The sequence below is a fragment of the Adiantum capillus-veneris genome, chromosome 28 (genome assembly GCF_014529385.1).
Source record: "Adiantum capillus-veneris isolate H3 chromosome 28, ASM1452938v2, whole genome shotgun sequence".
NCBI lineage: Eukaryota > Viridiplantae > Streptophyta > Polypodiopsida > Polypodiales > Pteridaceae > Adiantum > Adiantum capillus-veneris.
The window spans coordinates 61,643,303-61,715,391 of NC_140958.1; the positions used below are offsets into that span (position 1 = coordinate 61,643,303).

Here is a 72,089-nt window from a genome sequence, read left to right on the forward strand (position 1 = left end):
AATGACAAAGTGGCCATACTATTAAGTGCACTTCCACCTTCTTATGACCACTTAGTCACAATTCTTGAAGAAAAAGAACCAGCACCACCATTCCAAGATGTCATCAACTCAGTCCAAGCAGAAGAAGAAAGCAAAGAGGTTCACTCACCTCATCAGGAGGAGTTTTTATTGCAACATCTTCAAGGGGAAGGCATTTGCCATCAACATCGACAAACGGAAGAAAGTGTTATGAATGTGGAAGAATGGGACACGTAGCAAAAGACTTCTACACAAACAAACCTTGCAACAAAGGTGGTAGGAAGGGACACCCTCCTTCTCGTTGCTACTCAAATGGAGGTAGTAGAAGTGGAGAAAGCAGCAGCAGTAGAAGCAACAGCAAAAGCAACGAAGGCAAGAGACCTGACAGAGGATCATCTCACATAGTAGAAGACAAAAAGGACGAAGACGAGAGCTGTGTTGTCTTTTATGAAGACCCGTTTTGAAGATGCAGACTCTCTACTTGTAGGGGAGGACTTTTTCCTGTGTGGATACCAGCTTATCATCCTATGTGGACATCACCATCCTTTCTGGATTTTTTCTGTGTGGATCTTATCACCCTGTGTGGACATCACCATCCTTTGTGGACTTTATTTTCCTGTGTGGATATCACCATCCTATGTGGATTTTGTTAGCCTGTGTGGATCATGCATCTTCAGTATCTTGTCTTAGTCCAAACCTCAAGGGGAGGATTGTAAAGTGTGAGCTTTGTCCTGAGGTGTGAGTCAAGGAGAGGAGAGTGGATTTATCCAACATGCTGTGGAGCAAGGCTGTAGAGATACTTAAAGCTCATTTCATGAATGAATAAACAACAACTTCATTTTACACTACATGCTTGTCTACGGTGAGCTTGTGCTAAGCTAAGTCAATACTCAAGATTGTGTTTATGAGTCCAAGCTAATTCTATCTTGGAACCCAATTCACTTGAGTGATAACCTTGCTTACACACGCACTCACACACTGAAGCTATGTTTCTCTTTCATCCACCATAGCTAGCTCCATCCAATTCCTAACATTGGCTAAACTTGGCCCTCTGTGTGGTGTCTTGTTCTTTCAATTTCGTGCTCTTGTGTTTGCCTATCAATTGTTATGCTACACATGATGCTAATGCTTATGCAAATCATAATTATCATAAGTTCAATGGAACAAAGCCTTTACAACTCAAATGTGTACACATGTCCATATATTTAACTACTGTGTGCATAAATATAATTTCAATTCATAGCTCCTTGTAGAGAACATTAAACTACTGTTTTAAAACACACACATGCGCACGCACGTACACACACACACACACACACACACACACACACACACACACACACACCTCTTTCTTTCAGAAATGTACAAGCATGACTCCTACTACTCACATACACATCCTCAAAAAAATTAGTGTTCACTTTCTTGTGTGTGTGTGTGTGTGTGTGTGAGAGAGAGAGAGAGAGAGAGAGGGGCAAATTACACATATTAATAAAAATAAAGAGTTTCTCTCTATTGATGGGAGAGAAAGAAAATTATGTGTGTGTGTGTGTACATAATACATACATATATTATCATTTTCTTTATCCTTGTCTCTATGTGTCTCACTCCCCCTCTTGTTTTCAATATATATATATATATATATATATATATATATATATATATATATATATGTATGTATATATGTATATGACAAATTTGACAAGAACGATTTCTTGTAAGTCCAAGACGCTATTGTTAACTAATTCTCTGACTACACATTTGACAAGAATAAAGAATCAATTGTCAATTTCAAGAAGGAAAAGGCCTTCTTTAAGCATTTAACCAAGTCTGTGCTTGATGATCATATTTATATAAATGAAAATGAGAGACGGAATTACTCAGAAATGATGGAGATTCCAGATTCAAGCGCTTCAATTCTCAAGCCGCCTTCAAATTGGTAGAGCTACATGAGGTAAATTCTTTAAGTATTGCAGATAGAGAGAGAGAGAGAGAGAGAGAGAGAGAGAGAGAGAGAGAGAGAGAGAGAGAGAGAGAGAGAGAGAGAGAAAGAGAGGAGATTTTGCTTGACACATTTGATCATGACATCGTGTGTGTGTGTGTGTGTGTGTGTGTGTGAGTGAGAGAGAGAGAGAGAGAGAGAGAGAGAGAGAGAGAGAGAGAGAGAGAGAGAGAGAGAGAGATTTGCTTGGGCACATTTTATCATGACATCCTGTGTGAATGTAGGGAGGGACAGAGAGAGAGAGAGAGAGAGAGAGAGAGAGAGAGAGAGAGAGAGAGAGAACTTTGGCACGCTTGATCATATCATGTGTGTGTGTGTGTGTGTGTGTGTGTGTGTGAGAGAGAGAGAGAGAGAGAGAGAGAGAGAGAGAGAGAGGACTTTTATTAAGGAAAACCAATGCAATCCAATGAGAGAGAGAGAGAGAAAGATAGTGAACACAAATTGAAACTAAGAAAACTTGTCTACATGTGTGTGTGTGTGTGTGTGTGTGTGTGTGTGTGTGTGTGTGTGCACGCGTGCACGTGACAGGGAGAGAGAGAGAGAGAGTGCCACTCTCATGAGCCCTCCCTGAGATGGAATATCTCTCTCTCTCTCTCTCTCTCTCTCTCTCTCTATCTCTATCTATCTATCTATCTATCTATCTATCTATATATATATATATATATAGCTAGAAGCTCATGTGTGTGTGTGTGTGTGCACGCGCACGTGTGAGGAAAATAATGAAAAATACTTGTGCTAGAAAAATTATACATTGAAGCTCATGTGTGTGTGTGTGTGTGTGTGTGTGAGAGAGAGAGAGAGAGAGAGAGAGAGAGAGGGGGGGGGAGAGAAATAATGAAAAATGCTTGGGCATAAAAAAATGCACCTTGCAAATGCACCAACAAAGACCTCAATGAGCGCTCTCAAAGTCGCTGCGGAGAGTGAATGAAGGTGAGCTGACCTAAGATTTTGTGGTGTGTGTCCGTGTGTGTGTGTGTGTGTGTGTGTGTGTGTGTGTGTGTGTGTGTGTGTGTGTGTGTGTGTGTGTGTGTTGGGGAGGAGTGTGTGGCGATGCTCTCATGATCATGTATACCAAATGTTTGTGTTGTTGCACAGATTTCGGTAGAGACAAAAGGGAGAGAGTGTGTATGGGACTGAGCTTAGCTCTCATGGTCATGTAGGATAGTGTACAAAGCTAATGCAACAGAGTCAAGTGCATAAACCTCTCAATGAGCACAAAGCCATACTGGCATCAGTGGAAGATGCTCAAAAGGGGAGAAGCTAGCCATCACTTCATCATAGTTGATTCCAAGTCTATAGGGTGTAGCTAAGTAGAATGCAGTGTGTGTGTGTGTGTGTGTGTGTGTGTGTGTAGTACCAAAATCAGTTAAGTAGGCATTCAAGATGCCTACCTGGAAGAAATTGGTAGCAGAAAAGTAGAAGAGAAGTGCCAAGCACCGCCATGGTAGAATCAAGACAACCGTAGTTGTAGGAGAAATTATTGCAGAGAAGGGGGGAATGATAGGTGAATCAGCATGGTGAGTGAAAGGGGGAAGTAACCCAAGTGACCGTGCACGAGATATTAAAGGAGTAAGTGGGGGGTCCCACCAAATGTGAAGGCATGGGAGTCCCATGAGGTCCCACTCAAAAGGAAGTGAAGTTTATTTTTTGAAAGAATAAGTGTGTGTGAGTGTGATTATGTGTCACATAAAAAATTAATTAGAGAAGAGAGTGTGTGTGTGTGTGTGTGTGTGTGTGTTCGTGTGTCTCTCAAGGGAGGTATAATCAAAATATTAATAAAAAAAGTGAATGTGTGTGTGTTAGGAGTGTGTGGCATTGAGAGCAGAGTTTCACATATGAGGGTAATGGGGTACTCAATGCCCCCCCCCCCCCCCCCCCCCCCCCCCCCCCCCCTTCATATTGAAACGTTCAAATACCTTGTTGATGTATTCATACATACATATATATATATGTGTGTGTGTGTGTACACATACATACATACATATAGCATACAAGGCTTCTTGCTTACTAAACTTCACTCTAGTGAATGGGTGTCATCACACACCTTTACCATGACACAAAAAGGGTTATAGCCTTTCAAAAATTGTGTATAGATGAAGGTGAGCCTTCCCTTCACCTAATTTAAAATTGCCATTAACATATAAGGCTTCTAGCTCACTAACCTTCACTCTAGTGAATGGGTGCTATGACACACCTACACCACGACACAAAAAGGGGTAGCCTTCCAAAAATTGACTACCTACAACGGTACTAGACAAGCCTCAAGGCTAAGAAAATTCCACATAGTTGTGCTCATTTTTAAAACTAATTTGTCTAACACATGCTCATTATCTGGTAGGAAAATTGTGTGTGTTAGGGTTTGGGAAAACGGGTTCAGTTCAACCTACAACTTGTTCAACTTGTTCTTACTTTTCTGTGAGAAGGAAATAAAACCTTCTCAAATTTTACAAATTTTAGTTATATTTTTTAAGTTTATGTGGAAAATTCCCTCTCAAAAATGATATTTTGCTGCTCATGCCATGGTGAAAAGGATTTAAATCCTTCTCCCTAAAAAACTTTCCCGAACCCTGGTGTCTGTGTGTGTGCGCGCACATGTGTGCATGCATACATGCATGCATGTATGTTAGGACATGTGTATTTATATGCGTTACAAGTTTAAAACATATACAATAATCACGAATGAATAGACTCAGCTATACATGTACAAAATAGGTCAATGATGATAAGATTCCTCTTGAGAGAAAAAATTCATCTTTTATTTTCACTAAAAGATTTAAAAAATCAAGGATTTCGTTAAATATTTTTGTCATCTACATTAATGCCAAGATTATACAACCAACTTGTCTCTAGTCAAGCACAGTGCAATCATGGATGTTAGAGGAGGTTTTTTTTTTGTAATTGCCACATGGCCGACTTCATTCATCATTACAAAAAAAACCATTGCAAAACTTCTAAATATATTACATCTCTTGCTTATTAAATATGTTAAAGGAGATTTTAAGTTAATCATGGCTATCATACAAAACATATAGTTTACACACACACACACACACACACACACACACACACACATATATATATATATATATATATATATAGAGAGAGAGAGAGAGAGAGAGAGAGAAGTAAAAGGGAAGGGTAATATATATTTTATGTGTGTGTGTGTGTATTTATATGTGTGTGTGTATGTATGTGTATTTATTTATGTATGTATATATATATGTGTATATATATGCGTGTGTGTGTGTGTGTGTGTATGTGTGTACATATATGTATGTATGAATGTACACACACACATACATATTTATTTATTTATTTATTTATTTATACATACATATTTATTTATAGATTCATACATATACATATATGAATCTATAAATAAATATGTATGTATCAATATATATGTATATATATATATATATATATATATATATATATATATATATATATATATATACACACACACACACACACACACACACACATATTCTTTTCCTTAAGGTGAGGTATTTCCTAACTAAAATGATTGAAAAGTTTCTCGACTAATCTAGACGACCTAGCTTTAGAACGTTTGTCATCGAGCCATCCGTTTTCTCACTTTCCTTTGAACTGATATATTATCTAATCACTACCACACTCTTTACATGTAAAATTAGGTTTCTTCGTTATAAACCTTAGAACTTGATTCTTTAAAAACACTTCCTTTATGAAAACAGTTGAAATAACAATGTACACTCTCATGTAAAAACTTTACAAAGTCTAGTTTCTTGTATATATACATTTGTAATTACTAGTCTCTAGAATCTTAGTCTTCTACCTCCAGCAAGAATCTATGGGTACTCGTCCCTTCCAATCCTAGGCACACACTTCCCCTATGAAAGGTTCGATACTAATGGGACATCATAGCATAGCGCAAGTGGCCGCACATAGCCATCCATCAATCTGAGGACTCAACTCGGTTATCACATGAAGGCTATCGCATTTGGAAGTTCACTCTCTCAATCCGTACTCTTAACCACAGACCATTAATCACTTCAACCTAAGAGCTATCATCTCCATATGAATTAACACATGTATAAGCACATAAACGTCTCTAGAATTCACTAATCAACAATTCAACCACAACATCATGCATAAAACACAAAACGTAGCCACTTGTCAAATATACAAACATGAGATTAATCAATGCTTAAGAGAGTCTTACTCGATTAGAGAGTAGATGAATTAATTAGAGAGTATAGAAGAATATGGAGAGAATAGAAGAGTGCTTCCTAATTTCTTAGAGCTCTCTCAAAAATGTGAGAAAAAAAAGGTGCATTTCTAGCCCTAAGGATTCCTTTTTATAGTCCTAGTCAAACAATGAAAAATAACTATAGTCCCAGTGAAACATAATTTCAAACACCTCTGTATAGCATTAAATGTATCCGTATGTTACTAGTTATGATTGTAGTCTTAAGTCCCACAAATGTATAGATTTTTCTTACTCACAATCAAACAATTAAGAATAAGCAAAAGTGTTTAGATTTATTGTAAAGATGTAGAATAAAAAACTTTGTTTTTCTTTTTTTCAAACAAAGGTTCCATCCCAGTAAGACAAGTAATGGCTAATAGACCTCTACCAAGAGTATCTAGAAACTATAAGGTACCTCAAGGGCGATAGACCTTGTCATGATGTTTATATAAGTGACTTGAATATCTATCCCATAAAAGTGAGGGCATCGGTCCCATGGAACTTTAAAGACAACCATAAGTCCTACCAACACCAAACATGGTGATAAAGCTTCTTATGATTCACTAAAGACATTAGTGTTAGCTTCTAAGAGACCAAGGCATTAGCTCTCAGGTGCTAGAGCAAACCAAGATCCTACCAAGTATCTTACTAGGCAATCACACCCAAGGTATTTTCTCCTTATTGTTGTTTTTTTTTTCCTTTTCTTTTCTTCTTGTTTTTGGTTTTTACTAATACCCTGAACCCTCACACTTTTCCTATATCCTAGAAGAATGATTATTTATAGTAATAACCAGGTACACTTGTGGTCCTAAGTACTTAGCATACTCCTTTGGCATATGTCATACATAATCACACTAAATTGAGATGATTAAAACTTAGTCTAACATAGAACCTAGAGTCATAATCCATCATTTTTACAAAGAAAAACTAGAATCAGCTTTCTTGGTGTGATATTTATTTCATACATGCTAAAATAAAAGGCTACAAAAACATGGAAAAGAGATAAGGATTTGAGTACACTTGTTTTTGTCTGCTTGGTGATATTATGTCTTCTCCTTGTCTTATGCGTCCCTCATTCCTTTTATTTAAAATCTTCACTTGAGGATCATCTTCCATCTATATCTCTCTTTAGGTAGAAATTCCTGAAACAAAAACAAATCAAATGAAACAAAAGAAAGAAATAAATAGAACAAAAATTTGGTATGGTGCTAGCACATCACAGGATTTAGCCAAGGGGAAAAAACCCGTAGGAAAAAAGTTCCCTAGCTTTTTGCTCTTATTGAAAGGTACAACATTCACTCATGTGCTGGAGATGGGACTTCATTTCCCCCCTCTATATCTATGTTATCATTGATGACCTTTGAATACAAGGAAAGTATCCTACAAAAACCTTTTGTTGGTGTCTGTGGCAAAGGAAGGAGTGCTTACTCATTACAATAAGGCATCTGTATAGTTGGGAGATTCATCAGACATGGTTGATTCTGATATTGCCAAAGAAGGATGCACACATCAATCCAAAATTGGTAGGTGGACTCTTGCGGAAGAAGAACTTACAATATTGGTTATTGTAGTCTTTGAAGGCAATCATCTTGCCATCACTGAGCTTGACCTTCCACTGGTAGTCTTTGTTGATTTGGACCTCGATCAGGTATCCTCACTACTAGAAGATCATGTCATTGAGGTTTGATGCCCACAATTTGTTGCATGTGGCTCATGCCATAGCATCGAAAGTAAGTACAACATTGCCAACAAATATGGGAGACTTCCACTAGCCCTAACCGTGCATAAGAATTACAATGTGGAAAAGGATGAAGTTGCTGATAAAAAATCTCAACAAAATGTGCCCCGCAACATGCCTCTCCAAGGGGTGAATAAAAGGAGAATAAAAGTAACGAGAGTGAGTCTAAAATGGAGGGAGACTATATCCTCCTCTATGCCATGGACATGGACTATCAATATCAATGCTAAGAGAGCAAGTGTCTAACCAAGTATCCATCATGAAATATGTGGCCAAAGAATAATACAAATCAAAGTAAGTTCCCTTTAAGCAAAGTCTTTGTCACTAAAAGTGTTCATGGAATCCTCTTTATAGGACTCATGCCCCCTTCCTAGGCTTTGTTTTATGTGGCTTGTGGTGACACTCTGGTGAATAGAGACAAGCCAGAAATCTTGTTTTACAAGCTTAGAGTGGTGTTCTTTAAGGTGTCAGCCACTTGAGAGATGAAATGAGATACCATAGGTTGGCTTGAAACTTCAACAGGTAGGGATAGTGGTGATACACTTGAGATTAGAGTTGATAGATCACTTAAGGAATGGGATGTTGAAGCAACATCTAGTGTTTGTAAATCATTTGATAAAGGGATATGCTACTTGGGTACCCATTTTGCTTTTCCATGCCTACTTGGAGAATACTTTGCACGTTTTTTATTATGATTACCCATTGGAATGTGGGTTCTTGTATGGATAATTGCCATTGGGGTTGGTTTTGGTTTCACTGGCTTCCATTATTGGTATGATCTTTTTGGCTTCCTTCAAGAAGTTGTATGTGATTTAGTAGAGGTTTTAAGGGAATTTGTTGTCTCTATGGTAGCCAAATGGTAGTTACACCATTGTAATATTCTTGTGTCTTAAGGAGATCCTTTGGAACCCATTTGGACTTATGGATATGTTGAGACTTCTATTTTGATGGGGCTTTGGGAGACATCCCTGATCGCTTAGAGTGAGTGTATTGAGGGAGAGGCTTGTATGCTTGTTTAGGTAACAATACAGATAAAACTTTTTGGGACTCCCTTCCATACCCTTGAGCTTCTAGTAGTGGCATTGGAACATGCCAACCATGGCTACTCTTGGAAGCTGTGTCAACTCTCTAGTGCATTTTTGCTTCCATCACTGAGACTTCCTCAAGATGCAATGCAAAGGTTTGGAATGTCTCATAGAATTGTTCATCCAATATTTATTGTCCTTTAATGGGTTGTACCATTCTAATTGGAACAATATCATATTCATCTTGGTCATAGAATTGAATTAGTCTTGGTAGAGCATAGGTGGATAATGTTGCCAACACATGAGTCCACTCCAAGGGATCTATCAAATGTTCAAGGAATACACTTCTATTTCCCTTAAGCCTTTCAGGGTTGAAATCCTTGCAAGAGGCTCCACACATCCATAGCTCTTCTCTCCCATTAGATGGGGTAACTCTTGTTGCTTCAGAGGAAGTGGAATCAAACTCATGCACTAGAGACCACATAACATCTCGATATGAATGATTCTTGGGATTGACTCGTGTAATTACACGAGTGTGTACCTTTTGTAGTACTATGTGCTTCTCCCATAAGCCTTGCTAAGTTTAACACCCAGCCAAATTGCTCCACAATTTTGGCCTAAGCTTTAGGAGATGAATTAGGGGTAGGGTACATGTAACTGGTCCAGATAGTATAGCATGTAAGATTCCCATGTCCCTCTCTTTTGGTAGTTCTCTTCTTGTAAGATGGTATCTTTAGAACCATGGAATGGTCCTCATACTCTCTCAAATAGGATGGCATTGCATGAAGAGTATGCTTACTACGTATAGAAGCCCTTATTTGTGCTTCCTCATGGAAAGGTAAGTTCTCAAAACCATTTTCCCAAGGTTGATCAAAGTCAACCTCAGATAGTGGGGGGTACCCATTGAGGACAATAGTTCTTGGACCTTATTGTGAATTGATTCCCATATTTTCTTAGCCTAATTTTTGTCAATATCTGGAAGATCTTTCCCATAATGGATCCTATGAGTTGGTCTTAAAACTTCCTCTGGTTGCCTTTGGTAGGTCACAAGCTCATCCATTAGCTCTAGCGGTACATGCTCACTCCCCTTCTCCATGTTAGATTTACACTTAGGAATGGTTTCTAACATAGGCTTTAACGAGATAGGTCCTTTTGGAATGGTAGGTGGGGGCCCTTCTAACATTGATTGAGCTTCCCTAATCAATTTTTGATGTACAATAAGATTAATCTTTTCTTCCCCTAGGTTGGTGATCCGATGTGGATCAAACACGATAAAGGATATAAGCCTATTTTGGGAGCTAGCCCGTAAAACAGCACACGTAACAATTTTTCAATATCTTTTTACTTTAGCCGAATGGGCTCATAAGAGTTCCATATTGTATCATCATTTTTTGCCTTTTAATTAAGTTTTGTCCAAAGAATGGCCGGGCACCGAGTGTGAATGGAAAATAGGGTTTAGGGGAAAAAGGGGAAAAGTCACTAGTTTGGGGTATCATTTGAAGAATACACTAGTTGGAGAAGCTTGAGATATCCACTCTCCCTCTTTTGGTGAAGTTCTTCCATCACCTCTATTTTACATTGTATGAGCTAAGCTCTTTTATTCTATCAAGTAATGAAGATGACAATCTCCTTCTTCTCTATTGCTTTCTCATTTGTGTACATTGAATAAGCTAAGTATATGTGTGAAGCTTGTGGGCTTGTGTAAGATTTCCATTGGAGTTTGTGGGTTCATTAATGCTTAGTCATAGTGTTATGAATGCTTTCCAATGCTTGAATGCTTGATTTTGAGTGTGTGTGAGCTTGCATGAATTTCTAAGCTTTCCATTAAAGCTTGCTTGTGTGTGTGCATGAAGAAGAAGTGTTTGTGGGTAGAAAGTGAACCATTGGACTTGGGAATGGGATTCTTAGAGTAGCAATGAAGTCTTGCTTGTGTGAATAGAATGAATGGAGTGATTAGGAAGGAGCATTAGCATCTCACAAGTGTGTATTCAAGTGGTCTAGTGTGTGTGAGTTCACATCCTTTTTCACATTTAGTGATAAGCTTCCATGCACCGGATAGGGTAGAGTCTCCTTGAGCTTTGATAGAGGTTTCCACCTCATGGGATGCTAGGTTTGATTGTCCGCCACTTGCCTACAAGTGTAAAGAGCCTTCGAGTCTCTCCAAGGGCGCCTCTCTACTGGGGAACTCGGCCAAATCCGGTTGAGAGCTTGTGAATACCACCGCTATCTTCCTTATTGGTTGCAAAACCATCGGTTGAGGAGATTTTTGCATGGGTGTGTGATCCCGGGCAAGTGGATAAGTAGAAGATAATAAAATATCATTGGGGGGTTGAGATTTCTCCCACATTACTTTCTTTATTTTATTGCTTTTTATGCTTCTTCAAGTACCATTCATTATGGTACTTGTTTTATTGCTTTTTATGCTCCTTCAAGTACCATTCATTACTTTCTTTGTTTTATTGCTTTTTATGCTTCTTCAAGTACCATTCATTATGTTTGCTTTCATTGTTTTTTGGCATTTCATGTTTTCATGTCTTTCTCTAACATGCATACTAACATTTAGGACATAGAAGTTTGTTTGTATATAATCAACGTTTGTGCTAGAATAGCACTAAAATAGGTACTTTGTGTTTTTTGGGATTGTTTGTCATAAGTTTAGGTCTATACAAAAGATAGGCTAAGTTGTAATTTTTTGAGTTCGTTGCCATATTTGGATGCACAGCATGTGCGCTAACTTTGATATGTGTAGCTAGTCATCAAGTTCAACTCCAATCAACGGAAACAAGAGGTAAGATAAGGTAAGATTTCAACATTGCAGTACCGGCAAAGCCGAGGCCTTGCGAGGCTTATTTGGTAGGAAAGTAAGAGTCTTGTCAAAACCGTGGTTTCACGCGTTTTTGGTTGAGTAAGCTAAGTGCATGGGAGACTATTGTGGGCGAGAGTGGGCACAAAGGTGTGCGCCAAAAGGCCATATATTGGAAAAACACTCTCCGATACGATCTATCTCACCCAACGGATTATTTGGTCAAAAACAGTGACTCTGAAAGGCTACGTGAGTTCAAACAGGCATATACTCCATATGTGCATTGTCAGAATTCCAAAACCTCTCTTGGTTCAGTTCTGCCTGCGTGAACACGACTGCAGAGAGCAGTCAGGTTCACGAATTTGCAACAGTTTTTTGACTGTTTTTGCATAGATGGTATCTGCTCACTGAGTACATACCCTCTGTGTTAAAAAGTTGCAGAAAAGACAAGATTTTTTCAGTATGGTTCACAAATTTGAAGGTTTCTTTTGACTGTTTTTGCATATCTGTAATCTCCTCAGTGAGTAGAGCACAGTTGTGTCAAAAAATTTTAGAAATGGCAAAATTTTTCTAGTCGGATTCAATATTCTGACATGTTGAAAGGTGCAGTTTTGATTCTGAGCATACTGCCATGTTGTCCTAACTCTATGGAGTCAGCATCTCAAATTTCCTGCAAATCGGATATCTCTAACTCAGTGTAAACCCCAATACGGACATTTCTAGACTCTAAAATTGACTAGATCTTCCATATCCAGCAAATTTGACTTCCATTTTGATCCAAACACCTTCAAATATGTTAATTGAATCCTAGACTATAATCTCCTTCTTTCAAAAAAAAAAAAAAAGAGAGGCATATGAACTTAAGGTCAGGGAGACAACTAGGGTCAGCACATGCTGATTTTGTCTCTAGAATATCCACACACGGAATAGTATACGCTCTGTAGAGAACCTTGAAAGTATTCTTGAGTGCTCGTCTTCTGACACGCATTCAGATTCAATCTCCTTACAAGAGACAAACATCGAAAGAGACCAAGAAGAGTCATTAGACATGCATGAAAATAGATTACGTAAAGGCAAAATGGCTACAAATCCTTTCAATGACACATCGGACGAATTGAAATTTGATAATATGCTTAGCTTTCAACATACTAATGCATATGGAGCAGAGATCTATAAGGACCCTCTAGGTCGTTACACACTGCTGAATATAGAACCCCATTCAATGATTTATCGTTGGTCAACTACCAAGGGGATTTGTATATGGGAAAAGATGGAGCTCGGTACGAGGTCACCAAGTATCCAGAACAAGTGGATGCGTTGGGAGTCCTTCAACCCGCAATAGTAGAGCATATAGCAGAATCGCAGCACAACCAAGATGGAACTTCTGACTACCAACAATTTCAAGACAAGGATCCTACGGGGCAAGACCCAACCTAGGGGGTCAGGGACCTAGGCCAAGGGCCTAGACTGGACTAGTGCGGACTGGGGATCCGCTTAGGGCAAGAGCTAGGAGCTAGGCCTATATAAGGGGCGGTAGGGAGGAGGATCCTATGTTCAGTTACCCTAGGTCTTATATTGGTATCAGAGCTTAGGGAAGAGCAATCTATGGAGGGGAAAGGTAGGGTCGTGGTTGCATGGCCATGCATGGCAAGGTCTCTTCCTCTCTCTGTCTCTTTGTCTCTCCCGGCCCCGCAGGAAACAATCCCTGCAGAGCCGAGCAAGGTCGACATGGAAGCTCGCGGGAAGGGAGTCTTAGTCGAGGAACGGGGTGGCTGCGACCATCATAAAATCAGGATTTCTCTCCCTCTTTCTGTTCGACATGCCCCATGGAGCTTTTTCTGACACACGGTCGCCCCCTGGTTCGGCCTGTACGGCGCGCCATGGCATGGGTCTTCTTCTGCGCAGATGACGGCTGCCATCGCTGTGAGGTGAGAAGGAGTCCACATGTTTTATTTTATTTTTTTAACTTTGGACTCCCTAGGGTGCCCAAAGGGCCACCCAAGGGGCCCATCCCACCATGGCAAAGGCCTGCGACATCTCGGCTTCGAGCAAGGCCTTCGCCTACCCCATGAAGACGGTCCTCAGGGCCACATGCACGAGATTTCCCAAGGGGAATGATCTTGATGCAAGCAGTTTTGACATTTTGATACGATTGCAAGCCTCGAGCTGCTCAAGGAACATACAAGCTCCAGAAAGATACTTGCAAAGTATAGCGAAAGCCCGTGTAGCCATAATTGGCCTGAGTGGCATTTCATCCTTTGTCACTGGAGGTTTAGTCCTTTGACAATGCTCATAATGTTTAACATATTCTAGCGCATCCTGATGGAGTGTTGGCCACCACAATCTCGACCAAAGAATGGTTTTAGTAGTTGTGGTCCCAGAAAAATGTCCTCCCGAGATACCTGCATGCGCGTGATGTAGGATTTTCAGGTATTTGGTTTTGGGTACACACAATCGTAGGCTACCATCTTTTCCTTTCTTATACAATTGATTTGTTATCAATGTATAGTTTTGCGCTTCAATTTGGATTAATTGAACCCTATGTTTAGGCATTTTTTTATTGACAATCCCATGTTGGAGATAGTTGATCATGAATGTTGCCCAACTAGGAGTCGGCATAATGGAGTAAAGAGTTGCATAAGCGATAGGAGGTTCCCTTGAGCACATAGAGCATTTAGCTATGGAGCAAACAACATCAACGTTCATGGTAGGTCACCAGTGTCCGTTTAGTGAAATTCTTTACATCATTTGTTGTTCTGTTGCATGATTTCTCTTGATGCTTATATGAGCGTCGTTCAAGATATGTTGTATTTCTTCTGGTTCTATGCAAAGTTTCAACACATGATTAGTTCCTTGCCTGTATAATTGTCCTGATACGAGCGTGTATCGCTCTGATTCTTGTATTTGGGTGAGCATAGTTTGCGTATCTTGTATTTGGGCAAGCATAGTTTGCGTATCTTGCTTAGGCCACATTGTCATAATAGACAAGACTTCCAGAATAGACTCTGCCCATCTTGAAGCTATGTCTACTGCAATGTTGCATCAGGTAAGTTGTCATCTACCCCTGTAGGAGCTTTGCCATTTGTTATGCGAGACAAGTGATCCGCTCTCTGATGAGAACGTCCAAGTTTGACTGCAAAACAGTGAAATCGAACTCTAAAAGAATCACAAACCAGCGTACAATACGTCTTGTGGAGCAAGGCTTGTTAACTAAATACAATAGCGCATGGTGATCTACAAAGAAAATGAAGCGGTTTGCAAGCAAATAGTGCTTGAATTTCTTCACAGCATATACCATGGCTAACCCTTCCCTTTCCGTGGTGGTATAATTCTTTTCTGCGCTGTTTAGTTGTCTACTCGCATATGTGACTGGGAGGTCCATGTTATTCTCATGAGGTTGTGTTAAAATGCATCCAAAGGCATATGCTGATGCATCTATGTGTACATGAAAAATACAATTCCAATCGGGAGATTTGAAAATCGGTGCTAAAACAAGTGCTTTCTTAAGTTTTTCAAAAGAGTGTTCACAATCTTCTGTCCATTCGAAGACGATCAAAAGAGCGTACAATGGTCGTGCGATATCGGCGTACATGTAGATGAATCTATGGTAGTATCCACAATGCCCCATGAATACTTGAACTCTCTTTGCATGTATAGGTCTCGACAATTCTATGATTACCTTAATCTTGTCCTCATCCATAGAAATTCCATTTCCCGAAACAATGTGACCTAGGATCTTTCCTTGTCGCACCATAAGTTTGCACTTTTCAGGATTTAAGCAAATTTGGTATAGACGGCATTTTTGGAAGACTAGTTCTAAGTGATTAACATGTTCACTCCTTTCCAGTGAATTAACACATAAGTCATCCATGAAGATTTCAAGAAAAATCCGGAGATATTCCTTAAAAGCATGTGACATAAGTCTTTGGAAGGTGGCAGGAGCATTTGTGAGACCAAAGGGCATCACTCTACAGGCATATATCCCCCATTCCATTGCAAATGCTGATCTTTTTCGTTGATGGAGACTTGGTTATACCCCGAAAAGCCATCGAGTGAACTATAAGCCTTTTTGCAAGCTACCCGCTCTAATACATGATCTGTGATAGGTAAGGGGTAGTTGTCTCGAACAGTGGCTGCATTAACTTTTTTAAGATTGACGCACACTCTAAGTTTGCCGTTTTTCTTAGGCACCACTACAATAGGGGATACCCACTCTGTGTGTTCGATCTCGTTAATGAACTCCGCTTCTAAAAGCTTATTTATTTCCTCTTTGATCTTGTTGCCAAAATTTTCATTGTATGTGTATGGTTTTTGTTTGCTGGATTTAGCATCATCTCTCATAGGGATTGTATGTTGGCAGATGCCTGCATCCACTCCTTTTAGGTCTTGGTAAGTCCAAGCAAACACGTCTTTGTATTCCTTGAGCGTTTTTATCAAGAGCTCTTCTTCCCCTATGGAAAGTTTTGTGGCAATGCACACCAAATGCGGTTCTTCATTAGGCTCGACTAAATTCCCATGTTTAGAATCTTTTGGACCATCATACGGCTCTCCCGGGGTTTCAGGCTTTTGCCTTATTGGCTTCTGTAAGATGATCTTTCGATCCTAAATCGTGAATTTCTTAAGTCCGTCCGGCATATCCATGTTGGCTTCTCGTCGGAATCATCATTGGCCGTTGACCATGAAGTTTTCAACATTCTTTTTCTTGTGTCTAAAAGAGCTTTCCTCTCAACCTTTATCATTTTACTCGTGAATGACCAACTTTGACTTAGACCTTGATGACTTTCATTTAGCCCTTTTATTTTTCTTTTTCTTATGATTCTCTCCCGGTTTTCCCATAATGTCTTGCACCAGATGCAATCCATATCTCCATTGTACTTCTTGTTTTATACTGTCTTTTGCTCCAACATAGTACAAATATTCGTTATTTCCAAAGAACTGGGGAGGTTTTCGTTCTTTTGTTTCACTCTCCTGTCATTCTTTCTTTTCTTTTTCACGTTTTTGTTTGATGGCTTGTTTACAAAACTTTCTATGACTATGGCAAAACTTTTGTTCTCGATTAGACTTAGGGATTTCAAGTTATACTTCGTCCTATCCCCCTATAACATTCTTACCTTCTCTAATTTTGATTTTGGGACTTAATAGTCATCGTCCGACGTGGAATCTTTCTCTTCGTGTTCACCTAATTCATCATCAGCTGTTCCAGCATCATCGCACGTTATGTCCTCAATGGATATCTCATCATGGTTGAACCGTTCTGTGGTGGTCATTGGTGTTTCCAAACTAGGGTCCTTTATGATTCTGATCATATAAATCAGTACAATGTCATAACCCTCTTGATCACAGAATTTGATTCCATGGTTTAGAGTGCATACATCTAGCATTGCTAACACGTGTTTCCACTCGATAGGTTCTAACTTTTGCTCAGGAAAAGGGATAGGAGCATACACTTCATCCATGACATCCTTACACCATTCCGAACCGTCTGTTTTAATGCTTGTTTTTGAAGCTCCACAAACCCATAGATTTTCTTGATCCTCTTCTCTTGAAGAATGTGAGTTCTCTGAGGATGCAGAATCAAACTCTTCCATAGGCATATAAGTCACATCTCTATGAGAGTGGTTTTGAGGTTGATTCGTGTGATAGCGGATTCATGCCGAAGATACAAGCCCAATCCTGAACCATCTTGAACTGACGCATGAATGGTCATCCTAGAATCACCTCATAGTTGGTATTCTTTCTAAAATCTACTATGGCAAACGTTTGCTCATACTCAATGCCACAAATTTTTACAGTCACGTTTTCCAACAAACCAATAGGGTTTTCAAGGCTACCATCCGCTAACTGCAATAGCATGAGAGTTCGCCTGACCGTATGTTTACCCCATTTCTCCCATATGAATTTTGTCGCGATGCTGATTCCAGCTCCATTATCCAGAATGGCAATAGATACAACAGCCTGCGTAGGATAGTCTCAACTATCTGATCTGAATTTGACTCTCCACTGGAAGTTTTTCCAGTGTTCGTTGATTTCAAAGGGGAACGTTCTCCCACCCTAGCAGACTCACTCGTTGTGTCAGTACTCTCATCAAAATTGTCGTCCAAATCCATGGCATCGATGCAAAATTCCGTAAAGGAGTCGTGCTTCTTTGCGTAGAGATGTTTATATATCATTTTATCCTTAAGCCCTTCTAGGAAGAGAGAAATGAGTTTAGATTGACTCGGCTATATATTGCTTCAAACGGTTGATGCAATCTCTGACTATTTCATGTTCCTTTTGTTTGAACGCATAAATCTTAGCTTCAGGGTTATGCTTAACGCCCATTTTAGAGAAAGAAGCAATGAAGTCCTTCTCCAAAGCAGTAAGAGAAACCTTGAATGCAGGTTCAAGTTCTTGAAACCATGTCAGTGCCTTGCTTTCTAGAGTCAATCCGAAGCCCTCTACCTGAGTGTGGACATCTCTGACTTGCTCTCCATGCACAACTTGTTTGTAGGTTGTCACATGATCATGAGGATCCCCGGACCCATAATATTTTTAAACCATTTTTTGTAATGAGGATGGTCTAGTCCTTCTTGAGGTCTCATCTTCTGGGCTTCTAGGAGGTCTTACATATCTACCTTGATCTCTAGGTGGTGTTCCTCGTCCCATTCCAACTAAGTTCACATTTTGTTGTTCGAGAGGTTCTTGCCAAGGAGGCATAGTCCTCTGTGGTCTTGGCCCTCTTCCCGTGTCCATTCTGACAAAGATGGCACAATAGGTGGTGGCTGACTGGGTAAAAGTACGTTCATTAGTCTCCCAGCTATATGTAGTTTCACCTAGTCTAGCTATGACCATAGGTTTAATGTCCATAAAGAGGCTTTTTCCTTTCTAGGTCAACTCCCTAACTTTGTACCAGTCTAAAGTCCTAAAGTGATTCCCAACCGACTCTCGTATCCTCTCTGGCGTTCTAAAGTCAGAGTGTGTTGGACTTCATACTGCAGGTGTGGGAACTTAGTAGTGGTGTAATATACATCTGCAGAGTCCCTAAATACTTCTTGCAAAGGGTTGTCTTGAAACACCTTCGTGACCTTAACTTCCCTTACAGTTTCAAATTTAGCAAATATTCTTTCCATGTGCTGATTAAAATAAGAGGGTTGTGTACCTGGATCTTGTTATAAGACCTAGGGTAACTGAACATAGGATCCTCCTCCCTACCGCCCCTTATATAGGCCTAGCTCCTAGCTCTAGCCCTAAGCGGATCCCCAATCCAGGCCCTTGGCCTAGGTCCCTGACCCCCTAGGTTGGGCCTTGCCCCGTAGGACCCTTGTCCTGACATTACTCCCCCCTTAAGGAAGCGTTTTCGTCCTCAAAAACACAAGTAGTAATATCTTCTTAAGAATACTAATGTTTTCTTTATTGACGTCCCATAAGTGAGCCAGTTGTCTGTATGACCCATAATTGGCGCAGTGAGGAGGTTCAATGAAACCAAGAGCAATATCTTGAGTTTCAACATTGTTGTCCATTTGCAACCACTTGGGTGTAAAGGGTAACTCCATTTATAACTCACTTGAGTACTGTAAAGGAGTAACCACAACTAAGAGTCACTTGGGTCTAAATGGTAACTCCATTTATAACTCACTTAAGTATTGTAAAGGAGTAACCACTAAGAGTTGTCCAAAGACATAACCAGTTTTCAGATCTTTTGAAGGTACTAGAATAATGCAAGGAAACCTTGGCGTAACTTTCTATGCAGTTGTGATCCAGATTTCCTACTCGCCTGAGTATCTTGAAAAGTTCATAGATAGGGAGTGTCTTCGTGTTAGAATTCTGAATAGTTTGGAACACAAAGAACTACATGTTCATCCCTAATGAAGGTTACTTGCCAACATACTTTGTCAGCACAGGTGGTAAGTCCTTGACGTATGAAAGTATTGACACGATCTCCAACCCCACCACAACAGGTGTTCAAAGTCGAAAACCGTACTTAAGCAAATTCTAGAATAGGGAGAAAATCATCTATTCAGAAATGCATTGTGCTAACGTATGCTCTTAGCAGATCCTTTAGCACAAGATTACTCTTTGTAATCTACCTATTCCCTTGGATAACTGACAGTATTGAGGTGTGTTTTCCTCACGGTTTACAGACAGTCGTCCCAGATGACTGATAAACGGGGAATCATAGTAGTGTATAACGTTGGTGAGGAATCAACAATGTCCGAAATAACCATCGTGGTTAACTTGAAAAAATCCACAAACGCCCAAACCGAGATATGACCTCTATTGGTGATTAGTAGACCCAAAAGTAATCTCATAGAGATAGTGCACATAGAGTGCAAAATGCTTCATAAGCAACAACCTGAGGAATATGCATGCCGTTCCAAATCAGCCTTTGCTAAACACTAGGGCCCATAACACCTAGTGTGCATGCATTTAGCAAAAACTAACCCGAACCTGTATATCCCTAATGATCCTTGCCAATACTTATGGCAAATGTGATGCGCCTAGCACGCATTAAAAGGAATGTAAATAGTTCTGAAAAGAAACTAAATACTTTTAGTTGCAATCTTTTGCAAGCCTTGCTGAAACGTCTGAATCAAAATAGAAGGTGAAACATTGATCACTTCTAGGTACAGACAATGAAATTTTTTCATTAACAACTTATAGCCTTGCTATATGTATAAACAACCATCTGTAATGTTTTTTAGCAGTACTTGTACCGTAACAAGTCATTCTAAGTATCCAACAACTTCTTGCCACTGAAATTTTTCCTGATACGGTGTGCTCCAAATGGTCTAATAAACGGATGCGACCAGCACGTAGGGACTTCGTCGCGACACATCATTAAGAATTAGGCGCCAGTGTCACTCCCAGAGACTCATATTCACCACATGTGGAATATGTCTCAAAGAAGGATGGCCGAAAAAGCGACATCCATCAAGTACAAGATGTACTTGTGTGTGGAGGAACTGTAAAACACTCCGCGACAAGAGTGAGAGGGACCCTCATTATCTTGCTCCACACTGGCTAAACCAAACTCGTTGAGTTCCTAGACCATGTTGTATCCCATGTGACAACATGTGCCAAATTGAACCCTACAAGTAGGTTCGTAACAGCATAAGACAGAAAGATAGAGTGGACGCTTGGCCCAAAATACTTTGTGCCGACATGCCAAGGGCATGTCTTTGTAACATTCAAGCGTACGTAGACGAAGCAAAGCGTACTAAAAATGGAATGACACCAAATCAGTAGATGCGTACCTAGAAATTTGAATGTAATGTACACTTAACTATATTCAAATGGAGAGGAGCACGTCCCCTACCTGAAAAAACAAACAGCATTAAACCGGAAACCCGGGGTGTTGCCCTTGCAAACCAAGCCCTTGGATTAGATCTACGTAGTCCAACCCCTTGATAAGACTCTTTGTAGAAACTGCTCAACTAGCAGATAATGGTAATCAACATAGTTAACCGTGTACAGATTGAGTGGAATCAACTTGAAAAGTGTATTCATCTGCTACCGCGTGGTAGATTGCAGAATTCTTTCCTAGTATAATCGGGAGATCAACTGTGATCCTCAATGCAGATCAAATTGTGATCCATAATGCCTATGGGGTGATGTAGCAATCACCTGCCGGGTCTTATCCCAAAATAGTATGTCCATAGACACTCCGTAGTGCTACAGAGAGAGCAGGAGACCCACACAAGTGAACTACCGATCTCTTATGGACAACCATGCTATCACAAATGATTGCTGCATCTATACTCCGTGGTAGAGATCAGTTGGTGTGAGTTTAAGATTATCAAAAACTCAAGTGAGCGTCGCACTAAAAACATGTAGTGCAAAAATGACACCCTAAACATCCGTAATGACAAGACACTTGCTTGTCAATTAACGTCAATGGGTACTCTACTCGGTAGAGCTGTTCGATCTTGAGAACAATCATCCAAGGAATACCAACAAGTGGATCTTACCCTAGATGTAACAATGGCTCTTAGCCAGTGTGTGTGGCTCATAGCCCTCATGGCAATTATTGTTCAATCGTTGAACTGATGAAGACTGATGTGGATGGCATCTTGCCCAATTACTAGCTGAGAGTTAGAGCATCTTGGCTCGGGAGGACTCACTAGTGAAACATGTAGCAAAAGCTTCTTAGAAAGTATGCATTATTCTACGAGAGAAATAAGAAAGAGAGATAAGAAGAGCATGCTGGGCTGAGGAACTTTCTTGAAGTGACGAGCTTGTATAAGTTGTGCCCAATCTGTGTCCTCTGATGCATCTTATGCCGGACTTTCAGCTTACCCTATAAGCATGCTATGCATGTATAACACTCTCATCGAGAGAGGTAACAGAAAACACAAGACATAGCTTGACCCACTTACCATGTATGGGGTCGTGACTTTACAAAAATGACATAATATGGCACTTTGCCTGTCAAATAAGTCCTAGATTTAGGTTCCGTGTAGTGGTATTATGTGTTCATAGCAACCAAAAATTTGAAAACATCCAAAACTTAAGTTGTCCGTGACAGAGTGTCTGGTGTGATAGCGGAAGCGTAATCTCTGAAGCGGTGGAATTCATGCCACCTGGTTAGCATGCCTTGCATACAGATTTTGAAGCCCTTGGTGAGAGTGATGGCCTCAAACGTGAGGGCCAAAACCATTAGTGCCTTGCACAATCTAAACTGGTAGGGATTCTATGAGGTGATATGCCCTATTTTGCCAGTTTTTTCAAAATTGTGTGCCACTGCCCGGGATTCCAAGTCATTGGGCAGTACCTTGGCACAAAGGGGAAGCCTTGCTTCATGTAAAATTGTCAAAGAACTGTGCCTTGCACAAAAGCATAATTTCCAATGTAAATGTATGAACATGGAAAAATAAATAGTATTGAACATGGTCTAACTTGGTCATCGTGCTGTAACCAGTTGTCTTGAGATGTGGGAAGAAAAACTCGCTCAAATGTAGATCTTCATCTCCGTTGCACGAGAGAAAGTTGTCATGAAAGATCCTGCAGGCATATGGAGAAATTCTCCAAAGGCGTGTGCTCATAGCATCTCCCAAACGGAAAAAATCTTAATGCAAGAGTCATAAATTGAAGCCTTGCTTCACATCAATATGTTTGTGCTGAGAGCCAACAGATGTGGCGACAGATATCATGACAAAAAGAATCGACCGTGTCGAGCAATTGCAATTGAAATTAACTAGTTTTATGTGGTAAGCATCCTTTGTCAGCTTGAAGACACAGTAAGAAGGAGTCAGCCATGCCAAAATAGTGCCAATTTGCTATGCTTTTGCATCAAAATGAAACCGCTGGGAAGCTGTGCTGTGGAGCAAGGTGGTTCGTCCTCCAGCCATGCTTGAGTCCATTCTTTAGAACAATCAAATTTCTGGTGCTTACAATAATTTTCACAAGCCCTGCTTGTGCTGTGTGCCTAAAATGTATGCACGGCTGTTGCATATCATAGCTAGAAAGCAGATGTTCAATGAACAAAAAGCAATTGCTTACCTCGGTAAGTACACTTGCCGACAAATCTTGCCGACCCGAAAATCGAATGACTGATCCCGATTTGCAACTGAATTGAGAGCTTGTGAAAACATCAATGGTCTAGTTGGGTTACACAAACTTTGACCATGAGCGTCTGTGGATATAACCTTGCTCCCGTATAATCCCATTGGATGCATTTACACTGGCACGCTTTGGATGATCGTACATGTACACTCACAAAGCGTCAAGATGAAAAAATTAAAGAATGGATTCCGTTCTTCTGGATTTCATTAATGCAAAGAGTAGGCGTTGCTTGTAGCAAAATTGAGCTATCAAAGAACCCTTCATAGAATCGGGAACTGCTACATGATTTCTCATAACAGGTGAGGGGAGTAGTGAACCGGAGTTCATACCACCATTCATGCTTCACCTCCAACTTATCACGTTTAGTCAAGCACATTGGACTACTGCCTTAATAGATTCCAGAGTAGATTGTAATGTCTTATCTTTCGAGACATGGAAGTCATTAGGCAAACTAGCCCTAGAACAGTGCCAAATCTCGTTCAAAAGCTTTTCAAACACTCAAACTTCGAGCTATGGTAAAATCTGCCTAAAGACCCGAGTACAAACAGAAGCCATGTATATAACTTTTTATGTGGCTAACAAGGATCACACGGGTTTTGAAGTTTTGCTAGGACAATCATGGATGAACTTAACAAACTGTCAAATCAACTTAAAAACCCGAGGCTACATGCTTGAGGTAAACTCAGTTAACCTTACAGGTAAAAGTGTTGAAATGGAAGACAAGTCGGAGCCCAACACTTCTACATTTCCTCTAACTAAAACCTCTGACTTAGCAGGCTCAAGCAACACAAACAAAGCTAAATCCACATTAACATGGATACAAGATGTCAACCACCTGCAAAAAGCATGGAAGGTGTCCATCGATTCACTCTGTAAACAAGGTGTAGGTAGGGGGGAGTCCCAACCTCTCCAATTCTGGTTACCCAAAGCCTCTTACCAAGAACTCCCATCGAATAGAAGACCAGTACAACCGACTCACAGGAAAAGTCACCTAGAGACACACGACACAAAGAAAGGCACAATGCGATGGATTCCAAAAAACCAACTGCGAGATATGGTACAATCAACTATCTCGACAACCACACTCCATTCTCACCACTTATCTCCAACTACTAAAAAGTGGATACTAAAAACCCAAGGATACTATGAAGGCAACAATCAAATTTGGATCTCAAAGTTGCCTCATATGAAACTACGAACCAAAGGATCCCCATCAATTTTGGTCACCCAAGCTTCCAAATTCTCTTCAAGCAGATCATTTGCAAAGCTTCAACCACAGAAAACTCAACACGGATGGATAGTAAAGGCAAACCTCAACAAGAAGAAGTACAAAGCTTCTGAAGCTAAAATACCTATGCCAAACCAACCTTTTCAAAACATAGACCAAGCGTCTACATCCCAAACCTCTACTATTCCAATTAAAGCACGACTGTTACAATTGCTGTTGCATCATTCAATCACTCGAGAAGAAGTCATTTACCTCTTCATGGAACAGTCTTTCATAGAAAAATGCTAAAATCGACTATGCAAGGTAAGACCTTCTACCCTTCCCTTTAATAATTTCATGTATCATGCATGCAACAAGTCACTATGCTTCAAGTCTACATCACTGAATATAAGCACAAATAGCCCAATCCCTTATACAACTAATACAAGCCTAAGTATGCTCTCATCCCTACACTGATATCTCGATCAATACCACGGAAACCTCTACATCAAATGCCACTCAATGCTAGTGGGTGACCACTAAAATTGAGTACCTTTAGGTTTCATGCACAACATTTCTTACCCATGCATACTCTAAACACACATCTATAGGGCCAATTTGGGCCATGCATTAGACACGTCGTTTTACGAGACACTCAAACACATACTCGGGAGTGTACAAGTAGCAAGCAGGGGTGAAAAAGGAGCAAGCTAAATAAGCTGATCAGGATAGACAAGAACAAAACAGCAAAGTGGGATCAGTCATGTTCACAATTCAGAAGTAGCAGAAAATGAAATAAGAAGATCCAACATCATAAGTATGCTTAAAATAAGGAGAAGAATCATCCTAGCATGTCAAAACTCAAAAATACTGCAATAAGCAGTCGGTTCACAAACTGAAACCACCTAGACATGTTTTTACAAAACTACCATGATGAGCTTGAGAAGCATAGCCATATAAATCAAAATGACCAATCAAATGTCAAAAATTTTGAAGATGAATTTTTGATAAGTCGGGTTCACGGTTCAGGCAGATTGGAAATATCATTTTCACAATCCAAGATGGTGGGAATGCTTAGAAAGAGATGAAGAATCAGCTTTGCACATCAAAATTATAAAAAACGTTATGTTTTGAGCAATCGGGTTCACGCAGACAGAAAAGTTAAAAAAGTGACCTAAAAATCATTCTTACTTTGTAAGAAAGGTGAATAGAGAGAGAGAGATTTTGCAAGAGTGGCCTTTCCCGCACTTCACGCACGCCGTACGACACCCACGGTCTACCTTCTCGCCGATAGACAAGCACATTACGATCGCGGTAGGTGCGTCTATCTTTTGATATATACGCATAGTGCCTTTGTGGCCCCCGATTTTAGCTTAGGTACAGGTACTCGGGGGATATTGTGATCCGAGCTATATGCTCCGCCGCATTTCGCCATAACCATAGTGCTGTAGAAGCGCTGCCAAAATTTCTACAGCCATCCATCACATTAGGGGCACGGGAAGAGTGCACATTCATTGCGCACGCTCACTTGCACCTACACACAAACATGGAATCGGACACCGATTCCGATGTCTCTCGGGCGGAAGGCCCCTCTAAAGACATAGTGCCACCATGCGTGCTCACGGATGAATGCTATACAGTAGCATGGATTCCCGAGACAACCATGCGTCAAGTCGTCGGAGTAGCCCTCGTGCGTGGGTACTTCATGAATGAAGAAGGCAAGAAGGTCCTCACCTATGTGCCTACTGAAGCCATGTGGCAATTTGCCAGAGCGGAGCAGGTGAAGAGAATCCTGGACACAACCAATTTATGGCGCTTTTTCAAGTTGAAGCCCTGGGGTCCGGACTTCAGGAGAGCATGGGAATTACAAAAGACGATGAATAAAGCAGGACAGGCCACCTTAACAGGATTTGATGGCAATCCAGTCCAAGTCACTATCACTCCCAGAACAATCAGAGATTCTTTGCATCTAAACTCAGGAGTAAAACTTCCCCTAGGTAACCTCACAAAGGCAGAGCACAGATTGGTTTCAACATGGGATAGGCCTACTTTCACTAAACTCAGGCACCCAGAAATCATTATGCCATTACATCTATACATGCAATTCTTCGGCATGTCGCTCACCCAAAAGTACACTACACCAGAGCTCAGGATAGCGGTCTTACTGTCAAAGGCATTCGAAGACACAGAACTACTTACATTCGATCTCAGTAAGATGATCCGCAAAAATATACAAAGGATCAATGAAGGCAAACTAACCAGTGGACTCAGCCAGCCAATCGAAGAAAGCCCTACCACAGTATTTGGGAGCATCTTTGGTGCTGACACAAATTGCTTATGAAGCCCTGGGAGAGCTTCAATTTCTACCACCACCTCTTCACATGGAGATACTATCTATTTTTAGCAGGCTAGAGAGGGAAAGTTCCTTTTATAGCTTGGGAAGCACTCTAGCAAGAGGAACCACTCAAATCACCTATTTCTAGGAATGACTTCACCTTTTTCCACCTTTAGCCCACATTCTCACTCCTCCAATCCATCTACCCATGGTCCTAGCTCTTGTTCCCACTTTGGGAACCATATTTTAACCATTTTGAGGTCATTTTTTATCCCGAAAAAACTTATCGGAATCCTTAGAAATTTTTCTAGTGTCTTGTGAATGTTCCATAGCCTTACAAGGCTTGGCATTGCCATTTCCACTAGTCATAGCTCAATTAGTGGCATTTATTATCATTTTCTCTCGAATCTAGAAAGAAAATGTTTTGATGATAGGCCAAGACTTTGTTGACAGAAGCAAGATATTCCCAATTCGCCTTTCTTCATCATTATTTTGCAAATAAAAATTCCATTTCTCTTACATCTCAAGAATCCAGCTCATGTTGGGATTATGGTCTAGTTCATAATACTCTTCAATAGAGATATATCATTGTCAGAGTTGGTATCATCAGAATCTAGATAGACTCTAAGCATTCATATGGGGATAATATCATAGTCATCTGGGTCACAGAATTTAGTCAACTTTGGCAAAGTACAAACGTCCATTCTTAGGGATCTAATTAATACTCTGGAAAGAGCAAAGGAACATATGCCCCATCTATCACACTTCTATTGACAATCACATTAATATATTGGAGTCTTTTACAAAGGTTCCACATATCTACACATCTACTCTTCCTTCTAATAAAGTTCCCGTGAGTTTCTATGAAGAATTAGAGTCAAACTCTTCAACTACTAATTTTTATATACCTTTATAATTGTGGTTCTTGAGATTTACCCTTGTGATGACACCTTCATGCCTAAGGTATAAGTTGTTATAGCACCAATCCTGAATCATTTTGAATTCTCTTATGAAATGTCTTCCCAAAAGCACCTCATAGTTTGTGTTCTTACCAAACTTAAGTCCACTATGGCAAACGTATGCTCATACTTTATGCCATAAGATTCAACAGTGACATGTTCTGGTAGTCCCATAGGATTTTCAAGGCTTCCATCTACTAGTTGTTGCAGATATATTCTTGTTCTTCTTAAGGCTGATTCTCCCCATGATTTCCATCTAGCTTTTGTTGTTATACTAACTCCTTCCCTACTATTTAGAATAGCTATGGATTTCACTTTGTTGATCTGCATTGTAGTGTAGTATTATCCTCATTGCCCTCATATTTGTTGATAGGTACTAGAGAAGGCTACATTTGCATATGCACATCAGAGTGCTCATTCAAAAGGACTTTCAACCCGTTTGGTTCTTGCCCACTCAAAAAAATTGCTACTTCATCCGACAGTTCAGTGGAAGGGTACAAGTTACAAGTGCCGATAACAACGCTTATAAGTTCAATGTACCCTTCTTTTTTGGAAGCAACCGCATCGACAAAACTCGCATTACTTGGGAATGATTCTAGTATTCTCCTTCATGGAAAGACAAATAGTTGGCATTCTTGATGAACTATTGCTCACATGAAAAAGGTTTTTGTAATTTTGGTGCATCTTTTAAGGTAGCTATGTGAAGGAACTTATTGCAAAAAGGAAAAAGATAAGAAAAGACTTGTTTCTAGATATAAAAATTTTAAGGGAAAAACCTACTTTCTTTGCATAAGGTGTAGGTGTTGTTTTTCTTAAAAAAACCTTCGCACAAGGTGTATGCGTGTGTTTTTTTTTTTTTTTAATGCAAGTTACTATTATATTGTGAGCAAAAGATTACAATACCACAAGTAGTTCTCATAGTCATAGTTAAACAATCTAGCTTGATTATACAAGTGACTAGCACTTGAAGTCTATACCTTGAGTGGGTCTCTGAAGGTCAATGGATTGTTTAGTTTTGCTATGTTTCCCACCCTTCTCCTCCACGTTCCCCTCTAGAAGAGTGATTCTATTTGCTCTTCTTACGTTTGCTATTCTTCCTTGCAGGTGTTGGAGTCATTGTCAAGGTTTCTTGGAAAGATGGTTTTAGATTCCTCCACTTGTGAGACCTTGGTCGGTTGAATGTGGATTTTATCCACCAAATCCTAATATTTGGAGGTGCCATTTTCGATTGAGATCTTGGCATGGTATCAGACCAAGATTATCCCACGAATTAGTTCTCCAATGCCTTTTGTCATTGTGACCTTTTAGCAAAGTTGTGCATTAACAAAATTCTACCTTTCCAAAAGTTTTACCTAGGGTGGAGAAATCAACCTCATGAAGCAACAAGGCTATCCATGTTGCACCTATATCGTTTTGGCACTTTAAAAACTGTGGTTTGTTAGTGTCAAATAGTTCCAGTCATCTGCCAAAATGATACAATTACACACATTAACTTGCCGTAATTTTATTTCTTTTAATGCAATGAACACAATAGTTTAGTGCTTCTCTGCATCCCTTGTAGTTGTTGAGACAAAAAATTTGGCGCAACAACAAATTTAGCCAAGGAAACAACAAATTTGGCACAACAAGCTTCTGCATGGGCCACAAAGTTGAGAATTCCGAGACCTCCTTGATTCCCCGGCCAAGCAACTGATTCCCAATATAGATATAGAAACCTTAGATAAACTTTATCTCAATGTATCCTGAGACTTCTGGATCAACTGCTTTGTGTTTTATACAAAGTTTCCTAGTCTCAAGTGCACTCAATGGCTTGATCAGGAATTTACATTCATGTGATGTCATTGGAATGGCTGTAGAAGAAGAATACCCAGACACAAAACATGTTGGGGCGTTGTTCAAACATCTGACATTGAAGCCCATGTGCACCAAGGCTACTCCTATGTGCCACATGTATTCTGGTTTTCGACATGTCTAAAGCTACGCGCATGATGTATATTAAGATTAGGCATTCTCAACTGTTGAGCATGCTTTGAAAGTAAGTCAAAGCACAACACAGTATAGCTGACAACCCTCCTATCCAAGGAACAAAAAATAAGTACCAAGATTGTATAAATATGCAGCATCATCAACATGCAAGGTTAAGTACTCATTTCTTTGATTTACACTCTTTGACCTCAAAATTTAAACTAATCAACTAAATTGAAGCTGGTGGCAGCATAATCTGGTTATGCACTCTCTCAACGCAGTGCACATACCCTCGGATTGAGAGGCATTGCGCTGACAAGCCCTTGGAGTAGGAATCAAGCATTGGGCACCCCTCTTAAAGTGAAGAATTTTTTCCGGACAATAAATTTGACTGGGGATTAGATAAGGTCAAGGAGTGGCACGAGCCACTCTTTCTTGCCTTTCAAATTCTGATACTAGTTTTTCTCCAAAACTTCATCAATATCAGGGGCAGGTATGTCTTGTGCTGGGATAAAAGCCAGCTCTACCAATTCCATCACATGTACAGATTGAGTCCCTGGCTTCTTTTGTTGTTGCAATCACCTGTAAAAATATCAACCTCCAGAGTTAGCCCTCTACAAACACACTCCATCAAGAAGCATACACACAAAGATTCAAAGTGGCCCATCTTTACTTTTGTTATCTCATTTAACTTAGTGGCACATAAATTTTCTTGCAAGCCTTACAACTGCCTAGTTCTAACAGAAAGTCCGATCAATAGAACCAAAGCATTGTTCCCAAAAGATGCAGCAAGCCATATGCATTGCACAATACAGGTGCTTGAATTGGACAAGACTATGGATTTGACACTTTCTTTCAGAGATGTGTGTCATTGAATGAAAATGGCAGATGATAAAATGCAGCTTTGTCACTCCTTCAGCTTGTTTCACAGACTGATACTTCAAAAGACAACCCTTTCAAAGATAAAAAAAGTTCACCTCCAGACCAGATCAGCCATTTCCGAGCATATTTCAGTACCTGTGAAGCTGTGACTTTGTCTGGAGTAGAAGAGGCGGCTGACTTTCATTGCCCTTTGATGCAGATAACAGCAGCATATGATTTCCCATTCTCCTTATGCTGTAGCATGTGAGGGTCTTGCCAGGGCGCACGCAAGAAGTGCACCATAGCCAAGTGCAGAGTCTGCATAGGGTACCCAAAAGAGAGAAACACCCACAAAAGCAAGTACCCAGACTGACTTTGAGCTGTCACCTTTAACTGCTCTTAAACAAGTTGCTAGCATATGGAATTTTCAAAAAGAAATCAGCAGATTAAGGGAACCCTTATAAATCCAATGGAATGCCCAAATTCAAACAGAGACCTTGTGCCATGTGATCACTGTGTTGAAAGAGTAACTCAAGACTAAGCCGACCCTTTAAACTAAACCCCTTGCTTGACTATACAAGATAGCGCATTAAAGAAATTCAAGGGCTCACATGATCAATACCATTGAGCTTTAAACCCTAGCATGCCAAGCATACGCATCAGCTTTCGCCTGTAACCAGCTACACAAAAACTGTTGTGATATTTCCACCCAAACAAATGCTCTCTTGAGCCTCCATCTGAACATGAATGGAAGGAGCATATGACTACACATATCCTAAGTAATTCTTCTGTTGCTAAATTGGCTTTATCTTACAGAAAAATAATTCTAAATGAATTATTGGATTTATAAGTGAGAGGGTTTTCTCGCTTGGAACACCAAGGAAAAATAATTCTAAATGAATTATTGGAATTTTAAGTGAGAGGGCTTTTCTCACTGGAGACATCCGAGTACAGAGTATTCCTAGTGCGTCATTCAAAGTAATGACGGGAGCACTGAGAACGGGAATATCTGTAAGACCACCAGGAACGGGTACTTCTGATGCGTCACATCGGATGGGTGACAAGGAGCATCGAAAAGAAGTATCCGACCATCCAGGAACAGACATCTCTGATGCGTCATAGGATGGGTCACATAGAGCATCGTGAAGGAGATTGTACCGTAAGCTCGGTAGGAAAAGACTAGGTGATGGGTATTCCTGATGCGTCACAAGGTGGGTGACGGGTGCCTCGGAAAGGGAATATCCATAGTCGGGAGGAAATTCTGAACTGTGTTAGAATTGTGCACAAGGAAAAAGCAAGCACTTGAATGAAGATGGGTTCAGAGGAAACTTTGAGGAAAAACGGATGCTTTTTGAGAAAGCGGAATTGCTTTTTGGGTGTCTGCATTGCAACTGTGCATGTGATTGCATCCAGGGACGCCTAGGAAGTGCTGTGAAAGCATTGTTTTTAACTTATAAGGTTTTATTGAGTTTTTGGGCAGGTTCAAACTATTTTTAAAATACGTTGGCCGTCCACTTAATAAGTGGGCAGCCATCTGATAAATAAGGCAACAGATCTTCCAGCGTTTTCTTTCTCTTTTTTTATGGCAGAACAGTGAAAAAAAAAAATGAAAAAAAATTTGAAAAAAAAAAAACGGGCCGCGATCTCTACGCGAGCAGCTATTCGTGCCCGTGGCTAGGAGCTATAAAAGTATCACATGCCCTCACTCAGAGGGGAGGACCAATCTTTGCAAGGAGGAGATGCTGCTGCAGATTTCAGTCGTAAAGAAGACGTTGCCGGTGATGCCCATGGCTGCCCCAAGTGTACCAGATGTCGCCAAGACCCAGTGCGCGAGTTCCCTCGCGAAGAAGTGCCTACGAAGCGTGTTTCCATCGCGACAAGTTGCTGTTTTTCTCTGTTTTCAGCCCATAAACGTCGTAGACGGGGCTGATTTCCGAGAAGGAACCCGAGAACACACCTCTTTTGTGTGTAGGATTGGAAGAGAGGATTTTCTATGTAAAGATCTCTTTCGGGGAATTGCTTTTCGAGAACGGAGTTGCGTTTCGAGCGTCGAGACTTTGAAGGTAACGATTTTCATGTTATGAACTCTGAGTATTTGTTTGCAGGTGTACTTCCTCTTAGTGAGGGAGTAGGAGCAGAGGAAGGTATGAGCCTCTGCAAGAGAAAAGCGCTCTAAGGAACTAGAGCCAGATCAGCCCAGGGGTTTCGTACCCGAGTTTGGGAAGTAGATCCACGGATCGAAGAGAGGTAGTCTCTCAAGTTGCGATCCGGAAGTTGGGATTCCCAAGTAAGGACTTCGTGTCCGGGAAAGCAGAGTTGTTCTCCCGGAAGAGGACTCTGGAAAGAGAGTTGAAAAAGAGTTGCAGGGATGCCATGCCCTGAGTCTGGAAGGTGAGATCCAGAGGCGAGAACCTTGATTCTCGAGGAATTGTAATAAGGAACGGAAGTTCCTTGGAATAGGGTTTTGCCCTAGGAATCGGAAGCTGAGGCTTCCGGGAACCATCAAGTCTTATTCTGGAACGAACGTGGTAATACGTTCGGTTCAAGTGCTTGTATAGACTTCTCCTCAGTAATAAAGATACTATTACGGGGGGAGACCAGCCCATCTTCTGGTCCCCAGTACTGTGTCGATCTTCTCACTCTCTATCTCTCTCTCTATTTATTTCTCTCTATATCCTCTGGCTTCAGTAATAAGTGATAAATCCTATTTATCCGAATGTATTTTATATTGTTATGCGCTCCCGTTTGTGACAGTGGTATCAGAGCATGGTCTCCTCTCTTTCTCTGTAAAGAGGACGACTCTGGGAAGATACGGGAAGAAGCCATGACAAGCCAAGAGAGAAGTAAGCAGGCGGAACACTAAGTCCTGCAAGGAAAAACTCGCAAAGTTGGAAAAAAAAACATCTCTCTGCAATAAGTCGACACAAGACTTGGGATTCTCTGAGAAGACGACAAGAGGATGATGCTCAAGAACCTAGAGAATCCATGGAGCAGAATGCTCAAAATCCTTCAGAATCCAGAAAATATCCATGAACGTCAATCCAAAACTACAGCCATGAAATCCCGTCATTCCAGGAAGGATATGAAGGTCTCTAGACCTAGGAACACTTCCAGTCAAGTTTGATACTTTTGACGGAAGGGAAGATACCCCGGAAGCTACCGCTTTGATTCGACAAGTTTGAAGTTGCCTTTGCAAACGGCAATTTCTGAAAAAGCGTCGAAGATGAGGCATGTGATTAAACACCTCAAGGAGATTGCAAGTACTTGGTGGTATACCAAAGCTCTGCAAGGAACTTACAACAAGACTTGGATTCAATTCAAGGGTGAATTTTTCGACAAATTTTTTTCCTCTACACTTTGAGGAAGGCATCCAAGAAGATTGGGATGGGTTTGCCCAATAGGAACACGAGTGAGTCAAAGCAAGTAGTGGTTCACTCTTGCCAAGGTAGCTCCACTCTCGATCCTCTCTGAGGAAGGAAAGATGAAGAAATTCAACAAAGGACTTTTGTCCGAATTTTGTAGACGCATCTGCAAAATACTTTGCAACAGATGGTAGAGTCAGCAATAAAAGCTGAAAGTGTACACCTTAGTGTACATAGAATCCAATCCCCGTAGTGGGACGGGAATCATTGAACACAGAAAGTTTGGAGTAAGGGAATTCAATCTAACTCCTGAGTTCTTGAATAGAAGACCCTCGAACTTTAAGTGAGAGGGCAGGTTTTCAATCAAAGTTACATCTTTGAGGAAATCATAAAGTGCATTGTGCTTGTTTGCTCTTTTGCACAAGATATGGTTATGTCTAAACGGGACTATCACTCTCGAGTGTTTATGAGAGCAGGATCAAAGTGAAACATTGTTTTCTGAGATGAATTGGTTTGCTTAACTAGCCGGAAGGTCAACTATTGATTTGGTATCCGGTAATTCTTGAACAGATTATCTGCTACTACGGGTAGGAAATTATGAAGGAACTATTCTGAGCTTTCCAACAAAGAAAAGCTTTCATTAAGCTTGAATAATCTTTAAGCCCACACCCCCTACCCGGTAAGGGAAGATATGGTAGTGCTTTTCGCACAAGTGAATGAACACTCTCTTTACAAGGGAAGGAATCAGCGACGACTACGGCATGTGCTCGAGGAATCCAAGAATTATTGATGAGCGAGTTTTGCTCTAAGATCGAGCCAAGGGATCATCAAGTTGAGCGTCTTTGCTCTAAGGATCTTACGAAGGGAAGGAAATTTTCCAAGTTCACCGAAACTCTAACACAGCTTGAGAATTATGTACACTTTTGAGTACATGGATAACACACGAAGATGCAGACCTATGCCAAGGAACTGGACGAGAGTTTGTTATACTCTCTTGAGCGCCTTTTTGCGCGCAAGGATATTCCGACACTATTTGAGATGTGTTCGGTAGAAGGAATTTGAGTTTCTCTACGGAGAAGAGGTTTTCTGATGGTCGTTGATCATTGAGTACGCTATGTGCTTTTACCGTTACAGTAGCAACATTTGGTTGCGGTATATGTTTCTCCATGAGCAGGTCAAGTAGCATTTACACGATGCTGGAAGAGGTTTTCTGACGGTCGTTGATCATTGAGTACGCTATGTGCTTTTACCGTTACAGTAGCAACATTTGGTTGCGGTATATGTTTCTCCATGAGCAGGTCAAGTAGCATTTACACGATGCTGGAATAAATTCAAACTATTATGTTCGTAAGAATATAGTTCGCCAACCGTTTCAAAATGGTAAGAATTACATATGGGAGAACATCCCTGAGAATCAAAGACGGTTCGCTCTATTGTGAACCGGGTTTGAACGTACGTTCACAAAATGCTATGGCTAGAATCCTATCTGCCTGAGATTTTGCAAGTTGTCATTGATGCTTGCAAGGTGAATCATTTTTTATGATTTTGCAAGAAAGAGACGCTAATGGGCGTCGGGAAAACACTATTAGTGGTAATAACTCGCAGGAGAATAAGATTGGAAGGAAGTGACGCCCTGCACAAAGAATCTTCGGATTGGAACCGTCCGCCTACGTTGAGCGACGGCCCGAAACAAGAACCTTCTTTAAAGTGATCGCAAACTTTGTTTGTGAAAGAAAGACATCGAGCTTAATGCTCTATGACTTGAGCATTCCCTATGTGGGAGGACACAAGAGGTTTAATACCCTCTGGACTAACAGCGCAGGATTATGCACAAGGACAGATACCTAGATTGATTTCTAGGAGGATTATTCTTCTCGAGGTTGAGAAGGCAAAAGTGAGTTAACAGATTCTCGGATGAGGAAACTTTCGATTTGTTGGAAAGACACGAATGACGAGTTCTTACATGGTTCGTAAGTTGAATGAATGGTGAAGGATATCCTCGAGGTACTAGAGGAAGGACATGAACTGGTAAGGTAAGTATTGAATTATTGAATCTTTCTTTAATTTAATTTTTAAGTTCTCTTTTGAGAAAGGACTAGCTCAACTCACCATTGAGCAAGATTTAGAATCTTTCCGGTTTCTCCCCGACAGTTCAGTTGGACCTCTATAGTTGAGGACAACTGTTTATAAGTGAGAGGGATGTTGCTAAATTGGCTTTATCTTACAGAAAAATAATTCTAAATGAATTATTGGATTTATAAGTGAGAGGGTTTTTTCGCTTGGAACACCAAGGAAAAATAATTCTAAATGAATTATTGGAATTTTAAGTGAGAGAGCTTTTCTCACTGGAGACATCCGAGTACAGAGTATTCCTAGTGCGTCATTCAAAGTAATGACGGGAGCACTGAGAACGGGAATATCTGTAAGACCACCAAGAATGTGATGCGTCACATCGGATGGGTGACAGGGAGCATCGAAAAGAAGTATCCGACCATCTGGGAACGGACATCTCTGATGCGTCATAAGATGGGTGACATAGAGCATCGTGAAGGAGATTGTACCGTAAGTTCGGTAGGAAAGGACTAGGTGATGGGTATTCCTGATGCGTCACAAGGTGGGTGACGGATGCATCGGAAAGGGAATATCCATAGTCGGGAGGAAATTCCGAACTGTGTTAGAATTGTGCACAAGGAAAAAGCAAGCACTTGAATGAAGATGGGTTCAGAGGAAACTTTGAGGAAAAACGGATGCTTTTTGAGAAAGCAGAATTGCTTTTCGGGAAAGCAAATTCGTTCCCGCGAGGAAGTCTATGTCTGCATTGCAACTGTGCATGTGATTGCATCCAGGGACGCCTGGAAAGTGCTGTGATAGCATTGTTTTTAACTTATAAGGTTTTATTGAGTTTTTGGGCAAGTTCAAACTATTTTTAAAATACGTTGGCCGTCCACTTAATAAGTGGGCAGCCATCTGATAAATAAGGCAACAGATCTTCCAGCGTTTTCTTTCTCTTTTTTTATGGCAGAACAGTGAAAAAAAAAAATGAAAAAAAATTTGAAAAAAAAAAAACGGGCCGCGATCTCTACGCGAGCAGCTATTCGTGCCCGTGGCTAGGAGCTATAAAAGCATCACATGCCCTCACTCAGAGGGGAGGACCAATCTTTGCAAGGAGGAGATGCTACTGCAGATTTCAGCCGTAAAGAAGACGTTGCCGGTGATGCCCATGGTTGCCCCAAGTGTACCAGATGTCGCCAAGACCCAGTGCGCGAGTTCCCTCGCGAAGAAGTGCCTACGAAGCATGTTTCCATCGCGACAAGTTGCTGTTTTTCTCTGTTTTCAGCCCATAAACGTCGCAGACGGGGCTGATTTATGAGAAGGAACCCGGGAACACACCTCTTTTGTGTGTGGGATTGGAAGAGAGGATTTTCTATGTAAAGATCTCTTCCAGGGAATTGCTTTTCGAGAGCGGAGTTGCGTTTCGAGCGTCGAGACTTTGAAGGTAACGATTTTCATGTTATGAACTCTGAGTATTTGTTTGCAGGTGTACTTCCTCTTAGTGAGGGAGTAGGAGCAGAGGAAGGTATGAGCCTCTGCAAGAGAAAAGCGCTATGAGGAACTAGAGCCAGATCAGCCCAGGGGTTTCGTACCCGAGTTTGGGAAGTAGATCCACGGATCGGAGAGAGGTAGTCTCTCAAGTTGCGATCCGGAAGTTGGGATTCCCAAGTAAGGACTTCGTGTCCGGGAAAGCAAAGTTGTTCTGCGAGAAGAGGACTCTGGAAAGAGAGTTGGAAAAGAGTTGCAGGGATGCCATGCCTCGACTCTGGAAGGTGAGATCCAGAGGCGAGAACCTTGATTCTCGAGGAATTGTAATAAGGAACGGAAGTTCCTTGGAATAGAGTTTTGCCCTAGGAATCGGAAACTGAGGCTTCCGGGAACCATCAAGTCTTATTCTAGAACGAACGTGGTAATACGTTCGGTTCAAGTGCTTGTATAGACTTCTCCTCAGTAATAAAGATACTATTACAGGGGGGGACCAGCCCATCTTCTGGTCATAGATCTGTCCCACGGGATTTGAACTCAAGGCGTTCTAGTGAAAAAGGGAACTGACACACACAGAGAGATGCTTGAACATCGTGCATGCGTTCTTGTGATGAGTATGTATGTGTGTATACCTGGAGCTGCTGCTCAAAGAAGAGCAAGATAGTGGCAGGGATAACCCCACGGATGCCCCCACCATCGATGCTGAGGATGCACGTCATCTTCCTCCTTGCGGCCTTTGCCACCTCCATAGCTGCAACAGAGAGAGAGAGAGAGAGAGAGAGAGAGAGAGAGAGAGAGAGAGGGAGGGGGAGGATTCAGAAGGAGGCAGCAGCTGATGTATTGGGGGGGGGGGGGGGGGGGGGGGGGGGCTTAGAACTAGTCTGTACAAGATTAACTGGTTGACATTCGAGATTGAGGTTGGTCGGTTTGCACAATAGGGAGGCAATCAGATGTGATGAGTCTATGTACAAAGATACTACCCCACAATAAGATCTTTGTGTCTAAGGAGCTATATAAGAAAAAGACCCAAGCAACTCTCATATGTGAACTCCATGATCCTAGACTATGGTCCAAAACCCTCATCAAAAAGACAGTGGAAATACCCTCTAATTTCATCATTCATAGTATATAAGGCATTCATATATATAGTACTCCTCTCTTTGCATACATACATACATAGACTGTATGTATGTATGCAATACATACACACATACCAAAAGCATGCGTACAATAAACATGTAACATACATGTTTGTCAATTTGAACAACAAAACAACAGATAAAATATAAACAATATGATAAAGAGATAGACTGAGAGAGAGAGACGGCAAGAGAGATAGAGAGAACCTTGAACCACGCAGCCTCCTTCCAGCTCCACGCAAGTAGAAGTGTGTGTTTGTATGTGTGTGTGTGTGGGCTATGCGGGGGTACCACCAATGGGGAAGCACCAATTTAGTAAATCCCCCTTCCGGCTCCCTTTGCCAATCTGAGAAACAAAACAACAGATAAAATATAGACAATATGAGTGAGTGAGTGAGAGAGAGAGAGAGAGAGAGAGAGAGAGTTCTGTTGTTGCCACATTGGTGGTGCCCCAATGTGGTTGACACACACACACACACATACTCTTGCTGCGGGGGAGAGAGAGAACCTTGAACCACGTAGCCTTCTCTCTCTCTCTCTCTTGCATGCAGGCGACCGGGGCATAGAGCTGCCCTCTCTCCCCTCTCTCTTGCACCCAGTCGTAGGATGCAGAGAGCTCTCTCTCCCTCCCTCTCTCTCACCCAGGTGCCAAAATCTCTCTCTCTCTCTCTCTCTCTCCTCATTTACATGCATGCAAATGAAATACCTCCTAAGGTACCAGCTCATTAAATGAGCAGCCCTTCACCAAAATTTTCCCAGCGCTCCAATTCATTTTTTTTTAAGGGCATAGAGGTTAATTTAAATCCAATTTAAAAAAATATATATGTTAAAGTGTTAAAATGGAAGGGAAATGAGGTGGCATAAGGGAGGTTGCGGCATGTGGCATCCCCAGCTCTTTCATTTTAACATATATATAGATATAGATATAGATAGATATAGAAGCCGACAAGTAAGACATGCAAGTCCATTTGCTTCTTGCATAAGAATCTATCTATTTAGTTTCTTATCTATTTTTGGCACATTTACTCCTGTCAATATGAGAGAGATTGAGAGAGAGAGAGAGAGAGAGAGTTCTGTTGTGTTATTGGTTTCAATAGATTTATTGGTTATTTTAGGAGTGTTATTGGTTTCAAATTATTATACAATGGAAATATTATTCAACTTACCCATCATGTGAACAATTATCAAATAGTGTTGGCTACATATTCCAAATTCTATACTATTTTAACTAGGAATGAGAAGTACAACATGGCACTTCTCACCCCTCATTCAGATGCCATGTGGAACGAGAGACTCTCTCTCATCATTTATGACCGGTCAGGGGCTGGTATGTCTTGTACATGACAATTACACTCGCATTGATTTTATAAGCACACCATATCGGTGATTTTGTGAGCACACCACATCTGACATATGTATTGACCACAACAATGCCAATAGAGTCTAGACCACCTTTTCCTAATAGCCTTTGACTAACAATTTCATGATATATTTATTTACCCTTGTCAATTGCTCCTTCAATGAGGAAACATGTCTTCAAGAGCATGCAAGCATATGTTACTACATTTGAAGTGGGGCCTTGGCAATGCACCTGTTGAAAACAATCCAAAAAGTTAACTCGCCCCTTGCTTTGCATCCTTTGAAAAAGTTCAAAGCATTCTCAATTTGCCCATCACCTTGCATTCTTTGTATGTAGTCCGAATATTACTCAACCATGTCTCACATACATACATATTGGCCAAAACAAAGCAATGCCAAGCACCTAACTAACAATCTCATGATGAATTTATTTTCCATGTCTAGTGATCGACCATGATGTGAAAGGTATGCTTTTGGGCATACATTGAATTTTTTGATAACATTCAAAAACTTATTGCCCCTTTTGGGAATATATTGCAATCAAAGCAAGAAAAATAAGGACCTCAAGTTAAGAGAAGGAAAAGAAAAGGCCATCCACCCAACCAGTAGAAACCCCATCAAAATCTTATTCATAAACTCACCCAAACCTACATTGAATTTACTGGAGGCACCAAGCATTTAACAATATGACCAAGGGCGAGGCAAATCAAAATGTGAGGAGTAAAAGTGTTAGAAGTGCAACAATGAGACAAGGCATGGTAGATGTTTATCCCTCTAAAGCGGATCTTTATCCCTCTAGAGCGGTGGAGGGTTCACAAATCTCTGAACCTTCCATACAAGCTAGTCGATTGGATGATAGAGTTCTTTTATGAAACTCCCTTGGTTGCCTTCCTTAGGCAACTTGCTTTTGAGCCCCTCTGCATGCCTTAGTTGTTGAGAGGGCTCTTATTTCTTCTAGCTACCCTGTATTTGAAAGAGACAAACATGTGCTCAGAAAATCGCACAAGTACAATTGACAGGATTTGAGCCCTCAACTCCTAGTAGGTTTGAAGGTTTGATCACCTTTAGTTACAACTACAGGTGCCGGAAAGTGGTAGACCAGGGAGACTAGTGTAACAGGTTAAATGCACATTTTGAAATCTTTAATGCTTAAATGTGACGTTACCAAAAGTTACGATGGTAGAGAAACTCCTGTGTGATTAGACTCTTATAAGTTAGAATATCAAATGCTCAAATGACGAAGTTTGAACTTTGCACGTGAGAAGAAGAGAACGAGTTATAGTTTGCGTGTGAAGAGCCCCCTATATGGTACTAGCTAATGGCCACCCTCATTCAATGGGGAGTAGCTCATGGAATTGCAGGTCTCTCTCTCTCTCTCTCTCTCTCTCTCTCTCTCTCTCTCTCTCTCTCTCTCTCTCTCTCTCTCTCTCTCTCTCTCTCTCTCTCTCTCTCTCTCTCTCTCTCTACACGCGCGCGCACACACATGCACACGAAAGTTTTCCCTTCTCGCCCAGCCTCAGCACTAAAGGGCACGGGGCATTAAAGGAAGCTCAAGAGGTTTTATTGGGCATATTTTTCGTCATCCGCACTCATCTGCAGCAGCAGCTGCAGGTTTTATGGTTTCTGGAGAGGAGGTACACCAGCTTGTACGAAGCACTCGTATTGTCTTGTTCCTTGCAGGTTGTAGTGGCGTTGTTCTTCATCAGCAGTTGAAGGCAAGGGAGCTATGGAGGTTTTCAAAGCAGGGCAAGCACTGAGCAAGGTAGCTAAACAGGGCAACTATTTAGACTCTCTAAACAGGGCAGCTATCATAAACAGGGCATCTATACTCAAACCTCTCTAACCAGGGTAGCTCTCAAGGATCTCACTGCATTCATCATCTACATCTATTCACAAGGACCTCTTCAAGAGAGATACAATTGAAGAGAGAGTATGTACTCGGCAACCCTTCTCCTATCTAGCTTACTTCTCCTAGCCCTATTGCTTGCTTGGCTATGGCTTTCTCACTTTGCACACACTCACAAGAAAGGCCTTCCTCCTGGAAATATGGGTTGGCCCCTCCTCGGCGAAACCCTTCAGTTCCTGGCCTCTAAACCCTCTCTTACATCTCAACCCTTTGTAGAAAACATTCTTCCAGGTATGACCCATCAATCTCTCTCTCTCTCTCTCTCTCTCTCTCTCTCTCTCTCTCTCTCTCTCTCTCTCTCTCTCTCTCTCTCTCTCTCTCTCTCTCTCTCTTTTCCAAATGATTTTAATGTATTTCTTGATGATTTTGATGCATTTCTTCAAAATGAATTTACTCAAAGCTATTAGATAAACCTGTTGCTGGCAAAGTAGCACTTTGTTTAAAAAACCTGAATTATCTTTTACTTTCTAGAAATTTCAAGTATCTTTTTGATGCATTTTCTTAAGGTTCATTTAGATTAGCATTTATTTAGGTATCACCCATCAACTGCTTGCCTTTGGCAAGGTGATTCTGCTTGATTTTTTCTCATTTTCCAAGCTACCATGCAAAGTTGCCGGTGCATTGTAACAGTTTGCAGGTTTTTGGTGAACAAGAAAGATGCTTTCCTGGAACCCTAATTTTTTTTTCTCGATTTGTTTTAGAAAAATTTAGGTATGGAGGTGTCTTCAAGTCTCATCTCTTTGGGCAGCCCTTTGTTGTATCCACAAATATAGAGGTGAACAAATTTGTGTTATAGAATGAAGGTATGCTATTTCAAAGCTGCCAGCCAATTAGTGCCTACAAATGGATTCTGGGCAAGCACACACTCGTTGAAACTAATGGTGATCTGCATTTGAAAATTTGCGCGGGTCTTGTTGAAGTGATCAACCAAGACAAATTGAAAACAAAAATTTTTGATTTTCTTCAGAGTATAATTCTTAAGAGACTACCTTCTTGGCAGGACCAGTTTGTCCATGTGCAACATGAAGCTACTTATGTGAGTAGGCCTCTGATTTTTTTTATATTAAAAAAATTAAATCTTTGTTGCATGCTTAATTTGTTTACTGTATTGTGTACATTTAATGAGAACCCTTATCTTCTCCTCTTCCGGCTTAATGGTGATACTATCTTCATATTGTGTGGTGCATTGTGAAATGGCCTGTCTTAATGGAGATAGTATCTTCTGTTTGAATCTATATTGTGGCACATTGTTAATTGTGCTGAAGCTTGGATGATTGCAGAAAGTTCTTTACAAATGGAAGCTCAGTGAGAAGGGGAAGATTACACAAGATGGGGTCCCAACAACTCTCTTTCTCTGTCCCCCCCCCCCCCCCCCCCCCCCCCACCCCTCCCTTTTTAATTATGGATTACATTTAGTATTCACATAATTGGATTAGATGTATAACAATTAGTCAATGTGTTTTTTAGCTAGATGATACAAGCGTTGGATGTGGAATTTGACCAGTTACCACCTTATATGCAAGAAACTCCTATGATGCAAAGTGTAACTTGACACACTGCCAGCGAGATTTCTGATGACTTCGTTTCAAAGGTAGAAAGGCTGACACTTGTATGAAATACTCAAAATGCTGGTGCTGCCTACGCATGGTCTTCATACAGCCAGAAAAACCAAAAATCAGCATCAAGCATTCACCTTGTGCATGCCACTATGTTAAATGTGAATGGCTACCCGCTTTGGGCAATTCTTCTTGGACCAAACTATTCTCTAATGTTATCTCATTTGTATCCTTTGGTAGCAGTATCATATATTTCTATGTTGTTTGTGAAAAGCCAAATGAGTGAAGGATATGCCCAATGAGTTGATTGGCCTTATGGAAAGGTCTCAATGGGGCAAAAAAAAAGGCTCGTAGTAACACGCCTCATACACATCAAACTTTGCAAGAATAGATAGAGGGGTGACCGATCAATGCTTGCAAGAAGGTGAGAATGCCGGAAAACGTCATCCGGGTGATCAAAGCCCAGATCAAGGAGCCTACTAGCTTCTAGAAGAACAAACAGATGGGTGACTGACCTGTACTTGCAAGAACGTGAGAATGCCGAAAAACGTCATCCGGGTGATCAAAGCCTAGATCAAGGAGTCTACTAGCTTTCGGTATAATGAAGCATATACTTGCTCATTGTAGTCGTAAACTGGCACCTTCATGTTTGGGTCCATTGGAGTAGAGATTGTAGTGCTCCAAGGCAGCTAGTAATTCATGGATATACTATTGCCGATTGACAAATATCAATATCCCCTTTGGGGTTTGCTAAATCTCCTAACGTAAAAAAAAGTGGAGCAAGCCCATATTCGTCATTTCAAACTTTGAACACAGAGTAGTCTTTGTCTGAGCAAGACGCTATACATGGTCACCTACATAAAGAACGATCATGGTAGACAATCCCTTATCCCTGAAAACATACAAGTTTGGGTCAGTGTGAGAACGTGGAAACACCCTTTCACAAAGAAAACCATTGATCTGTCCGAGGAGCTTGTTTAAGGCCATAAAGAGTCTTCTTAAGCTGATACACCATACCTTGATGTGGAAGCCGAGAGGTTGTTCAACACACACCTGTTTGAGATGTCCGTTGAGAAAGGCATCCATCTGGTATATTGACCAACCCTTCTTGGTAGCTATGGCGAGTATGGTCCTGATTGTGGCCATCTGAGTAGTTGATACAAAATTTTCTCCATAGTCGACACCTTCTTATTCAATGACTTGTCGGTCCTTGGTCGTATAGATCTAATTCACTCTAATCACTATGGCCAAGGAACCAATACGTATGTGCCATTCTTCTCAATTGTTGTGATCTCGGCTTGCATATGTTTCTTCCAATTCTTGTCTTGTAAAGCTTTGCCTGCATGAGTAGGCTTACAATCCTGTATAGCAAGTGTCATCGAAGCATAGTTGACATGCAAAAGCTCGGTGTGTATAGAATGAAGTCAATGTGAGTGCCTTTGACCATCCTCGCAATTCCACTCGAGGAATGCTAGGGATATTGGGTGACTACAGAAGTCATCTCCAAACCAGTGTTCACATCAACACCAAGTGGAGGCAATAAGTAGGTAGTTTACGCAGGTCCATGTTCATTGTCTAGATCTACATTTGATCTATGACTAGCCCATTGTAATCATTCATTCTTTAATGCAGAGTAGGACATAGCAGCCAAATATGGGATAGGACGTATAATAAGGCCAAGTATAATATGCGTATTAGATGTCATTTTCATGGGACAAAAAAAGGTCGTTTAAAAAAAATTTATACATATATATATGTGTGTGTGTGTGTGTGTGTACGGATGTCGTAGCTTATTGTCCACGCTATGCATGATAGAGTTGATGAACCTACACCCTGTTTGGACAAACATTGGAGTTAATGGTTACACTTTCGAGTCCTATTCTTTTTAAAATTTAGTTTAATGTTTTACTCTCGTTTGTAATTGCTCTAGGTCTAGATTTCATAGTTCTTTGTTTTGCTATTTCACATTACTATACAGTATCTCAACGCAAAAGTTTTAGTTCTTATTAATCATAATGTGTGTGAATGTTTCTTAGTTTTTAATTTTACTATAATTAAATATAAAAATAGTTTTTATTAAGTATTGTTGTTATTTGTTTTGTTTGTTTGTGTTTTGTTATATTTCCTTTCAAATGCTTTCTATCAAACTCTAAATTCGTAAGTTCAGATTTTTCTGTTCTTATGAAGGTATATTTATGTATGTGTGTGTGTGTAGAGCAAACTTAGCATGTATTCAGAGTCACTTAGCATGTATTCAGAGCAAACTTAGCATGTATACATAGTCACTTACCATGCCCATTTCCCATTCTCTTTGCATGCATGTACGTATGTATGTATTGTTATTTAGGAAGGGGAGACTCAATAGGTATTCAGAGTCACTTGCATGTATACATAGTCACTTAGCATGCCCATTGCCCATTGTCTTTGCAACCCACGAAGTAAAAAAAACACGACGTTTCAAAATAAATGTTGTATGTATTTAAAATTATATATAATGTTTTCTATCACAAGGAAGCTTTTTAAAAGATAGAATTAGAATGGGTAGAACAAAAAAAACAGAGCCTACAGAGCATATACATGTTGTACACTGCTTGTACATAATGTACACGTGTGTGCACACTTTGCAACTCAGCTACAAAAAATACCCTCTAAACAACTTGAAAAGACGTTTTTCTTTGCATTAAAAAAAAAAACTTTTGCTAAATCAGGGGGAGGGAGGGGGGGGGGGGGGGGAGGACTTCACCTTTTTTATCATATGGATGTTTTTTATTTTAAAAAACGTTCCGTCACATCCAAAAGTGAAAAACGTGTTTTTTAGCTCTGATGGAGAGTGGGTTTGGGAAAGATTCCTTGTCCATCTCTCTACTTCTTCATGATGTGTTAATTGCGTCAATATTTATGTTTAGCGTCAATACACAAGCAAGCATGCTTTCGCATGTGACGTTGATATCAGAGCATAGGTCAAATCTTCGCATGCTGAAATTAGGGTTTACGTTTTACGGTTTGTACCCCAAAATTAGGGTTTTATAAATTTGCATCCAATCAAACCTAGCATTTCATTTCAGTCCTCTTTTCAAGTTAGTATTGTTGTTTTTTGTGTTTTCATCCCATTTTTGCATGAAATTTTCATCTCATGCATGTCTAGGATTTGCATAAATGTTCTAGACACTTTCTTGAAGAGAATAGCCCCCCAATGGAGTGCTAGAAGTGAAACGTGAAGGTCACCATCGACAAGTAGAATGACGTCGCGGGTGGCAACGACAAAGGAAAATCTTTGAGTTCAAGTTTTGGAAGAGAAAGTGGTAGAAGTGGATAAGAGCGCAATAGTGGAAGATGTGGGATAAAGGGATTGCAGAGATAGCATACGTGATTGCAGAGATAGCATACGGGTTGTGCCAAATCCAATAGTGGATACCAAGGGTGCACCAAGTAGAGTCTCAGATCCACAGGTCAAGGTCATCCAAGAGGTACAATTATCCAAGCAACACATGTTTTGATGGCAATAGAAGAGACCATGGTGTTTTCAAAGTTCCAGTACCAAGTGAAAGAAAAGTCAAAGAGCTAAGGATTATAAAAAGTCAAAGGTGGTTCAAAGATGCATCATGTGCATCTTGCTCCAAGTTTAGCAGAGGGAATGTCAGGCGAACACGTTGATGTGGTGCCATGTGGACATATCTAACTTTTAGAGCCTCTTTAAGGGAAACGTTGGAGGAAGAATATGGCTAATTTTGAGCCATTTAAGTGACCTTACAAGTGCCAGAAGGTGCCTAGGATATGGTCCAATGGTTGGGACAGGTTTTGGACACATTTTGAACACATTTTATGGCATTTTTAATGACTTTTCATGGGATTTATTTTTATGGCCGACCTAAAAGCCGACCATGAGTTCTCATATAAAAAGGTATCCTTTGAATCATTTCACTTATCATAAATGATCAGAAGCATTCAGATGCAAGATCCACAAGGAGGGATTGCTTTGCCATAGTCAAGGGTAAGAATCCCGTAGTTAGGGTGACAATTTGGATTAGCAGAAGTCATCTCCATATCAGTGTTTTGCATCAATGCTAAGTGGAGGCAATAAGAAGTTAGTTTATAGATGCCCATGTTCGTTGTCTAGATCTACATTTAATCTATGACTAGCCCATTGTAATCATTCATTTGTTAATGCAGAGTAGTAGGAGGTTTGGGAAAGATTCTCTTATCCATCTCTGTACTTCATGTTGTGTTATTTGCGTTAATCTTTATGTTTAGTGCCAATACATTAGTGAGCACACGTCCGCATGTGAAATCTTCGACTGATCCTCTTGATCCAAGGCCATTGGTCCAAGCTCCTCCCACGGGCATTAACTTTGTTGTAAAGCTTCTATGCATACTTTGCGGATGCTGAAGTTGGCCCCATAAGGCTTCTCACCTTGAGATAGAGTCGGAATTTGTGGTATCTTCACATTGCCGGTGGAAAGAATCTCCAAAGAATCCCCCATGGTTGCAAACATAGCATAAAAACTAAACCAAAGAGGCTAAAACGTCGGTGGGAAAGTCTCCAATGCGGGTAGGAACAAATCATTATGATGCTCGGACTAATGCAAGCATCTCCTCACCAGAAATAAAGAAAAGCACTATTGTTTTTCTGTGTGCAACAACAAAAAAAAAATGCTCCTTTTCAAGTGTAAAACCTCCTTTTTTCACATGCCTGGGGTTAGAACAACCTAGGCTCTGATACCATGTTAAAGATGCTGTGAAAGGGTGAAGACAAGGATGAAAACGCACCATAGAGAGAGATTGCTGAAATGGGAGAGTGTGCGAGGAAGGGAGAAAACGCAGACAAGAGACAGAGTGCTCTGCTGAAAACATCGATGATCAATAAAACATGTATAGCTTGTGAGAAGGTATATGTGTAGGGCTCTCACAACAAGATCAAGTGACTCAAAATAGGGGAGGAGAGTACTTTTTATAGGCATCCAAGTGACTTGATTGACCATCTTCCAAAAATGCACGCTACCTACAAAATGGGGGGAACTAGAAAAGATAACCTAACTGGACAGTATGGAAACCCACATAAGCGGCCTAGAAAAAAATTGGAAGAATATGATTGGGCAAAAACACACACTAGGACATGAATCTAGCTGATTTTTCCTCTATGGAGGTAGTTGTGCCCTTACTAGTGTTTTGAGTTTAGAATAAGCTTGAAATGATATTTGCACCTAATGGGCACGTATAAAGAGGACAGATTTGGATGTAGTCTTGAAGAGAATTGTCCAAGAGCATTAGCTGATTTTTGGAGTTAGCTGTGCCCTTACTAGTATTTTGAGTTTAAAATAAGTTTGAAATGATATTTGCACCTAATCGGCACGTACAAAGAGGAAAAGTTTTGGATGTAGTCTTGAAGAGAAATGGATTGCATGGTGTTTTATATGCTTGCAGAGCTTGCTGAATAGCTCATCCACACATAGATTATGTTTGCTTGAAGTTAAAGATGAGTTGGTCTTCAATCTATTTTTGCCGAGTAGACTTCACCTCTCAATGATTTGTGGACAGGTATTTTGGAATCATTTTTCACACTATTAAATAGAGGGAGGGATTATGGAGGAATAGTCTGACAGGTTTTTGAATGATGTTATTCAATTTATTCCTTTTGAATTTGTACATTTAGTGCTAACGTAGATATCTTTTCAATGTGAACTTTGAATGACTTCTTGCTCTCTTGATGATATAGTGGGTGCTTTGCTTGCTTTTGGACCGTCTTATAAACCAACCTCTTGAAGATCTGGAGCTACAGCAGCTACAAAGTAATTATTGCGACATGAGGAACTTATTGGCTTTTCCATTAAATGTACCGGGATCTGGTTACAAGAAACACAATGAGGTGTGTACATTTTGTGATAAATTTTCACATATATGATGAAATTCAGCCAAGCAAGTTTTGTTGTGGGTGTTCAAGACATGTTTTCAATGGCATTGTGGGTGTTATAGGGTCGTGAGAGGCTTATCAAATGTTTGAAGGAGAAAATTGATATTAGGAGAAGCTCTCAATCACCAATGACTACATACTTTTTAGATGCATTGTTGAGAGAGGAGAGAAACGGGAGTTTTACTACCAAATCAAATTTTGTTTTAGATAGCATTATGGGTATTCTGTTTCATGGGGAACAAACAACAGCAATGGCAATGACATTAATGATAAAGTTTTTTTCGGAAACTCCTGATGCTCTGGAACAAGTCAAGGTATGGAACATTTTGTTAGGAACACCACTTGGTGTGACACATGGGGCTTGGTGTCTTTCAGGAGCTTATTTCCTGGACTTTTCAGTCTTAGAGGGGTCTTTTATTTGTTGAATCAACAATGGCTGACAATAGGAGTGTTGTTTTTATCTTTTGTTTTCCAGGAGGAGCATGCACCTATCCGCAAACGGAAAGGCAGAGTTGAAAAGCTTAGCTGGGAAGACTACGAGTCTGTAGTGTCTGCACGTTACTTTACTTTTCCACATGTTACTCATGAGATAGTATGATCTTGTTAGAGTAACATGTTGGCCTATTATTCTAATATAGCCTACTGCATTGTGTGCACACAACTTTTGCTTGTTTTTTGTTTCTTTCTATTCTAGACATTCTTGGATGCTATTTCAAAATGCTATCAAAGACAAAAACTGCGCACAGTATAGATGAAATATATTTTCTTGCTTTTATACATCTTTGTTTTTTCAAGCTATGTACCTAGTGTTAGAATATTGCCAAGGAGGCAGCCCAAGTTTGCCGCTTTCTGCAGAGCCTTTCTTGAACACTCGTTCTAAGCTTTTCTTGATCTCAAGACCCAAAAGATTTTCATTGCTTTCAAAAAAGTTCTACTAGTGGGATTATCTCCTTAACATAATTTTTACACTTACTTGGAAATATGGCCAAAAGGTTGTGCAATCCATGGCCTAAATCACAATGGAAGTTTAGAATACGTCGATACAGTGAAGAGTTGCATCATATCTAGGGCATTGAATAATGACTAATTTACGGTTGAATAGTAGCCTATGAAACTAGTAGGAATTCCATAGGCTTTATCAAGTTCGCTTCTAAATAGGTAGCAGAATGTCTGGGGGGAGCCTAATCGTATGATTGAAGCATCAGTCTAATGACCACTTGAGCAGATTCCATTGAAGATATTGAAATCTTTCTCAAGTTTGCAAAATGTGTGAGCTGACATGTCATCCCACGTTATGCCAAACAAGATGGATTGCTGGCTTTCTTTACTATGAATCACCAGAAGAGAGCAGGCTAAGCTCCAAAGCTCCCAAACATGTGTGCATGAAGCTGCTTCGAGATTAGCATTGTTCCCAGTTGGTCAGGAAACATTAGCAATGTAAGATATTTTATCTTTCTAATCTGTCAGAAGAACATCTGCAATAAGAGACTATTTATATCAGCAAGTTTTCTGGGATTGGAATAACATTGAGATAATGGTCCTGTTATGGCTGAGTCTTTAATCCTTTCTATTTTCTCTGATCCCTTAGTGCTATACGGTTGAGTCTGCCTTGCATCTTTGGAGCTCTGACAGAAACTCAACACATAGACCTTCTTATGAATGTATGGTCTTAGGTGTGCGTGTGTGGGTTGGGTGTGTGTGTATTGGATGATTGAAACCAAGTTCTACACCCACTATTGGGCATGGATGATGTTAGTGGGGATGTCATAGTATCTAGTCCATACTATGTATGCATGATGGAGCTAATGGTTATATAGACTAGTGGATGACTACCATGATTTTGTAACTTTGTTATATTATAAAGTAATTTGGGCATGTTCTAGGTATATAACAATCCTCGTTTGATCTATGGTAAGAAACACGAAAATCATAAGGTATTCATTCGTTCCACTATAGTTATTGCATATATCTTGATTGCCAAAAGGGGTCTATCAATTTATTCATTAAAAGTTTTTTTTCATATTGGAGGCTGCATATGAGATCAATTTGATAGAACTCAACTGTTCCATAGATACGTGAGCACTGTCTATCTTTGCAGTCTTTCGTAAGCTTCTTCTCCATTGCCTCATCATGAATGCAGATGCAGCTTCTCCATCACTGCAGGCTCCAAGAAAAAATTTCAATTATTCTTCAACTAGGTCTGAAGTACTGTTTCTGCATGAAGATCTGCACTTAGTTTCTGAGTATTGAATAGTTTGTTGAATATTAGGTTTGGGTACTTGATTTATCATACCCATCATCGTCAAGTCCCGACACTCGGTCAATTGTACCGTGAAAGGCTTTCTTTCTACAAATGCTTTCTTTTATTGCGTTGCCTTTCAAAACACATTGCAATCTAGTTTCTTTCTATGACTTCTTAAACATTCGAATTTCAAACATCTAATGTCTATTGTATCACATTTCTGTTCTTCTACAAAACGAAAATCAAGTACGGAAGTTGAATGTGATCCAAACTTATCCTCTTATCAAGGGATATTATCTCCTTTGGTTGTATAGGCAGTGTCCCCTCTTTCCACAACCCAAACATTGACAGAAAGTGTGTCTAGTCTCACAAAGTTGGTTTCATTTGGTTCTACAAGAAGGTAAAGAAATAGCTATTTTGGAGAAATCATACTTGAATAACATTCTTTACGACCAATTACCTTACGAAAAATTCTCCATGACAAGCATTCAACAAGGCATATCTTAACTTAGAGCCACCTTTCTCTGCTATTTATGATTAAATAATAAATGGTTACAACAGTATGCTCAAAAAATAGGTGTGTGTACATTCAAATGACACCATATCCTACAACCTTATTTTGCATAGCAGTAGATACTGCAATATAAACAAACACCATCTTGAGCTTTTATCTCACAAAGCATCAAGTCTATGCTCGTGCAAGTGCAAGGTTAAATAATGCTCTTCATCACAGGGAGTGTGGCCAATGATGTACATCCTTCATTGCCCATACATGTGTTGGGTTAGATAGGTAACAAGGAGGGACAATGGGTGAAGATAGTTTTTTTTTTGGTGAAGTTCTTACCTGCTTATGCCTGCCACATAGTCTACGTTAGATGGGCTGGCCAAATAAGAACTTTGATAGGAGAATGCCGAAATTTTAATCGAGAACAATTTTCTAAATAATGAGAGATAGGAGGGACGTGTGTGGAGTATGCCCAACACCTAAGAAAGACATCAATAAGGAAATTGTTTCTTTGTAGAGAGACTAAGTTATGCTCTAACAGATAAATTATTTTTGTGAAGTATACACCTCACAATATTTTTATGATGATTTCACGTGGTAAATGAGAGTTTAAGACTTGCAAATGTAGTTCCGTGGGTTAGTAGAGTTGCCATGCAAGATGTGGAGATTAAAGGTTGGTCATTTGTTTCTTTTAATTATCTATTTGTTTATTAGCATTGGAGGGGACTCAGGAGATACTTGTCAATGAATGATGTGCATGTGAGATCTTCCCCTCTCTCATGTTCAATGGCCGTAGCATGCTATGTCACACCAAAGCACTTGGTTTTGCATTAAAAATAGTATGAGACTGAGAAGGCCAGTTTTCTGGAGATTAGGATTCTTGGTGCCAAAAGGCTGGAAATTATTGGTGTTTTTGATGGGTGCGCATCTTGATGCCACAACTTACAACGATCCGATGAATTTTGATCCTTGGAGATGGCAGGTATATGTCTTCATCCTTATATGCAAAAATGTTAAATGGAGACTTGTCAATTTGTACCTTATTCAAGATTTTTTGTAGGATTCCTCGAGTGAGTCCACGTTTACACCCTTTGGAGCTGGTCTCAGATGCTGCCCAAGGGCTGATGTTGCTAGGATAACTCTAGTGGTCTTTCTTCACTTTTTGGTAACAAAATATAGGCAAGTCATGAAGATAAAGCTTAGTATGGTTTTTGTTCATTTTCTTGCCACATGCTTTTATCACTGCCGTGAAAGCTGTTGTGCATGTAGGTGGAGTTATAATTATAGTTCATTTGTCTTTAATCAAATAGCCATCTTTTCTCTACTAGAATTAACAGTATGCAATTTCCTTTTCCTTGGCAACCCATACGCTTCACACTCAGGGCTCCATATCCCCAATTTTTTTCCACAGACTAGTCAGAATATTACCTTTGCTGGAGTTTGTTTTGTGAGAAATTTTGCTCTTGGAATTACCATCTTGTTCAAAAATCTAGTGATCAGATCAATTTGCAAGCCTAGTTGTGCTATCTGATTGCCTATAATGGCGGTGATGTGCCCTCCATAAATTATCTTTGTTTCTAAGAAAACATTATGTATGTGTGACCTCTGTTCAGAGTTGATCAATAGCTCTCCAATTGTGAGCAATTGATGAGAAGCCAATGGTTAACTTTGGCTCAAGCATGGTACTGACTAGTCATTTTGAATTGTGCAGCTGGCAGCTTGTTGAAGAGGATGAATTCATTTGCTTTCCAGTCATGAACTTTCAGGAAGGCTTTCCTATTGTGGTGAAGAATATGACAGATGCAAATGAATGCTTAATTTTTCATTAATTGGGAGTTTTGGATTCAAAGGCTAGATTATCGCCTCTCAATGTCAGATGTAAGGTTGGGGTTTCATCTCTAGTTTATATATAGTTACAGAAGGAGAGTGGGAAATTTGGAAAAGCTTTCATGGTGTGAGCCTTACCAAAACCTTGCGCTACTTCCTTGCCTTCAAAGTTAGCATATATAACATTTACAGTTGGTAAATACTTCTTGCTTAAGGAATTTGTTCATTTCAAACATGACCTCTGGCTTTAGCCAATGCAAATGTGGGTATCATCATTCTAATTTCAGATACCTCATTGCAAATTTGCATGGTACTTAGTGTAAGTTCCAAGATAATCTTTTCTGACTATTACCAAGATAATTTTTGGGTATTTTGATAGGTTGTACATTTTCTCATATGGTGCGTAAGTTTTTGATTGGAAATATATCCTATTTGGCAAGGATAAAATTCCCATCAAGTCTCTAAGGATTCTATATCAGAGAGGAAGGGTGGGAAGTGATGAAGCCTTAAGAAAATTAGTGTTACTCACATTGTCGTTGACATGGCCATTCATCTGGGGTAATAATACATTCAGTTGCACTCATTGCTATCAGTTGTCCCATCTTTTTTCTATGAATACTAGCAGTAGCTTACATTTCACATTACACCCTGACAAGAGCTGGAGAGTTTCAAATTTGCCATGGTTTGCTTTTGCCCACTATGTGACTAGGGGGCTATGCCTCATGTCTAGCCAGACCTTGTTGCTTTTCCTTGGGAGAAATGTGGGTTTGCTAGAATTTCAGATTAGAGATGAATCTCCCATGATTAGTTCAAAGTCTTCTAATATGATTTCAAGTCTTCTTATGTTAAATGAGTGGAATAATCGAATAACAAGAAAATATCATGAAATGGACACACAGAAAGCCTCTTTTTCCTTATGACATGTTCTGTAGTGATGTACAATGACCATGTCACTAAGATGCAACAATTACTATGTGTTGGGATAGAAACAAGAAGGAAAGATGCTTAAATAAAGTAGTTACATTTCATTTGAACATTGCACACCAAATTGAATGTTAGCTAAATGAAGTATGTGTTGTGGACACTTTGGCTTTAGTTAGAACCCTTTCATGTTGTTAGAAAGATATTTTTGTTGCCTGATCAGTCTGTATGTGGATGTGTGTGTGTGTGTGTGTGTGTGAGTAGCACTTACGTCACTATGAGAGTCTCCCCTATCAGTAACAAAAGATGCAACAAATTGTAGGATGCTTCTATGGCAAGAGAGAATACAAAGCTTGAAGCTAGCCTTAATCACTAAGTAGATTTTTGTAGAAATTCTTATTGAGCAAGTTGGTACCTTAAATTCTTTCAAGGGTAAACTATCTATTGGTTCTGTCTCCTCTCTCTCTTTACCCAGCTAGCTCCCTCTCTCTTCCCTTTCTCTACCAAGGAAACACTCTCTCTCTCTCTCTCTCTCTCTCTCATCAAAGGTCTTGAGTTCAACTCGTCGGATAGATCAATTTGGTCTCTTGGGATAGTTCCCTGTGACGTTAAAAAAGCTATCTCTCTCTCTCTCTCTCTCTCTCTCTCTCTCTCACTCACACACACACACACACACACACACACACACACAATGGGAACTGGCCACTTCAACCCCATTCGAAAGACGCCCACATGTAGGTTGAATTAAATGGTGGATGTTGATCATTGCAAAAGGAACTCAATATCTCTGGATACTACGAATGGAGAGAGAGAGAGAGAGAGAGAGAGAGAGAGAGAGAGAGAGAGAGAGAGAGAGATTTATATGTTTGTCTCTCATTGCTATGTCAAGAAGCTTTGTTGCTCTTGTCTACGTACAAAAATTTGTGCACAATGCATTTGGCTTGATGCTCCTCAGATTGCACAAACAATTTCATTCACTCTTTATTATCTTGGTAGGCCTTGTGAAATTTTCACCTCGTTATCACATAGGCCTAGTGATTTTTTCACATTGTTACCACGTAAGCTTGATGCCCATAATTTTGGAGCAAAGTATTCATCTCTCTCTCTCTCTCTCTCTCTCTCTCTCTCTCTCTCACACACACACACACACACACACACACACACACAAACACACACACACATGCACACACACACCCCCCACTTCCTTGAGCACCTAGAATTTTTCAAATTAATCATAACTCTCTAAATATCCACATTCTCTATTTTGATAACCCCCCTTGGTATGTATATCTAACGAATATCCTCCCCTCCCCTCCCCTCCCCTCCCCCTTCCCAAGTGCACACATTGGTTATTTCCCCCCCCCCCCCCCCCCCCCCCCCCCCCCCCCCCCCCACAAACAATAAAACCATTTACACAACTACACACATTAGTAATTCACCAACCATGGAACTAGATGACATGTCATAATAGTATGACATATGAAATCAACTAACATGACATTATAAAGACAACAATAAAAGACCCTCCTGGTAAAACAATGTTCATTATGTATCATAATAAGATTCAGCATACTACATTAACAAATGCTCATCAACAAAACTTGTTTAAATTACAGTATAAGATCTGTGCCATCATTAAGATAATGAAAATGAGAAGACAAGGGAGACTAGTGGTTCTTGTTTACATAAATTTGACACCTCTAAGCCACCATATCAATGAAAAAAACAATGAATGGATTGGTTCTCAAAACTGTAAAGATTCAAGCACATAATACTACAAATTCAAGACTCCAAAAACATCTTTTTAAATGTTAACACCAATGTTGTACAAGTTATTTGGTCTTTTACCTATACTAATATAACCTTGTTAGTCTATTAGACGTATGCTCAATTGGTTACAACATTACCAAATTAGTAACATCAGTGTGACAACACCACAATTCATTCCCTAAATGTTATGTAGGTACATAAAATCCAACTAGATAACCATAAATGGCCAAGTAATTAGTTAGATAACAAGTATAAATGCCCAAAAAGTAATCAGTATTATAGAGAGCATGTATAGCAAGATATAACCACCTTTGTCGTATTTAGCTAGGTATCATAAAGCATAGACAACCCATCTTGTTTAGTAATAATAAACAAAAAAGTATCTCATGATCAAGAAAAGAGATTTGTGGTAAAGCTAGTTCAAATAGTTCCCACTTCATCATATTAGAAATATGGCTCCAAAATAATTGACACAAATAATGTCATACCCTATAAGTAAGACTTATACAAATTTCTTATGACATCCACCATTCCTTTAAAAAAATTTAATTACAATTACTAAATGAAACCATTTTTACTACATTAGTTATGGTTAAAATGAAACCTCAAGCACCTCTTACAAAATTTACTATTTCTACAAAAGTGAAGTAATTTGGTCAAAGAGGTGTAACAAAATCATCTTGATATCCTCCATAGTTTATCCCACATAGAAAGTGCCCTCTATCTACATATTTCTTGAAAGTCATAATTATATATAAAAAGCATTCAAGGGAGAAGGGGTAACAGTACCAAAGTATGCATACTAAACTGCCACTATTAAATGTAGTGAATGAAATCAGAGACAAAACAATGATTTAGGGAACTAAATTAGAGAGAAAACACCCGAACAATAAATTGTACAAAAGGATACTAATGTATACACTTGATGTCAACAGATGTTGAACATTTTATAGATACAATTGCACATGATAAAATCTCGCTGCCACTTTTAAAGCACATCTAGCTATCTCGAATCTTCATATGCACAATGTATCATGTTGAGAAGCCAATCCTTTGAATGTTTCTCATATAACTATAGATTATGAAAGTTTGCAGACTTATGAATCATAGTTACGAAGACATAGTTTGCAGACTTATGAATCATAGTTTGCAGCAAAAAGCGAAGTGTAGTGTGTGAGCAGAGCACCAGAAGTGTCGTACGCCCATCTACTGCCCCAACCGGAAAACCCAAGGCAGCAACCAAGGCATATCTCTTTGGCATACTGAGGCATCGAGGCTTTGTTGGCGCCATTGGTTGCGCACGTAGGAGTCCACCCTTAACTCTTGCAAGAAGGAGGGCTTTGAACCCACCCCCCCTTGGAAATGCATCTCCATTACCCAAAGCTACTTTGGAACAACAAGTGGCTCTTCTACAACAAAATTTGGACGAGGCTACTAGTGTTATCCACGAAAAGGATCAACAATTTTTTGCCGCACAAGCCAAGGACAACCGAATTTCCCGTATCCTACGAGGCATTTTTGAAGCGCAGCAAAACAGAAAAGACCAAAAGATAAGTCAAAAATCTTTCCAATTTTTAGTATTTGATGATAAGAAAGATGGAAAGTCTGTTTTGTCTTGGCTTAGTCAGTTTGATGATTACTACACGGGTGAACCCTACCCCGATCATGAGAAGATCAAGTGTACGATAAATTACATGATCGATAAGGCGTCGCTATGGTGGAACGTCCTCCACAAAAGCACATCCCGTCCTCCTACTTGGGAGGATTTTATTACAAAGGTGAAAGCCTCTTTCTTACCCCCTTAGTTTCATTTACAAGCTCGATGTGCTTGGGCTAGGTTGTCATGGATTGAAGGAGACAAGGTAGCAGATTATGCCGAAAGATTTTGGCAACAACTACTTCTTCTTCACATGCTTGAAGAGGTCCCTGAAGACACACTCCAACGTAAGTATGAAGATGGACTTGACGCAGGTATACAAGCAAAACTCAATACTCTACAACCTTCCACCTTGTACGATGCAATTTCTATTGCATATGATGCTGAAAAAGAATTTGAATCTATTGCCAAGCACCTTCAACAACAAAACTTTTCAATTCGGCAATCTTCATTGGTAAGTAGCAACCGCCCTTTCAAGCGGTCTTTCCCTACTCCATGCACAAATAATTTTAACACTCCACGTGTACTCATGACTCCCCCATAATGTATTTAATGGGGCAAATTTCAAACCCAATAATGTAAATTATCAGCCCCTTGCTAGTCACACTAGTGCACATAATAAAAAGCCCCGTATACAATGTTATCGATGCGGCAAGCTTGGCCATGTCAAGGCTAATTATCGTGTCAAGCTTCCTTTAAAGAAACCTATGGTTGTGGAGTTGCACAACATCAAAGAAGAGTCTACCCCGATTGATGTTGATTTCACTCCCGATTGGAGTGAAGATTCTTTACAACAAGAGGTAAATAATGATGACACACAAGAGCCGGGTAAGCGTCAATTTCCTTTACATTGTTTGTTACGTATGAAAGGAAAGATACATGAAAGTGATGTGTGTGTTTTGCATGATGATGGTAGTTCACATGATTTTATTTATGAAAAGATGGTTAGAAAATTGCAATTAGAATCTACTCTTTCAATGTATAAAGTAAAAGCTGCATGTCATCAAATATCTAATATCTAAACAACCCAAATTATTTTCTCACATTAAACTGATCATTTAATATGGGATAATAATCGGGAACAAGGGTTAGAATATAGACATGTGCTTATGGATCTATCTCAACACGGGGCCAATGGTAAAGGGGCACAAATGAGAGATGGTCTGTCGAAGAGCAAGGTTAAATAATGAAGCTTAAAAGATCTCAGGGTTAGCTTCATTAAATACCTCCAATGGTTAGTGTTAAAAGTCCTTTTGACCTTAAGCAAGTTAGGGTTGTGCTTGAGGTGAGAACCTTAAGCAAGCTAGGGCTGTGCTTGAGGTGGGAACCCGATCTAAACTTAGGCAATCTAGGGTTGTGCTTGAGGTGGGAACCCGACCTAAGCTTAGGTAAGCTAGGGTTGTGCTTGAGGTGGGAACTCCACCTAAGGTGCTTGTCATGGGGCACATGTCAGACTCTCACTAAGATTAACCAATGGGTGCTTGAATGCTATTGGTTGAATGCTATTGGTTGGGCTAAAGAGGGGTCCAATGAGCTTTTACTTCCACCTAACAAATATCTAGATATTTTCAAGATCTCTCTCTCTAAGCGGTAAGGAGGACACTTGTCAAAAGACTACCCATATGCTTGACTGCATGTTGGATGTGATTGGCTAAGGGGAGAGGGGTCCAATGAGCTTGTAGCAAGTAGAATTTATGCACAAATCAAGAAAGGGGGGGTGCTAGGGGGATATACACCATCACACACACTCATTGGAGACACCATTCTCACTTGGTGAAAGTTGAGGAACACCACCTCCTTCTCCAAGCTTGTGAGAGTGAAAGCCTACACCAACACTCTTGGCTATGGAATGCAAATCCAAACAAGAGTCATGCTTCAATGCTTAAGCTTGCCATCTTCTCCATCTCCATTACTATGCTATTATGTATGCTAGTAAGAAGAGTAATGATAAGTGAGGAACTACTTCTTTCTCATATGGAATGTTTTTTCTTCCTCTTCCCTATCCTCATTCCCCGCTAGCTCTCTCCACCTTCGAAGGTGTTTGAGGCCTTGGGACTGAGGCTTGGGATATTTGATTCTTATGTTATGTTATGTTATGTTTGTGATGCATGAAGCTTTCCATCTTCATTATGTTATGTTTATGTTATGTTATGTTTGTGATGCATGAAGCTTTCCATCTTCCTTGCATCACCAAGGTCGCAAGGAACACAAAGATTGTATTGTACCAAGTCTCTCTTGATGGGAGAAACTATAATACAAATTCCTGTTGGAGGGGGACCGGCTCCATATAAATCCGGTCCTCAACTATTGTCATGTTCTCTAAACTCTCTCTCTCTCTCTCTTGCAAAAGTATTGTTCATGCCAAGTTAATTAAATACCATGTTTATGTTGCTACCATCAATTAAGTTCACCCGCTAGGCTCACAAAGTAATCTCTTAAAAGTGCTTCACCTACTTTCCTAATTCCACTACTCTCAAAGTTCATAGGCCATTTCCATTACATTGGTATCAGAGCATTTGGTTTCTCTCTTCTTGCTTAAGAAGAGAGGTCATTATGTAGCGTATTAATGGTTGATTATGTTAATTATATTAGGGTAAGTGGGGCTGGGATCTATTATCGGTTTTGTTGAGACCACTATGTGGGATATGGTGCACACCTCGGGAGCTTTGGACTTAATAATGGAGTCTATTTAGACTTGCCTATGGCTTTACCATTATTGATCCATAAGAAGTCTGAAAGGAGCTATCCCTTGACAACTTCGCTATGTTAGACTCACTCCACTACTCTCTATAATTAACCAATTCGAGCCGTGGGTGTATATACTTAAGTGCCTATTTTCAAAGGCTAAGAGGAGTAGCAACTAAGGTTTTGAATTGCCAAAGCATACACTAAGTAACCACATAAGTTTAATTAGAATGGTTGACAATAATCAAGAGAGGAGAATGAACATTGATAACTTTGATTTTGCACATGAAGGTGCCAATGATGATGCTCCCATGTTTGTTAATTATCTTGTCACTAGGTTGCAACAAGCTATGGGCAACCCCACTCTGCAAGCCGAAGTTACTCAACAACTTCGTGCTTATGGGATTTCCTTTCCTCTCCAAGAGGAGAGAGAGCTTACGAGGCCTCTTGAAGAGACCCCCAAAAGAAGACTCTCTCCCATACGAGAGGAGGAATCCAAAGATCAAGAAAGCAATGAATCCCTAAATTCCTCCAAAGATGTGGCTCCACGAAGAAGGAGGACTAAACGATCGCCAACTCCTCCCAAGAGGAAACGGTTAACCCATAATCCTTCTCCTCGTCACTCCAAAAGGGAAGAGAGGAAACCAAGGAAGAAAAGGGCAAGAAAGAGGTCACCCTCTTCTCCTTCTTCTTCACCTTCCTCCTCTACTGATGAAAGCTATGGCTATTCTCCTAGAGAATATAAGAGGGGAGGACATCACAAATCTTACCTTGCATGGCAAAGGTCACAAAAGCTCAATAAGTTCAAAGAGGGAGGAAAGAGTATTTCTTTTCTCACCTACGATGGAACCTTTGGTGCTACCGAGAAAGCATTGGCCTTCATCCAACAATTTGATGTGGCCTTTGGAGACGAGGGCTTCACGGAGTTCTCCAAGCTACGCCATGTAGCTATGCACTTCCAAAAATCGGCTCGTCAGTGGTCGGCTAGTCTTCGAGGCAATGGCGAAGCACCAAAGACATGGAAAACTCTACGAGTTCCCATGATGAAGCAATTCCTTGCAAGTGATGCAAAGGACAAAGTGCTCACCGAATGGCGGAGTTTAAGGCTTCTCTCTCATGAGTCTATCCACAAATATGTGGACAAGTTTTGGGATTTACATCTCAAGGCTACTGTCTTTCAAAAGATAGACTTTGCTGAGCAAAAACAACAATTCTGTGTGAGATTACCTGAGGAGATGGCCGAGTATGTCAACTCTCAACGGCCTGACTCTATCAGCGAAGTAATCCACCATACCATGGTTGCTTCACGCATCAATTTCCAACAAGGGGTTAGACGGAATGTCAAACCCATGGAAAATAAAGACAAAAGTGATGCAAAGGGAAAAATTAATGCCCAAAATTTTTCCCACGACCATTCCAACAACAACAACAGCAATCGGTCTAAGGAGAAAGGAGTTTACAAAGGTAAAAATAAACTCTCTCCTGAAGAGCTTGAAACTTTTCGCAAGGATCACAAATGTTTTAAGTGTGGGGAGCAAGGACATGGCTATCATTCTTGCCCCAAAAGAAATGCTCGCAATGAGACTCCTAGAGCTTCCACTATCGAAGCTCCAAAAGAGGATACTCATTGCAAAGGATCACCTCTCTCCTATGCTTGGGGAAAGGTAAGGGAGCATGATGCTTTCATCCTGTTTGACCTTGGTTCTGGTCTCAACTTCATATCAATGGAGTTGGCCACCAAGTTGGGCATTCAAGCTTTTGAGATGGGAGATGTTGTAACGGCCGATGCCGCTTTCAAGGGACAACAAGCCTCCATTACTCCCTTGATTGGGAAGTTGAGGCTTCATGTCCAAAGCTATGTCGACAAAGAAGACTTCTTCATCTCTCCTCTCCAACATGAGGATGTTATCCTAGGGATACCATGGTTCAACCGCATGGCTGCCAACATGAAGTTCCCTGAAAGGAGAATCTACTTCACCTACAGGGGAAAGAATATGTATATAGATGCTAATGAGTCTGGTCGTACTATACCACTTGTAAATCCTCTCGCGCTTGATAAATCAATGAAAAGCTCAGTTTCTGTGTACATGATTTTTGTCAAAGAATCCCAAAAAGATCCTAATGTTTCATCAAAGGTGAATGGTAGGAATCAAGAAGAGTTAGACTTGTCTAACTTTCTAAACGGATTGCAAGATGTGTTCATTGATGATATCCCTATGGACTTACCTCCAAAACGAGGGGATGATGACCATTGAATTGAGCTCCTATCAGGAAGCTCACCGCCTAACAAATCTCCCTATCGAGTTTCACAAGCTCAACAAGAGGAGATCATGAGGCAAGTACAAGAATTGGTAGACAAAGGAATGGTGAGGCCTAGCTCCTCTCCCTTTTTGGTCTCCAGTCCTTTTAGTGCAAAAGAAAGATGGTACATACCGCATGTGTGCGGACTATCGCGCACTAAATCATATCACTATCAAAAACAGATTTCCCGTACCTCGGGTAGAAGATCTATTTGATAAGCTACAAGGCTCTACCTACTTCAGTAGGATTGACCTTAAAAGTGGCTACCATCAAATAAGGATAGTGAATGAAGATATCCTAAAGACTGTGTTTCGTACAACGTTTGGCCTTTATGAATATCTAGTCATGCCTTTTGGCTTGACTAATGCACCAGCTACATTCAATTGATTAATGGAGAAAATTTTTAGACCCTACTGCAAATTCACTGGAGTGTTCTTTGATGATATCATCATCTACTCCAATTCCTTAGAGGAACACAAGCAACATCTCCAAGTGATTTTTCAAGCATTAAGGGAGAATAAGCTTTTTCTCAATCAAAAGAAAAGTGAATTTTTCCTTCAAGAGATTCAATACTTAGGTCATATTATCTCTCGAGATGGTATCCGTATGGATCCATCAAAGTTGGAGGTAATAAAAGCATGGCCTAATCCAAGGAATCTACATGAGCTAAGAAGCTTTATTGGTATGTGTGCATACTATAGACACTTCATAGCAAAATTCTCTCAAATAGCAGGACCATTACATGAATTAACAAAGAAAAACGTTAAGTATTCATGGACTGCTAAGGAGCAAAGTGCTTTTGACAAGCTCAAAGAGAAGCTTATCTCCCAACCAGCCCTTATGCTTCCGGATCTCTCAAAGCCATTTGAGGTCCAATGTGATGCTTGTGGTGATTGCCTTGGAGCAGTCTTGCTTCAAGAAGGGCATGCCATAGCCTATGAGAGCCGAAGGCTCAACACGGATGAACGGGTCTTAGGCATTTATAAGAAAGAGCTGTTAGCTATTCTACATGCCCTAAACACATGGAAGCACTATCTATTGGGGACTCCATTCATCTTACGAACAGACCATCAAAGTCTCAAGTACTTCATGACACAAACAAAGCTTTCCACAAACAAATGAGGTGGGAAAATTTTCTTTCACAATTTAATTTCCACATTGCTTGCATTCTGGTGACAATCAAATGGCTGATGCACTTTCGCGACGACCAAAAGTTAATTCCGTGTCAATAGTAACTCACAATGATCTATCTTCTATGATAGATGAGTATGCTACTGACCCTGATTTTAAAGACATAATGTCAGCCCTTGCTTTGGGGAAGAAAGAGGAACCATTCACCTTGCAGGATGGTTATCTTCTCCATGGCAATAGGCTATGTGTTACCCACTCCCTTCGTGAGAAAGTCATGTATGAATCCCACGCTCCTCCCTATGTAGGGCATAGAGGCATTCAACCTACTCTTCGAGGAGTAGAGGCGTACTTTTATTGGCCTACCATGAAAGTGGACATACAAGAGTATGTTTCAAAATGTGTAGTATGCCAAAAGACCAAGTATGATAGAGGGAAGCAACCCGGATTACTCCAGCCATTTCCAATTCCTAATTCACCATGGGAGAGTATATCCATGGATTTTATCTTTGGATTACCAAAATCTATCCATGGGAATACGGGAATATGGACAATAGTCGACAGGTTTAGCAAGCAAGCACACTTTATCCCTGTCAAGAAGACTATTAAGGCACACCAAATGGAAACTCTCTTCATATCACAGATTTTCAAACACCATGGATTGCCAACGTCCATCGTGTCAAATAGAGATCCTAGAATGACTAGTAATTTTTGAAAAGGTCTCTATGAAAATCTAGGTACAAGATTGAATTTCTCTTCAGCCTATCACCCACAAACGGATGGCCAAAGTTAGATAGCCAATCTTACGATTCTTGATCTACTAAAGACCTATGTCACAGAAGTAGATCAACGCTCACAATGGGAAAAGTACTTACCTCTTGTAGAGTATGCGTATAATAATACTATCCATACTTCTACGGGGAAAAGCACCTTTTGAAATCATAGAAGGAAGACCTAAAAGTCCCTTGCTACTCAAAGTACACGGGAAGATCTTCGTTGTCGATGAGTATAGCGGTGACCTGCAAACATCTTTTCAAAAGATTAAGGAGGCTATATCCATCTCCCAACTAAGGCAAAAAGCTGCTGCTACTGACAAGCACAGAAGGGCCTTAACGTTCACTACAACATAACATCAAGATATCAACGCAGTATATATCGACGGCCGTACCTTTCCACACGAATATCGACATACTTTCTGTGCGTCGATATATGCGTTGGAATATCCGTCGATATGTGCGTGGAAATACGCGTGGCAAGGCATACTTTTCCACGCTTATATCGATAGACATTACCAGGAGTATATCAACGCACATTTCGACGCAAAAAAATTGGGAGAAAAAAAAGGGAAACCCGCGCGCAAGGGCCATTTTCGCCTGCGACGCGCGCGCTCAGATCTTGGCCGAAACCTGCTGCGTAGGTATTATGAAACTCTCCCCCCCAAACCCCTCTCTCTCTCTACATCGTGTGTGTGTGTGTGTAGGAGAGAGAGAGAGAGAGAGAGAGAGAGAGAGAGAGAGAGAGAGAGAGACAGAGAGAGAGAGAGAGAGAGAGAAATGTGTGTGTGTGTGTAGGTAATCAAAGAGAGAGAGAGAGAGAGAAAAATGTGTGTGTGTGTAAGAAACTAAAGAAAGAGAGAGAGAGAGAGAGAGAGAGAGAGAGAGAGAGAAATGTGTGTGTGTGTAGAAAATCAAAGAGAGAAAGAGAGAAAAAAATAAGAAATTAAAAAGCTAGAGAGAGAGAGACAGAGAGAGAGAAGTGTGTGTGCGTGTAGAAAATTAGAGAGAGAGAGAGAGAGAGAGAGAGAGTTAATGTATGCGTAGGAAATTAAAATTAAAGAAAGAAATGAAATGAAATGTTATATTAACGTCTTCAAAAGGCCAAAGTGACCTATGAGACCAGAAAGTTACAATGTGGTGGATCTGATACAAAGTTAGAGTGACAAGATGACAAAATAAAATATTATGGAATCCTAAACTGGAGGGTGTGGACTAAGCAGCTAAAACAGCTAGTTGGGATAGGTAGATCATAGGAGATCCAACATCGGTGATGGCGGATCTCATCAATCTCCTCCATAGTCAGTAGTCTGACCGAGCGTTGTGCATGTCGAGCCAAAGTGACCTGGATCCTCTGATGCAGCCTCTGTTGATGTTGTGTAGTCCTCCGTAGTCGTGGGCGTCTGGATCTCCCTAGCTCAGTCGCTCGTTCGATCAATAGAGAGATAGGGAAGTAGAGAGCGAGAGAGAGAGAGAGAGAGAGAGAGAGAGAGAGAGAGAGAGAGAGAGAGAGAGAGAGGGAAGTGGAGAGCGAGACAGAGAGAGATATAGGGAAATAGGGAAATAGAGAGAGAAAGAGAGATAGCGAGAGCGAGATCGAGAGAGAGAGAGAAAGAGAGATAGCGAGAGCGAGGTGTTTTGTCCGCTACATGCATTGACATGTACACCTGGGAGTGCACGTATGTGTCTACCGAGGTGTACGGAGATTGGGCAAGACTAGAGAATGCGAGGTAGTTTACATTGTGAGGAGTATATATATTAAAACAACATTCATAATCATTGTAGATGGCAACATCATCAACTAACATGGAGGAAAAGATTGCATGCTTGTGCACGCTTTGCAAGTATCAAATCCTGCACAAGCGTAGGATATGTAATGAGAATGTGCACAAGTACGGAGAGTTTGCTAGAGAAACCGTACAGAATCTACGATACGACTCCTACGGAACGGGCATTGATTTTCGCGACATAGCACCTACGTCTGAGAGAGAGAAAGAAAAAGGATTATGCGTGAAGGTCTGACCAATATAGAGCCAAGGATGGAAGCAGAAAAGGGCTTACAGATAAAAGACGACGGCATGGAGGAGATGCTGGATGCCTTCTTCCAGACAAGCGAGGAGAACGCTAACGAAGAAACACTAGAAGCCGTGCACCTATCTCCTGAAGACATGTTGAGGAAGTTGGCACGTCAACCAATCTATGAAGGCGCCAAAATATCTGTGCTTCATACTTGTCTGGCATTTTTTATCTTCAGTCAGTGTACGGGTGGTCAGATGCAAGCGTCACTGCTTTGTTTAGGTACGTAATTTACAAAAGAGATTTTCCGATTGCAACGGTGACATGCTTGGAGAGCTTTTTAATTTAATGTGGCTTAAACAGGTTGTTGCGGGAGAAACTTCTCTCGGCTGGCAACGAAATGCCCCCCTCCAGGCCAGACGCAAAGCAACTATTGACTTGGTTGGCTTGGACTACAACAAAATTCATGCATGTGCATGATTGCATTCTTTTTCGCAATGAATTCGCAGATTGTCTGTCGTGTCCTAAGTGCGGAGTAATGCGCTACAAACAAGATGCGGTTGGCGAGACAGTGCCAGCTAAAGTGTTGCGGCATTTCCCTATTATTTCTAGGATAAAAATCATGTTTCGTTGTGGTTCCATTGCAAAGTTTATGCGGTGGCATTCTACGAATAGATCCACTGACGCAATATTTAGGGTGCCCGCTGATTCAAAGGCTTGGAGGTACGTTGAAGATACCTGGCCACATTTTAAGAGTGAACCACACAATTTGCGTTTGGGCATGGCAATGGATGGAGTCAATCCATTTGGCTTGAGAAGCTCGTCATGGAACACTTGGCCTATGTGCCTTATCAATATCTGTTGGGGTATAAAGCCCAATGTGGTCGCCCAGGTAAGCTGGCGGGCCGCCAGGTATGTATACATATTCTTTTGTTAAAACCTAATAAGAACTCACTATGCTCTACACATTACAGTAGAGCGAGTTCACCATATTGTCGTGCTCTTCTTCTCGCACTCTCTCTCGTGTCGCACTTCCGCTCGTACTCCTTCAACTGGTATCAGAGCTCAGATCGAGGCTCGGGGCAGCACTGCAGGAGGCTAAAGTCACCAGCTCAGATTGGAGTGAAATTCGATAGGCGAAGACACAGCCCCAAATCTCGTGGGACAGGCCGAAGGACTTGGTGTTGTCCGAATTTCATTCTGAGGTCATCTCTGCCACCGTTTGGCTTCGACAAAGGTCTGCGCAGGCCATTTTTGACTACGTGGTCTCAGCGGGTGCAGATCCGACTTTGCAAATTTGGGGTTTTCGGCCTACGACTGCAGGTGCTGAGGATATCGACACTCCTAGAGTGTTGATTTGTGGCTGTCTACACATCGAAGGACGGCTCACAGTTCTTGGAGGCGTGTCACATACGACACGGACGCATCTACACACAGACTGTAGGCGACATCCACTAGTTCATGAGGTAGCTTGTGTTTGCTGCTTGATATTCCAGATTTCTTCCTGACATTGCAGGTACTTCCACATGGGATGTATTGTCAGAGGTGATGTATGTCTGTTGAGGGTTTGCTCGCTGTGAGTCACGCAGCAAACAACCGCCGCAGCGGTTACAACATACAGTGGGAAATTTGTGGATGTATGACTTTGTGGGAAGTCTATGTATTGTCAGATTTACTGCAGCCTTTGTTGAGGGTCGAGTGAGGTTTTATTGAGCTGGGGGATTCTCGAATGTTGAGATCCTTTCGGTGATACAGGTCTTGGAGCGATCCCTTGAGCACCCTTAGATAGGTAGCTAGGATGTATTGACTGTGAGTTAGACAGTTGGGATTGCATCTTTGCTTTACTGCCGTTGAGGCACTGTCGCAGTTTATGCTTACAGAACAGTCAGAGACAGTACATGTGCACGACAGGTTTACCCGCAGCTTACAGTGTCAGAGAGACAGTGTTTTTTGAGCTGTTTTTTGGTCTGTTTTTTGAGTACACCAGAGCCATTTCACAAAGGAGACTCTGCCGAAATTTATGCAGAATCTGAAGCTTTCTTGGTTCATTTGACAGGTTGATATTGGTTCAGAGGTCAATTTACAGGGGAAACTCTGCCGAATTTTTCCCAGGAAAGTAAACTACTGTGAAGCGTAGCTATGGCTGGATCATAGGACACTGCTCTTTACAATATCAAGAAGCTGGATGGAACCAATTTCCCATTGTGGAAGCAACAAATTTGGCACGTGTTGGTACAAAAGAAGCAGATAAAACCTATAAATCTCAAGAGGATAAAACCAGAAGATATGGACGAAGATGAATGGAGCGAAATGGATGAATTGGCACTTTCTACCATTATGCTGACTTTGGCAGAAAGCGTTTACTTCAATGTAGCAGACGAGATGTCGGCTTATCAAGCATGGTTAAAGCTGAGTGATCTTTATGAGAAGCAGAGTGCAGCTTCACAGGTATACTGGCTTAAGAAGCTTGTTGACTTGAAGATGAAAGAAGGGACACCTATGTCCAATCATCTGAATGAATTCAACACAATCTATAGTCAGTTGTCAGCTCAAGGTGTCAAGTTTGATGAACCTGTTAGAGCTATGTTCCTGTTGATCACATTGCCGAAAAGTTGGGACACTTTTCTCACAGCTTTGAGTAATTCTGCACCTCCAGATGGTTTGAACATAGCAGGTGTAGAAGGAAGTCTACTTACTGAAGAAACCAATAGAAATACAATGGACAAAGGCAAAGGAACAGCCTTAGTTGTCAACGGAAGGATCAAAGAAAAGTACAAAGGTGGACAGAGGAATCAGTCTCATAGCAAGTCCCGCAGTGCTAAAGGCAAGAGTGACATAGAATGCTACCATTGTGGCAAGAAGGGTCACATGAAAAGAGACTGCAGAGAATGGAAAGCAGAAAAAGGCAAAGAGAAAGCTGAAGACCATGGTGAGAAGAACAAGTCCTCAGTGAAGATTCAAGAAATAAATGTGACAAACAATGTTGCAGAGGATGACAGTCTAGTGTCAGGAGACATCTACTTCTTGAATAATACAATGGACTCAGCTCTTCTTACAGCATCTGATGGAAATGCACTGAGTGACTGGATTATAGACTCACGGGCATCACTTCATGTGTCTCCAAACAAGGAGTGGTTTACCTCTTATATGACCACTAAAGATCATGTTCGGCTAGGCAATGGGCAGACATGTGAGATCTTAGGTGTTGGAGATGTTCAATTGAAGTTTCAGAATGGCTCTTCTTTCACGCTGAAGAATGTGAGACATGTTCCCGCAATTACAAAGAGCTTGATCAGCACAGGTTTACTTGATGATGCTGGCTACGTCACCACTTTTGGACAAAACATGTGGAAGATATCCAAGGGTTCTATGATAGTAGCACATGGAGTAAAGTCTGGAGGACTTTACATGATTTATGTATCAAATGTCTCTAAAAATGTAATCAATGTAACCGAGCAGCCGAACGTTTCTTTGTGGCATAGCCGGTTAGGACATATGTCCAAGAAGGGAATGGAAATCTTGTCTCGTTCTGGTTATTTTCCTGGCTTTTCATTTAATGATTTTGAATTCTGTGAACATTGTCTGTATGGTAAGCAAACACAACAGCCACATAAGCATAGAAGCAGTAGAAGAGATACACAGTTGGCACTTGTTCATAGTGATTTGTGTGGACCTATGCCTAACCTATCTCTAGGGGGAGCTTCTTACTTTATGACATTTATAGATGATTACTCGAGGAAAGTATGGGTTTACTTTCTCAAGCACAAGGATGAAGCGTTTAGTGTTTTCAAAACGTTTGTGACACTTGTGAAGAATCAGAGTGGCAAGAAGCTTAAATGCTTACGCACTGACAATGGTGGAGAGTATGTTTCAAAGGCCTTTCAGGACTTTTGTGAGTCAAAAGGTATAAAACATGAACTTACTGCTCCTTACAATCCTCCTCAAAATGGTGTTGCTGAGAGGATGAATAGGACCATACAAGAGAAGGTCAGAAGTATGTTGTCTAATGCACAGCTGCCAAATGGGTTTTGGGCTGAAGCTGTATCGACAGCTGTTCATCTTGTAAATAGATCTCCTAGCAAGGTTTTGCAGAAGGATTCAGTGCCAGAGATGGTATGGTCAGGCAAAATGCCCTCATACAAGCATCTCAGAGTCTTTGGCTGTGAGGCATATACTCACGTTCCAAAGGAATTTAGGAACAAACTTGAGCCAAAAAGTAGAAAGTGCATCTTTCTAGGCTATGGTAATTCTGGTGAGATGGGGTACAGACTTTGGGATCTCGAATCCAGAAAGGTTGTCTGCAGCAATGATGTTCACTTTAATGAATCCAAATATCATTCTAAACCAGAGAGGGTTGAGGAGATTAGAAGAGTTGTCTTCCAAGAAGATGGACCTGCACGTGCAACACAAAATGTCAAGGCTCAAGAGGAGCAAGGACAGGATAGATTGGAACCACAGGTTGTGGCTGAGCCTGAGCCACCTATTGTGCGTAGATCTGGACGTGTCACGCGACCTCCTGATAGGTTTGTTCCATCTATGAACTATGTCATGTTGATTGATTGCAGTGAGCCTTCATGTTACAAGAAAGCAGTGCAAATGAAGGACTCCGGGAATTGGCAATTGGCCATGCAGTTAGAGATGACAGCTCTGCATAAAAACCAGACATGGAAGCTAGTTAAATTACCACGGGGCAAAAAGGCTCTACCCTGTAAATGGGTTTACAGGTATAAGATCACCGCTCATGATAGTCAGCCAAAGTACAAAGCAAGGCTTGTTGCCAAGGGCTTTAAGCAAGAACAAGGCATTGACTTTGAG

General features: G+C 40.6%; 2 protein-coding genes and 1 pseudogene across 6 annotated transcripts; 2 read left to right on the forward strand and 1 right to left on the reverse strand.

Moving 5' to 3' along the window:
* The first annotated feature begins 25,910 nt into the window (after nt 1–25,910).
* Nucleotides 25,911–27,746, forward strand: LOC147420547 (uncharacterized). Its single transcript, XM_086504808.1, has one exon. It carries the CDS (start codon nt 26,109–26,111, stop codon nt 26,901–26,903), a length of 795 nt encoding a protein of 264 aa, XP_086360934.1. The 5' UTR covers nt 25,911–26,108; the 3' UTR covers nt 26,904–27,746.
* A 2,193-nt stretch (nt 27,747–29,939) lies between these two features.
* Nucleotides 29,940–39,388, reverse strand: LOC147420548 (patatin-2-Kuras 1-like). Of its 5 annotated transcripts, none has more exons than XR_015186996.1 (4): nt 39,229–39,385; nt 38,928–39,066; nt 30,839–31,093; nt 29,940–30,403 (listed from the first exon to the last, which is right to left on the reverse strand). XR_015186996.1 is itself a non-coding variant. In XM_086504764.1 (4 exons), the coding sequence occupies exons 1-4, from the start codon at nt 39,265–39,267 to the stop codon at nt 30,400–30,402; spliced, it is 369 nt and encodes a 122-aa protein (XP_086360890.1). In that variant the 5' UTR covers nt 39,268–39,388; the 3' UTR covers nt 29,940–30,399. The 5 variants fall into 5 exon arrangements, 3 of the variants coding, with proteins under 3 accessions (XP_086360890.1, XP_086360891.1, XP_086360892.1); XM_086504764.1 differs by having other exon boundaries at nt 30,839–31,000; nt 39,204–39,388; XR_015186997.1 differs by lacking the exons at nt 38,928–39,066; nt 39,229–39,385 and adding an exon at nt 38,214–38,422.
* Nucleotides 39,389–42,011: 2,623 nt separating this feature from the next.
* LOC147420549 (cholesterol 22-monohydroxylase CYP90B52-like) lies at nt 42,012–54,025 on the forward strand (annotated as a pseudogene).
* Nucleotides 54,026–72,089: the final 18,064 nt, after the last annotated feature.

What these genes read in the sequence shown, in the direction of transcription:
- LOC147420547 (XM_086504808.1), top strand. Translation starts at nt 26,109, where the DNA reads ATGGAATCGGACACCGATTCCGATGTCTCTCGGGCGGAAGGCCCCTCT.
- LOC147420548 (XM_086504764.1), bottom strand. Translation starts at nt 39,267, where the DNA reads ATGCAAGAGAGAGAGAGAGAGAAGGCTACGTGGTTCAAGGTTCTCTCT. An exon ending in CTCTCTCCCCCGCAGCAAGA is followed by an intron (nt 39,067 to 39,203) that starts GTATGTGTGTGT and finishes TTTGTTTCTCAG; the next exon opens with ATTGGCAAAGGGAGCCGGAA. An exon ending in AGGAGGCTGCGTGGTTCAAG is followed by an intron (nt 31,001 to 38,927) that starts GTTCTCTCTATC and finishes TACCCTATGCAG; the next exon opens with ACTCTGCACTTGGCTATGGT.